Source organism: Chrysemys picta, chromosome 2 (genome assembly GCF_011386835.1).
Source record: "Chrysemys picta bellii isolate R12L10 chromosome 2, ASM1138683v2, whole genome shotgun sequence".
Lineage (NCBI taxonomy): Eukaryota > Metazoa > Chordata > Testudines > Emydidae > Chrysemys > Chrysemys picta.
In genome coordinates, this window is record NC_088792.1 from 245150824 (window position 1) to 245216212 (window position 65389).

At 43.9% G+C, this 65389-nt stretch overlaps 1 protein-coding gene across 2 annotated transcripts; it reads left to right on the plus strand.

The window, feature by feature from the left end:
* Positions 1-29892: 29892 nt before the first annotated feature.
* OSGIN2 (oxidative stress induced growth inhibitor family member 2) lies at positions 29893-60619 on the plus strand. 2 transcript variants are annotated; one of them, XM_005299370.4, is made up of 6 exons: positions 29893-30027; positions 35144-35298; positions 42202-42338; positions 44255-44446; positions 55531-55622; positions 58736-60619. In XM_005299370.4, the coding sequence occupies exons 2-6, from the start codon at positions 35232-35234 to the stop codon at positions 59787-59789; spliced, it is 1542 nt and encodes a 513-aa protein (XP_005299427.2). In that variant the 5' UTR covers positions 29893-30027; positions 35144-35231; the 3' UTR covers positions 59790-60619. The 2 variants fall into 2 exon arrangements, with proteins under 2 accessions (XP_005299427.2, XP_065441952.1); XM_065585880.1 differs by lacking the exon at positions 29893-30027 and adding an exon at positions 32522-33802.
* The last annotated feature ends 4770 nt before the right edge of the window (positions 60620-65389 follow it).

The window sequence follows — 65389 nt, forward strand, 5'->3', positions numbered from 1 at the left end:
TTTTATATCCTTTGCCATCAGCCTGGAAATGTACTGTCCCAAACAAAGCCCACAGACCCAGTGTATGGAAAGTTACTGACCCAAGATGGAGTCCAGGATCATATGAGCATATCACATGCCCTTACATGCTTTGCTAACACATAGGGGCAGCCATTGCCCATATTCTTTCTGAGATGTCCACAGGAAAGGCTTACTGGATGGGATGAATTTCTTCAATTGCCTATTGTGAGATGAGTTTCCTTAACAGGCCATCAACACATAGATTTACATCAGGGCTAGGCAGGGCTATCTACCTGGGGATATCACCCAGGCATACAACACATGTTTGAGATACAGATAGATAGCCAATATTCATAACTTCAGATACAAAGATGGTACATGCATATAAACAAGATAATCATACTTAGCAATTCATAACTTTTCTATTGATATCTGACATGATATACTTTGTACAAGATTTATGGTCATCTTTCTTATACACAGCATCCCACTCGTCATCAAGAGTTCTAGTAAAAATCACATGCACCATCTGTTAGTGAGACAAATCAGGAACTCATTGATGTTGGTGGGTGTTTTTCAGTGAAATAGACCTACTTTGACTATCTCCTGCTTCAACTTGATCCTTTCACTTTTGTTTATCTCGTTTCACTGTCACTATATTACCCAAGCAGATATATTCCAAGAGTCATATAGTGCTAACAGATCTTTTTTATTATTTCTCTTCAAGTTCTTCCAATCTGTTTCTAGTTCCACAAAGTCAGACTCCCAAAATCCAGAAAAGCCACACACGTAATGGACCAAAACCTGTTCACATAACTGAACGCAAAGGTTACATTCACATAAAATGAGCAAGAAGCGGCCCAGTACTTATTTTGCTCTGCAGTCTTCTGAACTATCTAGACAATTTTCTGCAGGTGATCGGGTGAGAAATTACTTGTGATTCCAGAAAGCTCTGTATTCAATTCACAGGTAATTGTGCAAAGATCTTATATGACAGTGACCATGAGCTAATGTGTCTCCAATGATTGAGGTTCTTCGCGTTTCCATCTTCAAAATTATCACTACTCTTCCAGTGTTCTGGTTTCGTGTTATTTCAAAAAACATCTTCTGAGCTTAGTATAGGTTTTCCTCCTGGGGTCTTATATCCTATAGATTATCTAGCTTAACTACATCCAGGTGCAGGAATTCTCCACCAGTGGAAGAAATTACATTCTGAAGTCTGATATTAAATGGTCCTGGTGAGAAAATATACAGTATGACAATAACACTTGGGCATAAAATTTGTCAGGATTTTTTTGTTTTTTAATGCATCTCATAACATTTTCTTACAATAAACTGGCTATAATGCAGAGGTAATAAAAGAGGAAATGTACCTCTGCTAGAATGCATCAAATATCCTCTTAATGCAACAAAAAAGCTAATAGGACTCTTCTTGTGAAGGACTGACAGTGTTGGTGCCTGTTGGAATATTTTATTATATGGACCAAGGGAGGAAAATGAAGCAGTGGAATCCTGGATCCAAATTTTGCTATGAAGTTCATACACATAGTCCCTAGTGAATAAAGTTGCATGAGGTATATCCTGAAAGAGATTGTGGTTCCTGGCTTCTAATACTGAAAAGTCTGCACTTGTTTCCAAATCTAATACTTTGAAGTCACAAAGTACCTCCTCCTGTCTTTTGTCTCAAATATGATGTAAAGATGAGCAACTACATAGGAATCCACTGAACACAGCACATCCCATAGGAACTACATTGCAAACTAATAGACACTGCTATTCTATTTACAGCAGCGAGAAAGGAACAATCAGACATTCAGACTAATAATCCTTTAACACATGTGCCAGGAAATCAAACACACATACAGATTTAAAAAAGGATAAACTGTACTTTGGTGGACTGTGGAATAATCCTTTTATTTTCAGCCATGAAAACATGCCCAGTACTTATTTATTTGTATCTATTTTCTCAGAATTAACTTTTAAAAACATCTGTCCAATGTTCTAAGTGCTTTGTAAAAAACGTAACATTCTTGCTGTCATCACAGGACAAAAATGTTCAATAGGAATGTTGCCAAGCATATCAGCTCCATATCAAGCCCTGCTCCCTCTCCCAAAACACCTGTAAAAATAGGTGTGTAATTTGCAGCATACCTAGACGATCAACAAAGCTTTGTTATGACGAACTAGGGGAAAGGCAAAGCAAAATAGTAAGTTATAAAAGTGTACGAGTAAGGATATATGCAATAACATACAAGGGGCCAGCTACTTCCATCACTGCATAACAGCAGCTCCTATTGTCTTTTATTCAAAGATGCAAGCAATACAGGATTATTTTTAAACGTATATAGTGTCAAACCTATGTAACCTCCTCCTTTGTTTATTGGTCTCACTTATTGTGTTACAGTTAGACATCAAGCTCTTTGCAGCAGAGCACGTCTGTCTTATTTGTTTGTGAAGCACCTAAAATACTTGGGCACTCAAATAATAATGTAGTAGTAACTAATGTAACAAAGGTTTTTATATAATACAGCAGCTGCAAAATCTGGCAAAGGTGGGTGACTCCAACTCAAAAAGTGCAAGTATCTGGTATAATTGAACTCCTAGAGGGTATTAATACATTATTAGAATTTTAAAATTCCTTAAATCAAAGGAATACAATATTTTAAAAAACTCTTTCCTGGCTGGCTGTCAGTCTGGCTCCCGTTGATGTCTATTTGGAGGGAAATAAGGTAAGGGTTTAAATAAATATTTACACTTTTTTTAGGCACTATTAGATATGCTTCCCCTTAACTTAATATCATTGATCCAATCTCCAGTTCTGTGAAATGGCTGCAGGTGGGTTGCAGCTGAGAATGAGGAACTTTCATTTGCCATGTTCCACTGTTATTGTTTGGCACTCTCAGTCCTCACAGCTTGTTTGCAAAAATCATCTTTAGCTTCGCTTTAGGATCAGCTTAGCTTTAGGAACTAAAAAGCACCTAAAGGCTGCATTACTTTAGCAGTGATTTTAAAATATGGGAATATCCTATTTCATTTCCCCATTGGATGGGTATGATGATTACTGAAAAAGCAAACTAATATGTACAGTTATTACCAGTCCACTAGATCATCCATTCAGATTTTCATTATTATTTTTCGCTGTATTTGTACTGTGGTAGTGCCTGCAAGTCCCAGTCAGAATCAGGACTCCAATAGGTTAGGAGCTGCACAGACACATGAGTAGGCATGGTCCTTGCTCTAAAGAACTTGCAATTTAATTTGAAATGAAATGCTAACAATAAGAAGCATAGGAAGAAGGGGGAACGGAGGAGTAGTGTGATGACAAGAAGATCCCACAGGTACATTGGTAAACTACTGTGCAACTTGATTATTTCAAATCTGAAAGGTTATTTTTTTAAGTAAATAAATAAAACTAGCTATTCCTAACTGCCATATCATTTACCCATGTTGCTTGGGTGATTTTTTTTCTTTTAGACTCAGTACAGCAGAGGTGCACATTAAAGAAATGTATTCTGAATGCATTCTGAATGGATTAGAGGGGATGAAGAGTGAACGTGGGGTAGCTAGAAATGAGGGAGGATGCTGTATATCATGATGCAATGTACTATAATAGTAGGTGACAATATCTGTGTCCAGTTCCAGCTTCTTGTCCTCGCCTTCATGAGTCTATCCTCTTTGTCTTTTTCTATGACATTCCCTATGCTCCATCATATATGCCAGCCTTGACATGTTTATTTGCTTCTCACTATGCCCCCTGTGACATCCTGGGGTGCAATCCAGACTAATGAGTAGCTGTGTCACCTTACTCTGTAACCTGGAGTACCCTTTCCAATGTCTTGGTGCTGTAGCCTTCAACCAGGACTGCTCACATACAGCCTCCTGCATGTAGGTCACTTGCAGTTATATCTGTGTGTGATGCAGCCAGCCAGCCACTCCTTGGCTCTTACCAGCCTTGCTTATGCTGCAGGGTGACTCCAACGCACACACAGCCCCAGATCTTCCCCTAAAATTACCTGTGCTGCCTAGCCCTCTCCTGAGCACTATGACTATATTAAGTCCATTATTCCTTTAGTTATCCAGACACTTCAGTTTAAACACACTGGATTAGATAAAACAAATTTATTAACTACAAAGATTTTAAGTGAATAGAAGAAATGAGGCATAAAAGTTGGAAATAGGCCCCAAGTCAGAAAGCACCTCCCCATCCAGCATCCTCCTACGGGTCTTATACATGGACACTTTGGAGGAGGTTGATGAGTTCTCGCAACTATGTGGGGCCACAGATAGGGTGTGCATAAATCAGGAGGTACGGGGCAAAGTTCGGCCAGAACCTAAGGAGAAGGTTCTGGAGGAGCTGGAGAAGGGGCTGCAACTTGGCATACACCAGGTAGATGTGTGCCAGGGTCTCCCTGATGCTGCAAAAGGGGCAGATGTTGAGGAGGGGAGTGAAACACACCAGGTACACACCCATGCAGGGGCGGCTTCAGGCACCAGTGCAGCAAATGCGTGCCTGGGGCAGCAAGCCGCGGGGGGGCAGCGTGCCGGTCGCCATGAGGGCGGCAGTCAGGCAGCCTTTGGTGGCATGCCTGCAAGAGGTCCGCCGGTCCCGCGGCTTCGGCGGCAATTCGGCAGGGGGTACACCACCAGATCACCCGCAGAAACATAGATTCATAGATTCATAGACTTTAAGGTCAGAAGGGACCATTATGATCATCTGGTCTGACCCCCTGCACGCTGCAGGCCATAAAACCGTCCCCGCCCCTTCCCTGGACTCTGCCGCTGAAGTCCCCAATCCTGTTATTAGTGACCTCAATCGGCAGAGACCCTCCTGCTAGAGATCCCTGCCCCATGCTGCGGAGGAAGGCGAAAAACCTCCAGAGGCTCAGCCAATCTGCCCTGGAGGAAAATTCCTTCCCGACCCCAAATATGGCGATCAGTAAGACCCCGAGCATATAGGCAAGAGTCTCCATCCTGACCCCTTTTAGCCATTATGCTATTTACCTACCATTGCTTGGTTTTCCTTGACAACTATGTTTTACCATTAAACCATTCCCTCCATAAACTTATCTAACTTAATCTTAAAGCCAGACAAATCCCTCGCCCCCACCGTTTCCCTCGGAAGGCTGTTCCAATATTTCACCCCTCTAACGGTCAGAAACCTTCGTCTAATTTCAAGCCTGAACTTCCCCACGGCCAGTTTATATCCATTCGTTCTCGTATCCACGTTAGTACTAAGCTGGAATAATTCATCTCCCTCCCTTGTATTAATCCCTCTAATATATTTAAAGATAGCAATCATATCCCCCCTCAGCCTTCGCTTTGTCAGACTAAACAACCCAAGCTCCTCTAGTCTCCTTTCATACGACAGGTTTTCCATTCCTCTGATCATCCTAGTGGCCCTTCTCTGCACCCGTTCCAGTTTAAGTTCATCTTTTTTAAACATGGGAGACCAGAACTGCACACAGTACTCCAAATGAGGTCTCACCAGCGCCTTGTACAACGGAAGCAGGACCTCCTTATCCCTACTAGATATACCTCGCCTAATGCATCCCAAGACAGCATTGGCTTTTTTCACCGCCACGTCACACTGTCGACTCATAGTCATCCTGCGGTCTACAAGGACCCCTAGGTCCTTCTCCTCTTCCGTTACTTCTAACCAATGCGTCCCCATCTTGTAACTAAAATTGTTATTGGTCATCCCCAAATGCATCACCTTACACTTTTCACTATTAAATTTCATCCTATTTCTGACACTCCAATTCACAAGTTCATTCAAGTCTCCCTGCAGGATATCCCTATCCTCTTCCGAATTTACAACGCCTCCCACCTTTGTATCATCCGCAAACTTTACCAGCCTACTCCTGCAATCGGTTCCGAGGTCAGTTATAAATAGATTAAATAAAATGGGTCCCAAAACGGAACCTTGGGGAACTCCACTGGTAACCTCCCTCCAACCCGACAGTTCACCCTTCAATACGACCCGCTGCATTCTCCCCATTAACCAATTCCTTATCCATCTCTGGATTTTCATATCGATCCCCATGTTTTTCAGTTTAACCAATAATTCCTCATGGGGTACAGTATCAAACGCTTTACTGAAATCCAGGTATATTAGGTCCACCGCATTTCCCTTATCTAATAAATCCGTTACTTTCTCAAAGAAGGAGATCAGATTCGTTTGGCACGATCTGCCCTTCGTAAAACCATGTTGTAAATTATCGCAATTGCCACTACCCTCCAGGTCCTCAACTAGTTTCTCCTTCAAAATTTTCTCTAACACCTTGCACACTACAGATGTTAAACTAACAGGCCTGTAGTTACCCGGATCACTTTTTTTCCCTTTTTTGAAAATAGGAACCACATTAGCTATTCTCCAGTCTAACGGGACCACCCCCGAGTTTACAGATTCATTAAATATTATCGCTAACGGGCCTGTTATTTCCCGCGCCAATTCCTTCAATATTCTCGGATGAAGATCGTCCGGTCCTCCCGACTTAGCCCCATTAAGGCGTTCAAGTTTTGTTTCTACCTCGGATACGGTAATCCCCCATCCCGAACGCCCCTCTGTAATGGTGCTAGTATCCCTAATCCCTTCATTGGCCTCATTAAACACCGACGCAAAATATTCATTGAGATATTGCGCCATGCCTAGATTGTCTTTAATCTCCTCTCCGGCAATAGTCTTCAGCGGTCCCACTTCTTCTTTCTTTGCTTTCTTCCTGTTTATGTGGCTGTAAAACCTCTTACTATTGCTTTTAATTCCCCTCGCTAGGTCCAATTCTACACGGCCTTTGGCCTTTCTCACTCTATCTCTACATTCTCTGACTTCACTTTGGTACATTTCCTTACTGATCCCTCCCCTCTTCCACTCTTTGTACGCTTTCTGTTTTTTCCTAATCGCCCCTTTGAGTCGGTCGCTCATCCAGCTCGGTCTAAATCTCTTGCTTGGTAATCTTTTTCCCTTTTTGGGAATACAGGCCTCCGACAGCTCATGCATCTTTAACTTAAAGTAATCCCAGGCTTCTTCCGCCTTTAAATCCATTAATACGTTTGCCCAATCCACTTCCCTTACCAGTCCCCTTAATTTGTTAAAATTGGCCTTTTTAAAATTATAAACCCTAGTCTTTGACTTAATTCTGTTACTCCTTCCCTGTATTTTAAACCGAATTAGCTCATGATCACTGGAGCCCAAATTGTCCCCTACTACCACTTCCTCAACGAGGTCCTCACTACTTACCAGAATTAAATCTAAAATGGCCTCCCCCCTCGTCGGTTCAGCTACCACTTGATGGAGGAATTGATCAGCAAGCACATCTAGGAACATCTGAGCCCTATTATTGCTACTAGCGTTTGTTCCCCAATCTATATCCGGGAAGTTAAAGTCCCCCATAATTACACAGTTTCTATTAGTAATTACTTCCCTAAGCACATTAAATAGTTCCTTATCCATATCCTGGGTCGATCCCGGCGGTCTATAGCACACTCCAAGCACTATCCCCGGAGAGGCTCTAGAAGTCCTATTACCCATTGTGAGTATTGCCCAGACGGACTCTGTGTTGTCTAATCCATCCACTATTATTTCTTTACAGTTTATTTCACTATTGACATACAATGCCACCCCCCCACCTTTACCTCTGTTCCGGTCTTTCCTAAACAGCGCATACCCCTCCATACCTGTGTTCCAGTCGTGACTGTCATTCCACCACGTTTCCGTTATTCCTACGATATCTGGTTTCAGCTCTTGGACCAGGAGCTCCAATTCCTCCATTTTATTACCTAGGCTTCTGGCATTGGTGTATAGACACCCTAATGTATGTCGTTTAGCCCGTCTCCCATTAGTAGCACTATATGTTGCGGGCCTCCTAGTGTCCGTCCCTCCTGTCCTTCCTATGTCCAATCTCATCTCCCCAGCTATGTCTCCTCTCATTTTACTCACCTTCTCCATACTGGAATCTGGCGTGGAGATTAACTGTGCATCTCCCAACCGTCTCCCCAAACTTGCTAGTTTAAAGCTCTTTTGATAAGATGAGCCAGCCTCCCTCCCAGAAGTCTATTTCCTTCCCTACTCAGGTGAAGCCCATCCCGCGAGAACAGGTGCCTGTCCCCGAAAGCCTCCCAGTGTCCATACATCCCAAAGCCCTCCTTATAGCACCACTCCCTTAGCCAACTATTTATTCTCACAATCCTATCAGCCCTTTGCTGCCCTTCCCTCGGAACGGGCAGAATCCCACTAAAGATAATCTGAGCCTCTATCTCCTTGAGCGTCTTCCCCAGCCTGGCATAATCTCCCTTGATCCTCTCTAACGAGAACCTAGCCGTATCATTCGTTCCTACATGAAGGATTATCAGGGGGTTCTTACCTGCTCCTTGTAGGATCCTTTTCAACCGCAGGTCCACATCGCGTATCCTTGCGCCCGGTAGACAGCACACCCTTCTGTTCTCCGGGTCCGCCCTGGTCACAGGCCTATCCAATCTCCTCAGTAAAGAGTCTCCAATTACATACACCTGCCGTCGCCTGGCAACAGTGCGATCTAGTAATCTAGTCTCCGATCCCTCTAGTCCTGACCTGTGCCTATTCCTATCTTCCCTTATGCCTTCCTGAATCCTCACGGGGCCCAGAATTGGTGCTGTCTCCATCAACTCCTCCCCCCTCTCTCTTGGACTAGCAGCTCTTCTCTTCTTCCTCACCCTTCCACCTTCAGTCGCCACCTGCTGCCCCTCCACCTCGCTATCCAAACACTCGAACCTATTCCTGAGTTCTATTCCCCCCTCACTGGCCCTTCTTTTCCTTGGCCTGCTTCTCACAGTCACATGCTTCCACCTCCCTTGTTCTATCCCTTCCATTCCCCTCTCACCGTCCTCTACCTCTGCCTCTACCTCCACCATAGGGCATTCTCCTTCAGTCCCCCCTTGCCTGTCCTCCATCAGCTGCTCAAACCCCCGCCTAAACTCCACCAGGGTCTCTACCTGCATCTCCAGCCCCTTAATCTTTTCCTCCAGTAACACTATCAGGCGACACTTCATACACACATACCTGTGTTCCAGCTCCCCTGCTAGGACCATATACATACCACAGCTTCCACATGCGGCCATCTGCATTCTGTCTGCTGCTGCTGCTTGGCTCATGGCTGCTGCAGTCTCTGCCCACAACACCTGTGGACTCAGAGCACACACTGCGTCCTCCTGCCTCCCCCCTTACCTCCCCCTGCAAACTCCCTCTCAAACTCCCCTGTTAGCCGCCCTGTTTGCTGCCTCCGGTGCCGCTGCCGAATCCACCGCCAAAGGCCACCTGACTGCAGTGCTTGGGGCGGGAAAAAATATAGAGCCGCCCCTGTGCCCATGCTCCAGCTGGGAGCAAGGCAACAGGCAGGCTGTGTGGACGGGAACTCGATGCTGTTTCTTTGCTAAAATGTGGATTTTTGCCCCTGTCCCCTTTCCTGCCAAAGAATGGCCACTCAGTAGGTGATGGTCCATCAGCCTTGTTTACACCTTGCTGGGGCATCATCTTGCCCTTTGTCTCTAAGGAACTGGTTTGGCCAATCCCCAGACTTATCTGGAAAACATATTTTTAGTCATGATCTCAGCTTATGTTTATAACTTCACATATAATACTGCTATGTGCATTGTGCCATGATATAACTGATCAGCAAACTGAGTTTTTAAATGATACCTTAAAAGACATACCTTGTGCAAACATTATTACAATAGGGTGTGAACGTAGAGGTATATTCTGTCACACACCCCTGGAACACCTGAGTCAATTCATCACCTAACCCAGAAAAAGAGAGTGAGACCCTAGGAGCAAGAAACTGAAGGAGGGGGCACCAGACTGGCTGTGAGCTAATCCACAGATGGGTGAAAAGAGGCACCACAGCAGTGAGCAGTGAACCTCATGATACCCCACACCTTTCCTCTCTGTTTTTGTTTGTTTGTTTGTTTTTTGTAAGGTTTCTACCCTGCAAATTTTTATGCATAGGATTAACCTTAAGAACAAGGACCATGTCATCTTTTTTTTTTTTTCATCTGTGCAGAACCTAGCATATTGTGAGGTTTCAGAGTAGCAGCCGTGTTAGTCTGTATCCGCAAAAAGAACAGGAGTACTTGTGGCACCTTAGAGACTAACAAATTTATTAGAGCATAAGCTTTCGTGGACTACAGCCCACTTCTTCGGATGCATCCGAAGAAGTGGGCTGTAGTCCACAAAAGCTTATGCTCTAATAAATTTGTTAGTCTCTAAGGTGCCACAAGTACTCCTGTTCTTTTAGCATATTGTGGGCACTGAGAGAAACAAGTAATAATATATTATATATATTATAATAACCTCATTGGTACCATTCTATAACATTTATAATGAACAGCCCCCCCCCCAAAAAAAACCCTTGAAATTGACTTTAAAATCTCAAGACTTTAAAAAAAGAGTTTTTTATTTGCCTTATGATTTTTTTGAGAATTTGATGTGCACTTCAGTAACTCTTTCTAGCCTTTCTCAGCAACCACAAGGGCTAGAAACTGAATGTTACTTTTAAATGAAAGCTGAGATTCTCATGTAATCACTGACAAAGAGTCCTGTGACACCTTATAGAATAACAAAAGTATTGGAGCATAAGCTTTCGTGGGTGAATACCCACTTCGTCAGACACAGTGGGTATTCACCCACAAAATCTTATGCTCCAATACTTCTGTTAGTCTATAAGGTGCCACAGGACTCTTTGTCGCTTTTTACAGATCCAGACTAACACGGCTACCCCTCTGATACTTGACATCATGTAATCACATTGTCTCAAGCAGCTGCGGCTTTAAGTAAAACTTCAGGATTCATGATAAAGTAACAAGTGTTGGCAATAGTGGAAAAAGAAGGTCCTGCTGCTTAAAAGATATTCAATTTATAGGACACATTTATTTTCAAATAAAAATAACATAAAAATAGAGGGCCAAATACTGAAGTCCTTATTTGGACAAAACTCTGAAATCTGCAGGAGTTTAGCCAGAGTAAAAATTTCAGGAATTGGCCCATAAAATAATGTATATTTGTACATTAATGTATAAACTGACACTTCTATCTATTACTATTTTACTATTAAAGTCTTTTATTTTTTTTACTATTATTATATATTATTTAAGTTAAACGATTGTTCAGAGGACAAGACCTTTTTCTACATAAGCAATCAAAGAGATGTGTCAGGTGTATAAAATAAGGGTTTTATCCTTCTATTAAAGTCAAGGGGAATTTTGCCATTAACTTCAGGTAGCTCAGGATTTGGCCCTTGGTGGGTGGACCTCTGCACTTGGACAGACTTCCATTGACTCCAGGGAGTTTCCCTGAGGACACATGGTGACACCAGTGCAGAGTGAAAATGATTTATGGATTCCTGTTGTTTTAAAACTCATGACATTGGCTTATTTTTAATCAGTTCACCATCAAATAAATTGTAAAATGCCATGTTTACAAAAATAGCAAGATTGTGAAGCTTGTAGGTGTAGGCCTTCACCTCAGATGATCCCTCTCTATGAAACTGGAAAACTCAGGAGATCTTATCTCAAGGTCTCGGTCTCACCAAAATGTCTTCAAGTAGTTTATATATAGTAAATACATCTGCCTCTCATTCAGCAGCTATTCTTGCTCTCTCTCTTGTCTATAGTACGTGTACAGTGTGTTCCACTTTGTTCCTAGGACAGGGATGATACTAAATGACCATCCTTGAGAATCAAGATTTATCAAGATAAAACATGCATTTAATGGGATCGTACCCTACGAGAGTTATAAACTGTCCCAGTTTTAAAAGTAGCGGACATGTAACTTGTTACAGTGTGATTCTGTAACAATTACTTTATTATATCCATTATACTGTGACTGGATATGACACAGTTTCTTGCCACACTTTGACAGAAAACAGGAGCCCGATCCCACTCCTATTAAAGCTTGTATTTTTTGCCAACCAAAGAACTGCATATTAATAAAAGAATACCTTTTCATTTTTGTTTCATTTTAGAGAGTGATTGCTGCTACTGTGAAAGAGCTGACCATTAAAGTGTTACTTTCACCAAGAAATCAACACTTCAACATCTGGTAAAATGAATTACATTAGTAAGTGCTTCCTTCCCTTAGCTCCCTCCCCTTTACTGTCTCTACATCATTCTTCTTTTTGAGGTTGAGTATGCGTATAGCAGGGGTGAAAGTAAAATTGAGATCTTACTGGTACGGGGCCAGCTCTGTGTACCCCCCCCCACCCCACACCCGGAAGGGACGGGGCTGGGGTTAGTGTCCCCCAGCCAGACCATCTGCACTGCCTGGCCCGCGCCACCCGGGGCTCCAGTGGCAATTTAAAGGGCCTTTTAAATCGCAGCTCTGGGGCAGCTACTTCTTTTGCCCCCCATGTTGGCAGCCGGGGGGGGGGCAAAAGGGGCAGCGACATTAAAGCACTGCCATGGCAGCGTTTTAAAATCAGTGGTACGGGCTGGTACTGGCGCTACTTTTTACCGGTACTACCGGCCCGTACCGCCTTACTTTCACCCTGGTGTATAGATAATTAAAAGATGTAGCTATTTTGTTCTCCATGTACTACATTTTTAAATATAGGCTGCCTGTCCAGAGAAGCTATAAGGCAACTGCCATATCTTGTATTTCAGTTGAGATGCAGAATGTTAGAGTGAATCACTGTCTTTCTCATTCATATTGTAAATATATTTTTCCCTTACTTTTATTTTAGATTAATCTAGCCTATTGCTCTGTATATATGAGCAATGAGCTGAATCTATTGTTAGATTTCTCCTACTTATGAGAAACCATTAAACAAGACCATATCCTTTATCAACAGTGATGTTAATTATAGCTATATCCTGTGAGGATCCTAGAGTGGGTGGCTAACTGGACAGGGATCTTGCAGTTGTATTATAGTAATCCAAATACTTAGAGAAATATACTGAACATTGTCTACAAAATATTTATGCTCTATTGCAGGGATTGGCAACCTTTGGCATGCGGCCCATCAGGGAAATCCGCTGGCAGGCCAGGACAGTTTGTTTACCTGTAGTGTCTGCAGGTTCAGCCGCTCGCAGCTCCCACTGGCTGCGGTTCGCCATTCCAGGCCAATGGGGGCTGCAGGAAGCGGCAGCCAGCACATCCCTCAGTGTGCCAAAGGTTGCCGATCCCTGCTCTATTGTATTTCTAAAAAAACCTGAGCATGATGTCAACTGGCATAGTTTGATGGTAGAACAAAGCAGAAAATATAAATTAAAGATACAAAAAGGTTTAGTGACTGACATTGTGAACAACACATCATAATGTTTCATAGGATAAACATAAAGGGAAAATCACACAGCATGGGGAAATAAAATTATTTAAAATGTATAGGGGCAGACATAGATTTTGAGTGCTCTGATAAAAATACACAAACTCTATTAAGAGACTTATTGGATTTAAACTATACTCCTAATACTGATTAAAAAATGATCTGAAGCTAATCAGAGAACTCTTTGGGGGGAGGGATAGCTCAGTGGTTGGAGCATTGGCCTGCTAAACCTAGGGTTGTGAGCTCAATCCTTGAGGGGGGCACTTAGGGATCTGGGGCAAAATCAGTACTTGGTCCTGCTAGTGAAGGCAGGGGGCTGGACTCAATGACCTTTCAAGGTCCCTTCCAGTTCTAGGAGATAGGATATCTCTATTTCTTTAATGTTTATAAACTGACAGTCTCTCTGTAAAGCAATTTAATGTAACTGGAGAACTATCCACATTTCATAACACAGTTAAATGTTTTTATATTGTTGTTTTGATGCAGATAAAGTATTGAAGGTTCTTTTAAAGGTCCTATTGGAAAAGTGCATAATTACAATACGAAATAAATCTCCCAGACAAAATATATATCTGAAGGCATCATTTGCCTATTGTATCTATATTACACATATAACAATCGGTGAGGAGATGACAGCTGAAGAGACAATGTAAAGATATCCAAAACTTATTCATCCCTCGGCCCGTGCTGCTTCCGGCAACCCCCATTGGCCTAGAGCGGCGAACCGCGGCCAGTGGGAGCAGCGATTGGCTGAACCTGGGGACACGGCTTTCCCTGAACAAGCGGTGGACCGACTTTGAGAACCACTGGTTTAGGAAACTGTGTATATTAAAGATATAATAGGACATAATCCCTTCTTCTCAAAATTCTTATTACTCACATCCATAATGAGGATGAGTTTTACATGCTGAAAGGTCCCAAAGCACTTCACAAGTCTAAACTGAAATACAAACTAAGGACAGGGAAAGCTTCCTCCACCACTGAAATGTGGTTACCTTAGGGGCTAAATGAGGCAACTGTTTAACAGCTGATGATAACAGTTTAGTATAATGTGAGAATACCACATCCAACTGCAAATGTCAGGAGAAATGTCAATAGGCAGACTTCAACTGTATGACCTCTATGCCTCCCTTTTGATCCAGGTATTATTGACTGTCTGGAGTCAACTGACTAGCAGACATTTCTAGCTGGGTGGCATACAGGAGATTAAAACTAGAGAGAACCTGAAGTGAGGCTGCCAGGTAGAGAGAAGTGTTCTGAGGAGCTTGTTGGTGTTTGCCACACACATGTGTCACCCTCTGTGCATATATCTTTCTTCATGTGAGGGCATGTGTGTACCTAACATAGGCCCTAAATGGATCAGCGTGGGCCTGAGGCAAATTAATATATCACGCTGCAACTGGAGAAAGAGTCAGGCTTCACTGATCATGAAGCCCATCTCGACAGAAGCAGGCTGGTTAGTATAATGAGGAAGATTATAGCAGAATGAGAGAGTCTGCAGTCAAGTAAGGATGAAGGTCAAGGGGAAGAGCAAGTTCTGTGATCCTAGAGAAGACTGGCAAGCAGCCAAGGGAGGTATAGAGCAGCAAATGGTCATCACCATCCTGCCTGTCACTCAGGTCCTGTAAGTGGGGTGTCATCTTCAACTCAGATTTCTCTCTAGGTCTTGACATCCAAGCTATGTCTAAATTTTGCTGCTTCTTTTTGGGTAGCAGCTCTAAAATACAGCCTTTCTTATCCATCCACACACAGCTAAAATTCTCACCCAACCTCATCTTGCATCTCAATTATCTTTTTCTCTGGTCTTGACAAATGCAGTCTTCCCCAACTCCTATCCATTCAGAATGCTGCTTCAAAATTCATTTTCCTAGCCTCTTGCTTTGACCATATCATCCTTCTCTTTGCACCCCTCTACTGGCTCCCCCTTCTTTATTGCATCAAACATAAGCTGTTTGACTGTGAAGGGCCTTGAAAATGAACACAATATCCACTCTATCATCTCTCATTCACTATCAAGCTGTTGATGCTTGCCTTTGATTGGCCCAGTATGCTCACTTGTAAATATTACAAGACTACCTAATTATCTACCTTCAAATCCCTTCTCAAAAGTCTCCTTTGCCATGATGACTACAAAAAACTTGACAACGGTTAGGTTGTTGGTGTGCAGCGATGACTGCCTATCATGCTGAGCAATATTGTTTTACTGTTTTCCTGTACTTTGTCATTAGTCTACACCCATTTGTTGCCATTGCCTTGTATTTAGATTGTAAACTCTTTGGGGGCAGTGATTGTCTTTGATCTGTGATTGTACACTGTCCAGCCCAATGAGGCCCTGGTCTATGACCAAAGCCCCATGTGTACGGTATGTGATACAGCATGGCCAGAGGGCAGCAGGAGAGGGTTAGAAGGGAGCCTTATTCCCTGTAGAGGGAAGAAAGTTTGCTATAGATTAATTAGAGCAGCTGAAGCCAATTAGAGCACCTGAAGTCAGTCACCTGATAAAAAAAACCCTGCTTCAATCAGACAGGGGAAGGAGTTGGAGCAGAGAGGATTGGAGTTGGAGCAGAGAACAGTTTGGAGGGAAGCAGAGGAAAGTTTGGAGAAGTGCTGCGGCGGGCTAAGAAGACCAAGACCCTAGGTAAAGGGGCATCTGGCTTGTGTAGAGGGAGGGCAGGAAGCCCCCCCACAAGCTGAAGGGCCAGAGAGGGAAGTAGCCAAAGGGAAGAAACCACTAGTTCAAGTGGTTTACCACTATCCCTAGGGCCCCTGGGCTGGGACCCGGAGTAGAGGGCAGGCCCGGGTCCCTCCCTCTCCACTCCCCTCCTCTAGGACACTAGTGGGGCAGTTAATATTCCAGTTCAGGGGCAAGAAATGGCGCCCTGAACCCCACCCCCCAAGAAGAGAAAGCGCGAGACCCATCATAGTAGTTCCGTCAATTTGCCACACATGGTGTCAGGAGTGGGATCTATGCGCTGGGGACTTAAACCAGGGTTAGCCAAAACCCTCCCATCCTTAAGATGGATGACGTGGTCAAGGCCCTAATACAAGCCACTGTGGCCTAGCAGGAGGCTACCCGGGTCCAAGCAACCACCCAACAGGAGGCGACTCGGATGGAGCAGGAGACTAATCATCTGTTGATGAGTCAGGCTGCCCAGGACTGAGCCCTGCTGAAAGAGCTGGTGAACCAGATGAAGGCCCTTATGGAACTGAACCACAACTGTGAAGGGACCCGGACCATACGGGCCAGCCATTGCCTAAAGAAAATGATACGGGAGGATGATGTGGAGGCATACCTCCTGGCTTTTGAGAGAGCAGCCCTGCGGGAGGCCTGGCCCCAAGATCAGTGGCCTGGTATCTTCACCCCATTCCTGTGTGGGGAGTCCCAGAAGGTCTACTACGATATGGCCGCAGAGACTGCAGCAGATTACCCCAGCTGAAGGCAGAGATCCTGGCCAGATCCAGAGTAACGACGGCGTTGCGAGCCCAGAGGTTCCATGAGTGGCAGTATACGGAGGACAAGACACCCCGATCGCAATTGTTTGACCTGATCCACCTGACCGGGAAATGGCTGTGCCCTGAGGCCCTCAGCTCTGAGAAGATGATGGAGCTCCTGGTACTGGACTGGTATATGAGGGGGCTACCACCAGGCCCCTGGGCTTGGGTTTGCCAGAATGACTCTGCCACCTATGATGAGTTGGTCTCCCTTGTGGAAAGACCGCTTGCAGCCCGTGAACTGTTCCAGACCCCAGGCGGGGAGACCCGGCAATCAAGGAAGCCAACCCCAAGCCCAAGGCCCCGGACTGTCAAGAACTACAGGAGAACTGTAACGGGGAGAAAAGACACCAAGGAATGGCCTGAGGCCAAGAAGGGACCTGGGGGGTTGGGAAGAGAGGGCTGGCGGGGATGGCCAAATAGCCCCAGGCAGAGGGTGACAACCGGAATAAGGGGGCGGTGTTACAAGTGTGGGGAATTGGGGCATATAGCAGCCCAATGCCCCAACAGGGAAGAGCCTATGCGGTGTAATCTGGGGGATCATGGGGAGCAATGTGGCCTAATCGGCCTGGTAGGGGTCACAATGACCTCACATGGGTATACAAGATCAGTAAAAATGAATGGTATTAAGACCATATCATTAATAGATTCTGGGAGTGCTGTCATGCTGGTCTCGGGGAAGTTGGTGGGGCAAGACCAACTAACCCGGGCCAAAAACACAGGGGTAACGTGCATTCATGGCACCGTGAATTTCTACCCCAAAATCCCGGTACGGATTGAGATCCAGGGGAATACTACCAGGGTTACTGCAGGGGTGGTCCCCAAGCTCCCCTACCCTGTCTTAATTGGTAGGGACTTCCCCGGGTTTGAGAGCTTACTCCCCCCCAGTAGAGCCAGGGTAGGGTAGCAACCCCCAGGCTGAGACGGAGGCATCACCCCAATGTTTGCCAAATTTGCCCCAGAGTTATTCTCATCCCCCAGGAAACCCCGAAAGTCTAGGCGGGAAAGGAGGGCAGATAAAAGATTAGGGACCAGGATTCTAGCAGAGAACCAAAAAACCTCCCTTGTGGGTAGGCAAACCCGTTCAGGAGGCCAGGAGATCATTCAGGACTCGGAGGCGGTTCCTAGCCCAAGTAGGAGCAACCCAGGGGGCGGAGTAGAAATAGGCCCCCTAGAATTAGGTCAGATCGGTACTGCACATGAAAATTTCAGGCAGGACCAAGCCAATGACCCACTATATGCGAATGTGAGGGAGGAGGTAGTGGAAGTAAATGGCATACCTGTGGAAGGAAAGATCAAAGGCCCAAGGCCATATTATGTGCTCAAACGTGATCTGTTGTACAGGGCAGAAGTCCAGCGCTATTGTGCCTCCTGCCCTGAATGCCAGTTGCATAGCCCCCGACCTTACTTGCGGGCCCCATTAGTACCTTTGCCTATTATTGAAGTCCCTTTCGAGAGGATAGCCATGGACATAGTGGGCCCACTGGAAAGATAGGCACAGGGCCACTGAAACGTACTAGTCATCCTTCACTACACCACGCGGTATCCAGAAGCCATTCCTTTAAGAAACCCCACATCCAAGGCAATAGCAAAAGAACTACTCCAGGTTTTTGCCAGAGTGGGCATCCCTAAGGAGATCCTGACAGACCAAGGAACCCCTTTCATGTCAAAATTAATGAAGGACTTATGTGCCTTACTCCTCATCCAGGCCATACGGACCTCAGTCTACCATCTACAAACAGATGGACTGGTTGAGCGGTTTAACCATATCCTTAAAAGTATGATCCGGAAGGTGGTAGCACAGGATGGAAAAGACTGGGATACCCTTCTACCGTATCTAATGTTTGCTATACGGGAAGTCCCCCAGGCGTCCACTGGTTTCTCTCCCTTTGAACTACTATACAGATGCCACCCACGCGGAATATTAGATATCGCCAAGGAAGATTGGGAAGAACAACCCAACCCAGGAAAGAATGTCATTGAGCACGTGACACAGATGAGAGAGCGAATAACTCGAGTAACCCCTATAGTACGAGAACATTTGGAAAAAGCACAAGAGTCCCAGCGGATATATTACAACCGTCGGGCGAAAGTACGGAGATTTCAGCCGGAGGAACGGGTGATGGTGCTAGTGCCGACAGCAGAAAGCAAACTCCTAGCCAGCTGAAATGGACCATACTAGATAGTGGAAGCCATTGGGAGGTAGACTATAAGGTCAGACAACCAGACCGCTGAAAGCCAGAGCAAATCTACCACATCAACTTACTGAAGCCCTGGCGTGACCGAGAGACATGCCTGGTCATTCGGGGAGCTCCCCAGACAGACGACCCACAGGGGCCGGTAAAGATATCTCCTGAATTAACCAAAGAACAACAAACAGAGGTCATTGATATGATCCAGTGGAACCAGGACATGTTCTGTACACAGCCGGGCCGTACAACACTGGTCCAACATCATATTGTCACCAGCCCCGGAGTAAGGGTGACGATAAGACCGTACCGAATACTGGAAGCTAAAAGGGAAGAAATTAGGATGGAAGTGAAGAAGATGCTGGAACTCGGAGTTACTGAAGAATCCCACAGTCAGTGGTCCAGCCCTATCGTCCTAGTCCCCAAGCTTGATGGCACCCTGAAGTTTTGCAACGACTTCCGGAAATTGAATGAAGTATCCCAATTCGATGCCTATCCAATACCATGCATTGATGAGCTAGTTGATCAGTTAGGCAAGGCCCGATACCTAACCTCTCTGGATCTGACCAAAGGATATTGGCAAATTCCCCTTGCCGAGAATGCCAAGAAAAAGACTGCCTTCTCTACACCCGATGGACTGTTCCAATACACTGTCCTCCCTTTCGGACTCCATGGGGTCCCTGCAACATTCCAACGACTTATGGATAAGTTGCTGCAACCCCATGCCAAATATGCCGTCTATCTAGACGACATAGTCATCCATAGCCCTGACTGGGAAACGCACCTAGGAAAACTAGAAGCAGTGCTAGACGCCCTGTGGAAGGCCGGCCTCACTGTTAACCCTCTCAAGTGCGTGATAGGACTAGCTGAGGCCAGATACCTCGGGTATGTAGTAGGGAGAGGTTTGGTGAAACCCCAATGGAACAAAGTGGAGGCTATACAAGGTTGGCCTCAACCAGTCTGCAAAAAGCAGGTCAGAGCATTTCTAGGGATAGTAGGATACTATCAGAGATTCATCCCTCATTTCGCCACAAGAGCAGGGCCGTTGACAGATCTCATAAAGGCTCGGGGCCCCGAGATAGTAAAGTGGACTGATACGACAGAAGAAGCATTTGCAGATTTAAGGACAGCCTTATGCTGCCATCCAGTACTCATAGCCCCAGACTTCGAGAAGGAATTCATCCTACAAACAGATGCCTCGGAGGTAGGGCTAGGAGCCGTCCTTTCGCAGATGGTAGGGGAGTAGGAACACCCAATCTTGTACCTCAGCTGGAAACTCCTCCCCAGGGAACAAAAGTACACTGTAGTTGAAAAGGAATATCTGGCGGTAAAATGGGCTATGGAGACTCTCCACTACTACATACTGGGGCGGATGTTTACCCTCATGACAGACCATGCCCCACTCCAGTGGATGCACAGAAACAAGGAGAGGAACACAAGAGTGACTAGGTGGTTCCTATCCCTGCAGCCCTTTCATTTCCGGGTACAGCATAGGGTTGGAAGCCAACACGGCAACTCTGATGGCCTATCGCGACAACACTGCCTCTTGTCCCAAGTAACTCAACCCCATGGTGTTGGGGGGGGGGAGGGATATGTGATACAGCATGGCCAGAAGGCAGCAGGAGAGGGTTAGAAGGGAGCCTTATTCCCTGTAGAGGGAAGAAAGTTTGCTATAGATTAATTAGAGCAGCTGAAGCCAATTAGAGCACCTGAAGTCAGTCACCTGATAAAAACCCCCTGCTTCAATCAGACAGGGGAAGGAGTTGGAGCAGAGAGGACTGGTGTTGGAGTAGAAACACAATGGATTGGTGTTGAAGCAGAGAAAAGTTTGGAGAAGTGCTGCAGCAGACTAAGAAGACCAAGACCCTAGGTAAAGGGGCATCTGGCTTGTGTAGTGGGAGGGCAGGAAGCCCCCGCACAAGCTGAAGGGCAGGAGAGGAAAGTAGCCCAGGGGAAGGAACCGCTAGTTCAAGTGATTTACCACTATCCCTAGGACCCCTGGGCTGGGACCCGGAGTAGAGAGCGGGCCCAGGTCCCTCCCTCTCCACTCCCCTCCTCTAGGACACTAGTGGGGCAGTTAATAAATATTCCAGTTCAGGGGCAAGAAATGGTGCCCTGAACCCCTCCCCCCCCCAAGAAGAGAAAGCGTGAGACCCATCATAGTAGTGCCGGCAATTTGCCACAGGTAATACAAATATTTAATAATAATAATATTCTTTAAAGATATCTTTGGAGCATGTAAAAGAATAGTGGTAGGGTACAGAAGAAGGTTAGAGTATTGAAGGTTGGTTAACTTTTCCCCCCCTCCCCCCATCAATCAGTAATTTTCAAGTATGGTTAAAAATAAACTATGCATCAGAGCAACAATCATGATGGGCAAGTAAGTATCTTTATCATAGGCGTGCGCAGCAAATACTCACCAGTAACCACACATCACTGAACAAAAACACTGACCCAGGAACCTATCCTTGTAACAAAGCCCGATGCCAACTCTGTCCACATATCTATTCAAGTGACATCATCATAGGGCCTAATCACATCAGCCATACCATCAGGGGCTCATTCACCTGCACATCTACCAATGTGATATATGCCATCATGTGCCAGCAATGCCCCTCTGCCATGTACATTGGCCAAACTGGACAGTCTCTACGCAAAAGAATTAATGGACACAAATCTGACATCAGGAATCATAATACTCAAAAACCAGTGGGAGAACACTTTAACCTGTCTGGTCATTCTATGACAGACCTGCGGGTGGCTATCTTAAAACAGAAAAACTTCCAAAACAGACTCCAATGAGAGACTGCTGAGCTGGAATTGATATGCAAACTAGACACAATCAACTCAGGATTAAATAAGGACTGGGAATGGCTGAGCCATTACAAACATCGAATCTATCTCCCCTTGTAAGTATTCTCACACTTGCTTCTTATCAAACTGTCTGTACTGAGCTATCTTGATTATCACTTCAAAAGTTTTTTTCTCTTACTTAATTGGCCTCTCAGAGTTGGTAAGACAACTCCCACCTGTTCATGCTCTCTGTATGTGTGTATATATATCTCCTCAATATATGTTTCACTCTATATGCATCCGAAGAAGTGGGTTGTAGCCCACGAAAGCTTATGCTCTAATAAATTTGTTAGTCTCTAAGGTGCCACAAGTACTCCTGTTCTTTTTGAGGATACAGACTAACACGGCTACTACCCTGAAACATTTCATTAGGGTGTGCACCCAGGGAATTTTTTTTTTAAAGGCGAACATCATAAAGGGCGGGGTGTGGGAGGGGGTGTTGTGTGCAGGAAGGGGCTCAAGGCAAGGGATTGGGGCAGAGGAGGGGTGTGGGATGTATGAGGGGGCTCAGGGAAGGGGGTTGGGGTGCAGGGTGTGGCAGGGGGTTCAGGAGGGGTGCAGTCTGCAGGAAGGGGCTCAGCGCAAGGGATTGGGACAGAGGAGGGGTGTGGGGTGTATGAGGGGGCTCAGGGAAGGGGGTTGGGGTACAGGAGGGGTGCAGAGTGCAGGAGGGGGCTCAGGACAGGGAGTTGGGGTGCAGGAGAGGTACAGGGTGCAGGCAGGGGGCTCAAGGCAGGGGGTTGGGGGGCAAGAGGGGGCTCAGGGCAGGGGGTTGCGGGGCAAGGTGCAGGCAGGGGGCTCAGAGCAGGGAGCTGTGGGGCAGGGGGTTGGGGTGCAAGGTGCAGGCAGGGGGCTCAGGGCAGGGAGTTGGGGTGAGAGGTGCAGGCAGGGGACTCAGGACAGGGAGTTGGGGTGCAGGAGGGTAGGCTGTTTGCAGGCAGGCCCGGGGCTGGGGATCTGGGCTCCCTCGTCCCGGCAGGCAGGCTCGGGGGCCGGGCAGGGCGGGCCGGGCTGGGCACTTGGGGCCAGGCTGGGCAGAGGCAGCCGGGGTGGATTGCAGCGGGACTGGGCTGCTCCCAGGGCTGGACTCCAGGCCGAGGGTGCCGGGCTGGAGCTCCGAACAGTGCCGGGGAGCTGAGCTCGCAGCTGGGCTGCGGGGGGGCCTGTGGGCCGGGCTCGCCCCCTGACCCGGACCTGCTGGCTCCTGGGCACAACTTAAGGTGGGCTGGGCTCAGGGGTGGCCTGACCCACCCCGGGTGGTGCCCAGGCCCCCGGCCAGCGCGGGGAGCTGCAGGCGGGTTTGGGGCCCTGGGCGCTGGAGGGGGGCAACTGCCTTGGGGAGGGGGCTGGGGCAGCACCCCCACGGGGCACCTTAAGCGGCTGTGTTGGTGCTGCCGGGTGGGAGGCTGCCAGGGAGCAAATGGGGCTGTTAAAGCAGCCAGCCCAGCCCTGGGGAAGGGGAGCCCGGCTCAACAGGGTGCAGGCCGGGGGCTCAGGGCAGGGAGGGAGGGGTTCGGGCTCCGGCCTGGCGCTGCTTACCCGCAGCGGTGCGCTCCCTGCCTGCCAGTGCCCCATGCCGCGCCGCTCACCACGTCCCCGCGCAGCCCCGGGGGAGGGGAGGGGCGGCACAGGGCTCTGCATGCTGCCCTTGCCACACCTCCAGGTACCTCCCCTGAAGCTCCCATTGGCCGTGGTTCCCCGTTCCCGGCCAATGGGAGCTTCGGGAGGCGGTGCCTGGAGCAACCCCCTGGCCCCAGGGACATGGTGCCCTGATGGCTGCTTCTGAAAGCAGCGCGGGGCCTGCGGCACCACGGGGGGGCGGAAATCCCACGGGCCGGATCCAAAGCCCCGAGGGGCCGGATCTGGATCCGGCCCATGGGCATTAGGGTGTGTCCGGGCACACCCCGTGCGCATGCCTATGATCTTTACCCCCGTATATGCAAAAATAAAAATGTCAGTTTTTGTTGTGCCAGGCTAATGTAACAAAATAGTTCAGAATGATACAATTAAAGGACTTGAGTTTGCAAATGTTCTAGCAGTGAAATGGTGATTTCAAAATGCAATTAACTATTTTTTTTCTTTATAATAAAAGTCTGGTATAAATTTGAGTTCAAATATACTTGTTGTTCTACAAAATCAAGACAAATGGCTTATCAGTGTAGTGAATTTCAGGAAATTTTTAGATCTAGTGGAAAAGAAGGAAGCTACAACCTTACAAAAATATTAACATGAAACTTTTCACTTGCATGAATTCTCGTACTTCATTGTTTGCTGTGTTGTTGACTTGTTGATCCCAGCATATGAGAGACAAGGTGGGTGAAGTAATATCTTTTATTTGACCAACTTCTGTTGGTGAGAGAGAAGTTCCTGAGCTCCACAACTCTCTCACCAACAGAAGTTGGTCCAATAAAAGCTTCTAAACTTGTTGTCCCTTTTTGACCCAAGCATCTAGTCAAAGTCCGGGGCCCTGGGCATGTTCCAGTTGAGAGTGGAAAGTGGTGATAGTCAAGTATTACTTTGAGGGAGGTTTTGTTTATTTACAAAGAAAGCACAAAGTCCTATGCCTCTGAATGCAGAAGGAATTAAATAGCAGGAAACCACTTCTTTTGCTCACAGCACCAAGAGCACTCTTCAGCCTGCACCTCTGACTCATAACCTCTGCCCAGATTTCTTCTAGGGTCAGTCACCATCTTTCAGCTGCTCCTTCAGGCTGTCTCCCTGGGTACATCTACACTGTGTGCCCCCCAAAAAACCCAACTTTGGGGCAGCAAGTCAAAGAGCCTGGGTCAACTGACTCTGGTTTATGGGGCTAAAAACAGCCAGTGTAGAGAGTATCCAAGACCCTCCTCTCAATGGTTTCAGAACCCGGGCTCCAGACTCAAATGTCTATACTGCTATTCTTAGCCCTGTCGCATGCACCTGAGTCAGTTGACCTGGGCTCTGAGACTCCTGTTGTGAGTGTCTTTTGCAGTGTAAACATACCCTCTTTCACTTTCATTTTTCTCTGTGTTCTTTCTCACCTTCACCCCTATCTGGTAACAACACCCAGTCAAATCCTCCACCCACCTGGTGCTAGTTTCTGGGCAGACTCTGTTAGGACATGTCTACACTACAAAATTAGGTCAATGTAATTTAAGTTGATATACAGCCACCACAGTAATTAATTTGATCTTTAATGTCCACAGTGGAGTGCTTGCATTGATTTAACTGACAGTGTTGAGCATTGTGGGGGCACTGACAGCCAGAGCCCCAATGCCAGGACTGACAGCTGGAGCCCCACTGCCCAGGCTCTCCTTCCGCCACACCTCAATCCCTTACCGGGAGGCTGCCCAGGCTCGGACTTGAGCTCCTCTTCCACCAAATCCCTCACTGGGAGGCAGCCCAGGTTTGGGCTCTCCCTCCCCAACTTCAATCCATCACCAGGAGGTGGCAGCAGGGCTCCTGCTGTCAGCCTCCTGTGGAGGGGTTCCAGCTGTCAGACCTGGGTGGCAATAGGCAATGTAAGCAACTCAGGATCTACATGGACAATGCATTGACCTAACTACATCTAAAGAAGATGATGCTGCATCTGACACAACCAGGTTGAGGGAATGGCAGCCACAAGACACAAAGAAAGCTCTTGGATTCAATGCAAGGCTCCTTGCTTGGACGCCACTGTTTCTTCCCTTCATGTTTGCACCATTGTCATAGCCTTGGCTGAGCAGTCCAGAAGCTTTATTTTTTTCTCATTCAAAACGTCCATAAACAGTTCTGTCAGCGTTTTCTAGTAGAGTCCTCCACAGACCAGAAACAGATAAAGTGCTCCTTTTCTTGGATACAGCCATCCTAGTCATCAACAAGTTTTACTGTAAATGACATATTTTCGCTGTGACTGTCGGGAGTGCAGTCCATTATTATGGCATAGTACTTTGCCGAGCCACATCAATATGTTATGGAGCACCTTCCTTGCTATAAGGTCAATCAATTCATTTTGATTGTTTTGCCTCAGTAATGGTCCATAGCTTCTTTATTAACTACTCAACGTAGGTTCACAGGCATGACATCGTCGTATTTCCCAAGGAGCTCTACCAAACTGGGGAATATTCCATTATTTTCAGTGAACAACTTATGCAACAAGCTCCAGAAAGCCAAATTATTCTTTGCAAGGAAGAGGGTAATTGAGATCAGATGCTCAAGCATGTTCCTCCAATACTGGGTTTCCACATTAATGCACTGGTTTTGGTGTGTCTATGCATTTATTGAGCTTGAGCCTGAACTCAACTTCCATCCATTTGGAGTAGGCTGTAAAATGGCCTGGCGACTTTTCATGTTGCTTCAGAGCATCAGCTAAGTTATGCCAATTATTGTACCCGATCACTACTGCCTAAAGCCTGGTCTATGTTGTTCTATTTCAGCTATTTTTCCATCAAATTTGCAACTTGCTGCAACCTAGATTGCAATTGAGCTTTTTGCTTCCTATACTGAGCTCCTGAAGGCTTCTGTTGGGGCATCTTTTATTTTCTTTGGGGGAAAACAGACAGTATGAGGGAGAGCAGAAGTTTGTTCCTCAGTCTTAGAAAGTCATAGAATCATAGGACTGGAAGGGACCTCAAGAGGTCATCTAGTCCAGTCCCCTGCACTCATAGCAGGACTAAGTATTATCTAGACCATCCCTGACTAACCTGCTCTTAAAAATATCCAGGGGTGGAGATTCCACAACCTCCCTAGGCAAATCCCTCTTGGTAGCTGTTCTCTACTTACTTTACCTGTAAAGGATTAAAAAGTCCCCCAGGTAAAGAAAAAAAAAAGTAGGCACCTGACCAAAAGAGCCAACAGGAAGGCTAGAACATTTTAAAATTGGGAAAGAAACTTTCCCTTTGTCTGTTGTTCTCTCTGGGCTGAAGAGACTGGCAGCAGGAATGCTGTGTACAGTTTAAACCAGATATGAAAACCATCAGATCATATCTAGAACTACTTTTAACAACCCAAATATGTAAGTAACTTAGGAATGTTTAGGAAGATGAGATTAGGTTTATTTCTGTTTATTTTTTAAGGCTTGTAGACCGTCTGTGCTAACCCTGGATGCTTTTGTTTGCTTGTTACCTTTAAGCTAACCCCCAAGAAAGCTATTTTGGGTGCTTAATTTTTGGAATTGCTCGTTTAAAATCTAGCAAAAGCCTAAGTTCCAGATATATTTTGTTCCTTTTTTTTTTTAATCAAATTTACCTTTTTTAAGAACAGGACTGGATTTTTGGTGTCCTAAGAGGTTTGTGCATGTTGTTTGATAAGCTGGTAGCAACAGCTAATTTCCTTTGTTTTCTGTCTCTGCTCTTTCCCCGGGGGGCGGAGGGTGTGAAAGGGCCTAAGGGTACCCCACAGGGAGGAATTCCCAAGTGCTCCTTCCTGGGTCCAAGGGTTTTTTTTGCATTTAGATGGTGGCAGTGTTTACCAAGCCACAGTTAGAGAAAAGCTGTAATCTTGGGAGTCTAATACAAGCCTGGAGTGGCAAGTATTAATTTTTAAAATCCTTGCGAGCCCCCACCTTCTGTACTCTAAGTGACAGAGTGGGGATTCAGCCTTGACAGCCTCCCAGCTCAGGTAGACAGGGTTGCACTAGCTTTGCTCAAGTTAGCATGCTAAAAAATAGCAGCATGGACCTTGTGGCTCAGGCTAGCCACCTGAGCAATGACCCAGTGCGGTGGGTGGGCTCAGAGTTGGTGGCTAGCTCAGGCTGCAGTCTCCACACTGCTATTGTTAGCAGGGTAGCTCAAGCAGAATAAGTTTGAGCATGCCCACCCAGGCTGTGAGGCGCATTCCCAGCTGCAGTGTATACATACCCTGCTAAGGATCCTAAACTCTACCATGCTACTAATAATAGAGAGAGAGAGAACCAGAGGACCAATAAGATCACATGATTACAAAGGTTAACCCTATGCAAAACATTTTGGTGCAGAAATGGTTCTACATTATCTGGGACAAAATCCAGCAGTTAAATGTGTGGGTTCTACTCAAGACACTTCAACAGGGCTAGGGTTGCCAACCCTCCAGGATTGTCCTGGAGTCTCCGGGAATTAAAGATTATGTCATGTGATGAAACCTCCTGGAATATATCCAACCGTAATTGGCAACCTAAGCAGGGCCCAAAGAATTGGTCCGTCATGCACAGGCCAGGAATACAGACTTTCTGCAGCCCCACTACAGCTCACAGAAATCTGGTGGGTCACATGTTAGGCCACTGTAATTTCAATGTTTTTATATCAACACTGGTGTTTCAGGACATAAGCATTTGGCTGTAGGAAGAAACTTCTCCAATAGCGGGTTATTCCATAATTGTCCATTATGGAGTGTCTTGCATCTTCCTCTCAAGTATCTGATGCAGGCTGCTGGTGGAAGCAGAATGCTGGACTACATGGGTTCCTGGCCTGATGAGGTACAGTGATTGTCTATGCTCCTATCTTTGGCTGCCATGGTCCTAACAGAGTTACTATCTGTGGGCTGTGTGAAGAAGGGTATTCCTGCAAGTAACAGGTTATGGGGGTGTTACAGCCTGTGTGGCGCAGGGAGCAATGGGGGAATTGTCTATTTTGTGTGGGGGAGAAAGTGCTGTTAATGCTGCCTCTGAGAGGTCAGAGAGGGTTTGTTTTCCAGGGGTAGAAGTTGCTCTGTGGGGGGTGAGAGAGGTGTTGCTGTTTTGGGGCAGGGTAGAAGAAGGGGCTATGGGGGAGTTGCTGTTTAGGGGCAGGGTGGAAGAAGGGGCTATGGGGATGTTGCTGTATGGGGGAAGGGTGGAGGAAGGGGCTATGGGAGTTGCTGTATGGGGCAGGGTAGAAGAAGGGGCTATGGGGGAGTTGCTGTTTGGGGGCAGGGTAGAAGAAGGGGCTATGGGGGTGTTGCTGTTTGGGGGAAGGGTGGAGGAAGGGGCTATGGGGTGTTGCTGTTTGGGGGCAGGGTAGAAGAAGGGACTATGGGGGAGTTGCTGTTTAGGGGCAGGGTGGAAGAAGGGACTATGAGGTGTTGCTGTTTAGGGCAGGGTGGAAGAAGGGGCTCTGGGGGAGTTGCTGTATGGGGCAGGGTAGAAGAAGGGACTATGGGGTGTTGCTGTTTGGGGGCAGGATAGAAGAAGGGGACTATGGGGTGTTGCTGTTTGGGGGCAGGGTGGAAGAAGGGGCTATGGGGGAGTTGCTGTTTAGGGGCAGGGTGGAAGAAGGGGCTCTGGGGGAGTTGCTGTATGGGGGCAGGGTAGAAGAAGGGACTATGGGTGTTGCTGTTTGGGGGCAGGGTAGAAGAAGGGACTATGAGGTGTTGCTGTTTGGGGGCAGGGTAGAAGAGGGACTATGGGGTGTTGCTGTTTGGGGGCAGGGTAGAAGAAGGGACTATGGGGTGTTGCTGTTTGGGGGCAGGGTAGAAGAAGGGACTATGAGGTGTTGCTGTTTGGGGGCAGGGTGGAAGAAGGGGCTCTGGGGGAGTTGCTGTATGGGGGCAGGGTAGAAGAAGGGCTCTGGGGGAGTTGCTGTTTGGGGGCAGGGTGAAGAAGGGGCTCTGGGGGAGTTGCTGTTTGGGGGCAGGGTGGAAGAAGGGCTCTGGGGAGTTGCTGTATGGGGGCAGGGTAGAAGAAGGGACTATGGGGTGTTGCTGTTTGGGGGCAGGGTAGAAGAAGGGACTATGAGGGTGTTGCTGTTTGGGGCAGGGTGGAAGAAGGAAGGGGTTGGGGTGTGTTGCTGTCTGGGGCCAGGGTGGGAGAAGGCCTGGGGCTGTGACGGGTCGTAGGGACGAGCTCGCCCAGGGCTGTGGTTGCTGGGGCTGTTCACCCGCACAGGCCGGGATGCTCAATACCCCTTTTCCGAGGCTCCATCACCTCTCCCATCCTAACCCGGCTGTGGCCTCTTGCGCGTCGCCTGCTGTCTCGCCTGCCGTGGCCCGGCCCCCTCCCGCTTTCTCTCTCTCTCTCCGCCGCGTATCCACAGCGGAGACGGCGGCAGTCCCCGCCCAGGCGCGTCCCCATCCCCGCCGGTTCCGGCTCCTCCCCCGTGTGACCTGAGGCCGCCGGGCGGGGAGGAGGCACCGAGCCAGCCGGGCCCCAGTGCGGCGGCGGCAGCGGGAGGAGGCGGAGCAGCGCAGCGCAGCCCGGACCCGCCGCCGCTCAGCTCAGCCGCCAGCCGGCTCCCCGCGCCCGCCCGCCCATGCCGGGTGTGGTGCTGCCGCTGCTCCCTGGCCCGCCACTTCAGGTGAATTCCGGGGGGGCGGCCGCCGGGCCGCCGGTCTGTGGGGCCAGGCGCCTGCCCGCCCCCGTGCGGAAGCCGCACGCCGAGTCCCCGCTGCCGGTTGAGAGAGGCCGGGGAAGCGCGGGGGTGGGGGGGGACACGCGGGGAGAGATGCTGCGGTCGCGAGGGCAATGGCCCTGATGGGGGTGGGGCAGTGGGATCCCCAGGGGAATGGCCGTGGATGTGGGTAGGGGTGTATCCGGGGGAGAAGATGGGGGTTTGCGAAGGTTTGGCCGTGATGGGGGTAGATGTGGGGGTCCCCAGTGGAATGGCTGTGGTGGGGGGGCGCGATGGGTGGAGTCACGAAGGGCTGTGATAAGGGTAGTGGGGGGGGGGCGGGGTTAAGGTGGGGTTGTGAAGGAATGGCCATGATGGATGGGGGGGGGGCAGGTTGGTGGGGTTGCCAGGGGAATTGCAGTAATGGAGGGTGGAGGGGCAGGGAGGTGGGAGAATGATTATGATGGGTAAAGGTGGGGGGCAGGAGGTGGGTTACAAAGGCAATGGTTTGTGATGGGGATGGTGTGTGGGGGGGATGGGGTCGAAAGGGGAATGACAGTGATGCGGGTAGAGGTGGGGAGGATGGGGGTGTTGCAAAGAGAATGGCCACGATCGGGGTAGAGATGTGGGTGGCGGGGAGTAGGGTCACCAGGGGAATGGCTGTGATGGTGGTGAAGGGGTGGGATGTCAGGGTCAAGAAGGGCTGTGATGAGAGTAGTGGTGGGGAGGCAGGATGGGGGGGTCATGAAGAGAATGGCTGTGATGGGGGTAGTTTGGGGCGGAGAAGGTGGGGGTTGTGAAGGGAGTGGCTGTGATATGTGTTGGGGCAGGTAGGTGGGGTTGCAAGGGGAAAGACCATCTTGCGGGTAGGGAGCAGGGAGATGGTGTTGTGACAGGAATGGCTGTGATGTGGGTGTGGGTATGGGTATGGAGGTGAAGGAAACAGGGATGGAGTATGAGCCGAATAGGGGTGGGAGGAGACAGCTGTCGGGGACAGGAATAGGGGGCAATGGAAGGATGTGGGGGCTCTTCTGGTTGTGGGAATCACACATGGTCAAATATGTACACAAAAATGGGCTTGCCTAAGATTGTGTGCAGAAAATAACTTGCATTGCTATTTTTAAGGATGCAAATTCAGAGTATTTTGCTGAATATTTGGCGCTCATTGTAGTTTAACCAAGAAAGTATTGTTGTTTTTTTAGGGAGCTATTATTTGTTGTCCACCCCTACTCCTATTTTGTCTTGTATATATGGAAAAATATATCTAGTGGTTAAAGCATAGGACTGGGAGTCGGGAGATCTAGTTTCTGTTCCTGAATGTGCCACAGAAATTGTGTGATTGGACAAAACTCTAGCTCTGTCTGCACTGAGCTTTATTCTCAAGCTTCTCTCTCCATTGTAACTTCACTGGTGTAGCAGTGGTGAGCGCATTAGTGTAGACTGGCTGCTGATGTTTCTACAGCCCTGTCATTTAACCTTGTTCAAGAGCATGTCTAGACGGTGAGAGATTGTAAGAAAAAGCTCAATTTAGACAAGGCTGTAGTGCCTTTGGCTCAGTATGCACAAGGTTTTGGTGCATTTACTCAACTGTAAAGTAGGGATTATAATAATTACTATGGGTGTTGGAAAAATTAATGTGTAGTCTTAAACTTTGAATGGACTGAGACACTGTCAATTTAGAAATCCTGTTATAAACAAACATTTGTTTACTTATTACTTTAGCACTTTAGATTAAAAGTGAAAGAATTGAAAGGTGGGGAAAAAATTATACTAGTCACTACTTATGCTGTTTGTATACTTCTCTTCTGTTTCAACTTGGACAGTGAAAATCAGTGAAGTAGTTTTCACATTTGTTGATTCTCCCTTTTATTTCTGGGTTCTTAGTACTGCAGTGTCTGGGTTTCAAACACTGAATGGGATTTTCTTTAATGAACAACTATTTTCAGTGGACATTTGTTTTAAAAACATTTTTATTGGTGTTAACATTTTTAAAAGCTTGTTTTTACAAAATTTAAATTTGAGCCTATATTTTAGTGGAGAGTAAAACCTGTATTTTATCTCCCACCCAAGGGTGGGCTTAGCAGAAGTATTTTTCTAAAAATTGTACTGGAATAGGAATCACTTAAAATTGGAAATTGTCTATTGAAGAAAGGGTGGCTTAAATTAAGTTTTCACCATTTTAAAATGTATAGCATTTTGTAAGGCATGCTTCCTACAAAATCATGCCACGGCCAGTTAAATGATAGATGCTACAGAAGAATTTGATATTATTTGGTCTGGAAAAAAAATCTTGACTTAGATTATATATAAATAATAGAAAATCTAACTTTTTCCCTGACAATTTTTCTGCACTGATAACTAAAAAATCAAAACAAAAAACCTAAAAGTATTAGCTTGCAATAAATAAGGAAGCTAATTTTAAATTTGGTTATCTGAAGAAAACATACTATTAGATGCCTTTGTTATGACCATGATAACATTATTTGGCCCTGACTCTGTAACTGACAAACCGTTGTGCCCACTTGTAGTTATTCAGGATAAGAGTCATAGTCATGTTAGCAAATCTCCCCCACTCCCAAAGTTGTCTACCAAGGCTACAATGATGTGTTATCCTTGTTACAGAAAAATTGTTTTGGGTTTTGCATTCATATTTGGTTTAAGATTAGAAAGAAGATGGCATTAGTAACTCCATAGTTAAGACCTCATTGAGATTTTCACTTAAAGTAGGAATAAAATTGCTGTTTCACATTGTAATGATTAAACTTAGTCTCCGGACCTGACACGATAACTCTTCAGAGAACAAAGTAATTTTCTATGTAATATTTTAATCACATATACTAACTTAAGTAGAGGATACATTTTTAATTGGCCCACTTTTGAATTTATCATGTTTTCTTCACATTTCTTTTGGTACCTCTAGCTAAACATTCATAGTCCCTACAAACTCCAAATGTGTCTTTTATGTTCAAATAATGCTGCAGACTAGATGCAGATCACTTTTGAAATTTCACAGTTAATCTCAATTATTTTCTTTTAATCAGACTTTTGAGCCTTTGTAATTGACTGATCATATCCATCAACTACTTCTGATATCCCAGGTAGGGCTGGAAGGGGGAGAGAGGAATCTGGGTGTGAGTGGGGATGTGAGGAGAAAGGCTTTGGGGATTCTAAGGGGTTGAATGAAATTTTGCAGAGAGAAGGTTAGCAGGAATGCTTTGAATTTGGTTTTATTTGTTAGGTAGGAATTAGAGTAGAAATCTACATATTATGTGTAGGTTTATTATGTGTATGGTTGCCATTAGGCTACATGTTGGTTCCTCGAGATGTGGATGGAGATATATGGAGTGTGGTTGGACGGAGTTAATTGGAAAAGGGAACTGATGAGTGGAGTGTCGGTAATGTGTTGAGTTGTTTAGCTGCTTTTTTTTTCTTTTCGTGGTTTGTGCTGGTGCAGTCCTACAGTCTTAACTCAAAGTTAACGAAGATTTTTTCTTTAGGATATAAATTAAAAGTTGGATTCAGTTAAATACTTAAAGAACAGTCCTTTTAGTTTAATTTTAATGTACTGTTCTGTGTTACCTGGCTGATAAAGAACCAAGAAGAAACACATCTCAGATAGTTTCTATCATGGGATAAACACAGTGAATATATGGTGTTGCATCCTACTACAGAAGAATCCACATTGTCCAGGACACCGCAGTCCTTCAATTTTGGTTGGGAACTTAGAACTTCAAACCAAATGGTACAGTGCAGTATATTTGAATCTTAGAGAAGAGTATCTGTATACAAGATACTGCTGCCTAACTAAAGAATATGTTATGCACTTAATATGCACACAAACACATCTCAGTGACACCTTATTACTTTTAACATTATGGATGCCAAGAACATAATAGGGGAGACAAAGAATAGTTAGATTTAAAGAGACACTGCTGGTTGATTTAGGTGCACAATTTAGATGTGTAAAAACAGGTTTTTGCAACATTTAAAATTAGTAAAAATATTCTCATGATTTTCTTTTTAAATATTCCAATGTAAAGTTATTTGTTTAAACTGAGTCTGCTACAGTGCTTGGAAATCAAACTTTGCAGAACTATGCAAGTTCATTTGAGAACAAATATGCTCTTGGAGGAGGAGTGAGATGAAACTAATCTATTTTTACTATTCAAGCTGAGTGAAATGGAAAAAAGCATTTTTTTAAGGAAGCAAATAACTGGCATCACAGTAGGCTAGTGATACAATAACAGTAATTGTCAGTTTTAGTAGACTCAGTAAGACTATGAACCTCTTTACTCTAGTTTCTGGGGAAAATAGGTGGAGAGGCACTTACTAGCATTGTCCAGCCATGCCGGAAGAAAGACAGGAGACAATGGATATGGTTTAATTAGTCAGCAACTTTATTCACTTAAAATATCTGGGAGTACCTGCCTGATTGGGAAGGGGTCTGTTAATTATTTTTAATAAGGTATTTTTGCATTGAACTAAAGTTGTAATTTGAATATAAATTACCCCAGATGTAAGTAATTTATCAATTACATGTCTAGTAAAACTTTGGAAAGTATTGCATTTAATTTTTTGACCAATTTAGGGAAAAAAACCTTTGTAATTAAATATCATATTTATAGGTTGATAAATGTCTGACCTAAGCTTTGGCATTGCTGAAAGCCTGGTAGGCAGTTATTGCCAAGAACCAAATACTTATTACATTTGAGGTATAAAAAGGGTGTGGGGAAAGCAATAGTTTAAATCACTAGATTTATAATCAGACACTGAATTTGAATGAGACACACATTAGATTATATTCTGCAGGTCCTTTTCTTTTGCCGCCTGTATCCTTTTGTGGTCTTTTTTGGAGGAAATATTTTTTTCCCCATTATTGTAGCAAAGAAGCAATATTCGGTGTGGGAAAAGTTTTATACTGAAGAATAAAATTCTGTATGTGAACTGATTAGTGTTTGTTTTACTTTTGCGTAATGCAATCAAAGTTTTTTATCAGTTCGACAGTTTTAAGGCAATGATCCAATAGCGACTTAATTTTTGAAGAATGTGCTGTAATGCTCAACTGATGTTTTTTCTCAAATAGAAATTATAGTGGCCCTGAAAGCGAAGGACAACTTTTGAGCTCCCTAGTGCAGCATTTTGGTGACAACCTTGGGAGGAAAGATAAAAGAATGCCCTTACTAGAAGAAACCACTCTGACTGGGGACCCGCTCCTGACTGTGCCAATAGTAATAATAGGTGAGTTATTTCCAGAGATTATTTTGTGTTCTCTGGCACTACCATTACTTTTTAAGCACCAGGAATGCAAATCCATTTATAATTAAATAAGTTGATGTTTGCCAAAAGATAACCCATCTCCAAGGTGAAGGTGTTTATTAGATTGATGCAATTAGTATAGTTAACAGTATTACCATCATGTTGTCATTAAGTCAAATGACTGGTTATCATTGAAATGTATTTGAACTGAAAATGCTTATTTTACTGGAAGATGTTGAGGCAGCAATGTTTGGGCATGGATGATGAGTGAGTTGGCAGATACCAGATTTGAGATCAGTAGAGATTTAGGCCTCAATTCTGCAATCTGATATACTTGAACATACCCTTATGCCTGCATGAAGTCCTACTTATGTCATTAAGACTGGAAACGGGGAAGGCTTTGTTTGAATGGATTAGACTGGAAGATGCAAACATTACAGTTAGACAATTTGTGTACAGTACAGTTAGACTTATAATGTCTCAATAACTGTATCAGGGTGGATTGATTTAAATCAAAATTGATTATTTAACTCTCTGTAATCATCATTTAAATCAGCAAGCAGGAATCAATTAAAATTGATTTTTAATCATGTTTTGCATTTTACTTTTTACTTATTCTCCTAACATGGTTTTGCAACTAACACGTTTTGCATTTAAAAGTAACTGATTTATTAAACTAAGGAAGCAATATCTACAGTTAATGAATTCAACGGATTGTTTCTTGTCATCATGTCCTTTGATACTTCAGAACTAGCAGAGCTCATCCTCTCACACCTAGTTTAAAATAAAAAAAAAATATGGAGATATACACCTATCTCATAGAACTGGAAGGTCATCGAGTCCAGCCCCCTGCCTTCACTAGCAGGACCAAGTACTGATTTTTGCCCTAGATCCCTAAGTGGCCCCCTCAAGGATTGAACTCTCAACCCTGGGTTTAGCAGGCCAATGCTCAAACCACTGAGCTATCCCTCCCCCCAGTTTATAATAAATAAATAAATAAATAAAATTTATTTATTATTTATAAATAGTTTGTTTATTAGATTGGAAGAGAAAACAAGCTTTTCTGCTTTGTCAACATCTGTTGGTTTTTAGCTTTGAACTAATCATGGAACTCAACTAACTGAAATTAATGAAGAAAATATTCTCTCTGTACCTGCAGAAGAGCCTACAGCTGTCATAAGCTGTTTTAGCACTTCAGTAGACTGTGGTTCCAGGTGCCTAGCCAGCGACTTCAACCTGTTTGATTTTCTTCAAAACTTTGGCAGAAAACATATACTGCTTAATTTTTTGTATCTAGTTTCAATTTTAAAAATTCAATTTGTGTTTATTTTAAATCACTGATTTTTTTTAATCCATCCTGAACTGTATTTATTCATACTTTTTTTCTGAAACAGCAATCACTATAGTGTCTAGGTGCTGTTAGCAATTAAAATCATCACACCATAAAACTGATTCTTCACAAGATAATCAGTTTAAGTTGTTAAACTGTAGACTTGATAAAACAGTTTATTAAAGGCTTGTACTATAAAGGTTGCCAAATGACAAACTGCTAGAAGAAATAAATTCTTCAGGAGTGGATCCTGTGGATATGTCCATACTGCAATAAAACACCTGTGGCTGGCCCATGTCAGCTGACTCAGGCTATGGGGCCATACAGTTGCAGTGTAGATATCCAGGCTTGGGCTGGAGCTTGAGTTCTGGGATCCTCCTCAACTGCTGAATTGTCAGAGCAAGGTGCTGAATTCTATCTCATCTGATGCATCATTATTAGCCAAACACAGTGCCCATAATAATATGTTAACCTGGAGATGACAGAGGCTTCTATTGCTATGGTGAGTTTCATACCTTGCAGGAAGAGATAGTGTCCTGGCATTTCTGCTAGTCATGGTCCAGAACTGCCATATGGTTCCTGATTCAAAACTTGCACTGGTTTTCAATAATTGTGCATTATGCAAATACCTGTGCTAAGTACTGCTGCTGCCTTCAGAACTCCTCTACTTGCCCACATCAAATGCAGCAGCCATGACTTCTTCCAGTGGAAAATAAACGTTTTTATCCCAAATATGTCCGAACACTTTTTTTAATCCTGTATTTTAGAACTGGAAATCTTATAACTTGATCCCCTCAGTGGACAGCCTATTAGCCCTAATATGCACCTGTTCCAATAAGAAGTCTTAAAAAAAAAAATCGAAATAATACTTTAGTAAGACAGAATAAAAGAATGGCAAATTTGTTCACTGTATTTCATCTTGATCTTTTTCCAAGTGCCTCTATGCTTTCTCCTGTGCTACCTCTTGTGACTGAAATGATCTCCCTCATCATGTATGCCATGTAATCTCCCAGTCTTCCTTCCCATCCCTCATTCATTGCCCATTGTTCTTTTAGCTTCCCAATGTTAGAGCATGTCTACACTTGCCATTTAAAGTGCAAAAAGTCCCTTTTTTGCACAAAAAACATGGGAGCATCTACACTTGCCAATGATTTTTTGCGGTGAAACTCAGAAGTTTTACCGCAAACAGAAAACCACCTCCATGAGAGGCATACAGTTCTTACTGGTGATACTTTTGCGCATAGGCGCTGATTCTGTGGGTGCTCTGGGACTGGAGCACCCACGGGGAAAAATTGGTGGGTGCAGAGCACCCACTGGCAGCTCCCCGCCCCCCCCCCCAGCTCACCTCTGCCTCCGCTCTGCCTCCTCCCCTGAGCGGCCACCGTGTCCTGCTTCTCTCCCCTCCCTCCCAGCACTTGCGCCGCGAAACAGCTGTTTCGCGCGGCAAACCTGGGAGGGAGGGGCGAGGAGGAGGAATGCAGCACGCTTGGGGAAGAGGCGGGACCAGGGCGTGGATTTGGGGAGGGATTCAATAGGGGCAGGGAGGGGGCGGAGTCGGGCCAGGGGGCTGGGGGGCACAAGCTTTTGCGGTGATGTGCAAGTGAAGAAATGTTCTTCCTGTTTACACAGGTTTTAGCCTCCAGAGGATTTCACACAGTGCCTAGGTGACCACTCTGGCCAGCAGCTCTGCTGCTCTGATGCCAGGTAAACAGATGTCCGCCTCTCCCCCTGTAAAGCCCTGGGAACTTTGAAACTCCCCTTCCTGTTTTCTTGGCAAGTGCTCACTTATCTGGCCTGGTGACAATGGCTGCTCCCCCGGGCAAATGGTCCCCTGCTTGGAGCAATGCTGAGCTACTGCAGCTGATCAGTGTTTGGGGAGAGGAGGCTGTGCAGGGACCCAGGATGCCCCACGATCACCCTCCCCCCCCTTCCCTCAAGACCTTTCCTCAAAATGGAGAGAGCTGCACTGTGGGATAGCTGCCCTCAGTGTGCTGCTCTCATCCACGATGGAAGTGCTGCACATGTGAACATGATCTGATGCCTGTGGAAGTAAGTGAGAACACAAACCAGCGCCTTTCTTTTACTGGTTCCCTATCACCAGTGAAACTGATAGCGCAAAAACTCTGCAAGTGTAGACATAGCCTTAGTGTCTTCCCACTGCACAAATTTAGTAATTAAACGACTAACATGATGTATTCATTACACAATTATCTTGACCTTATATTGTCCTTCCCTTAATCTCCCCTGACCTTTGTCTGTCATCTTTCCCTATCTTGTGTGTAATTTAGGACTTGATCCTGCAAATCCTTATTCATGCAGATAGTACTTACTAAGATAAATAGTGCTGTTGGGACTTGGAGAGATTTTTTTAGGGTAACTTACTTTTAAGTTACTCATTTTTTATTCTTTGCTGCCACAGTATTAGTAGTGCTTTGTGTTCACAGTTTTGTAGCCAGGACTTGGTTTTGCTAGTGTGTTGCGAAATACAAATATTTATTTGGCATTTATTAAGTAGAAGAAAGGTAAAGAGAGAGGGGAAAACTCAGAAGATTAAACAAATCTTGTTGTAAAAAGTGTTTTACTGGGGAAAAGTCTTTCAATAAATGTTTCTAAAATATCGCTAAAGGGACACCATCAATTTGAAAATCATACTTCTGTCTGAAAACTTTGCACCTACTTTCATTAAAAGTAACATCAAAGATTACTACTGCTGGGTGATGGACAAAGTCCAAGACACATACTAAATAGAATTAATCAGAACAGGTAGGGGTACGTTTACCTTATTTTATCATTGAATTTAACATACACACCTCTAAAAGCAAATATAAATATAAGTGAGGCAATATTTCTCCTCCTTCAGATTGGGACAATAGAGATGGCTCTCCACTCATGGAGAAACCAATGTCTATACCTCATCCTGTTCCTGATCCCCAAGAGATTGGGAGGGAACAGAACACTTTTGAATTTGATTTATTTTAACAAGTTTCTGCAAATGCCAAAGTTCAAGATAGTCCTCCCCTCCCCCCAGATCTTGGATACTTCCTGTGCTAAACAAACACCTTAGCTTTTGAACTCAGTCTATTTTGCCCAGAATGCAGTTCATTCTCCTGTAAACACAAGTTCCCTTAAGTTCTCATCCAAAAAACAATGTTTGCAATAACCGCTTTTACATTCATTGGTTCACAAAGATGGCTATATGCACTACAGTGTCTTAATTTATGATAGTGAGGGTTCTTTTATCATAGATTACTGTTGACCAAGACCCACTTCTACCATTATGCAATCAGCCAATATTTATATAACTAGATGAAGGGGTGGTTGGAGTTTAAAATTAAAATGTATATTATTTATTTATACTGCAGTAATACCTAGATGCCCCAATGAGGATCAGGGCCCCATTATGATAGGCACTGTAGAAAAATGTGATTCCTGCCCTGAAGAGCTTACCATCTAAAAATATATATTTTATTTAAAACCATTTGATCAGAAAATCATCCGAGGCCCATCTACATTACAATGTTAATAAAGTCAGGGGGCCCAGTTGTGTTATGTTGTGCGCAGGACTTTGTTTTCCCTGTAATTGGTTAAATCTTTGACCCAGTCATGGGGGACATTCTTGTAGTGTAGATGAAACCTCAGAGTGTCTCCGTAACCAGGTTTGTTGTTTAATTATAGGCCGATACTACTCATCTTCTATTGCTGTCAGTTACTCTATTAGCGTAAGTGGCAGAGGTCTGTGCAGTGGATCTAAATGTGAAGCACTTGGGCATTTATATGGCACTCATTATAATATCCATGAGGAAACTAACAATTCTGTCTTCAGAGTAAAGTTGGAATAGTGTACAGTAAATAAGGGCAATATTGAACAACGAGGATAAAACAAAATATTGAATAGTTGCTCATTAAATGAGCACCATCCATTCTATATACTAGATGAGGCAGGGATGCTGTGGAAAAAGTAATATGTAATTAAAGATTATATCATGCATAGGGGACCAAATTAAGGTTGCATAGGCAACCGTAATTCTGGTTTCTCATAACTTTTGAGGGTTGACTTTGCAAACTTAGTAATGTTCTTTTAACATAGTATTTCTGTGTGTATAGTGTATTATGCTAATGTTTAGATGACAACCAAATCAAGGTCCTATAGTGCTGGGTACTGGCGATGCATGTAGTAGTTGACTGGCTCTGGTGTTTAACTTGATTACAGAGACACTTAAATCCCATCCACTTCGCAATTTTCTCTCCTATTGTAACCAGTTCTCCAACAACTCCGCTGTAATCAGTTCTACTGATTCTACTAGTTATAGTATTGACAAAGCAGAAATGTCTTATAAATCAGCTTGAAAGTTGATGCAATTGAACTTGCAATTGACACCTTTGTTTTGATATTGTCACATTTTGTGGTGCGCTCCTTTTCTATTCTTTTTCAAACCAGTTCATATTTGTCATCACTAAATGGCTTCGCTAACCATAGAAAGAAGGGCAAGTAGACAAAACTCACTGTCTATTAAATTCTGTTGCCAGATTGGATGTATATTGTGTTATATTTTGAGTGACCGAGTTTTTTATTTTAATCAGTCCTACATTGACCTACACTGGCATACTTCTGGTTTTAGATTTTCATAACTTGTGCTTTATCAGGAGTTCCCCCCACCCCAAAAAGTTTGAGACTGGCTTAAATATCATGTTTGTATTCATAGATTCTAGGACTGGAAGGGACCTCGAGAGATCGAGTCTAGTCCCCTGCCCTCATGGCAGGACCAAATACTGTCTAGACCATCCCTGATAGATATTTATCTAACCTATTCTTAAATAAATATCTCCAGAGATGGAGATTCCACAACCTCCCTAGGCAATTTATTCCAGTGTTTAACTGCCCTGACAGTTAGGAACTTTTTCCTAATGTCCAACCTAAACCTCCCTTGCTGCAGTTTAAGCCCATTGCTTCTTGTTCTATCCTTAGAGGCTAAGGATGAACAAGTTTTCTCCCTCCTCCTTATGACACCCTTTTAGATACCTGAAAACTGCTATCATGTCCCCTCTCAGTTTTCTCTTTTCCAAACTAAACAAACCCAATTCTTTCAGCCTTCCTTCATAGGTCATGTTCTCTAGACCTCTAATCATTCTTGTTGCTCTTCTCTGGACCCTCTCCAATTTCTCCACATCTTTCTTGAAATGCGGTGCCCAGAACTGGACACAATACTCCAGTTGAGGCCTAACCAGCGCAGAGTAGAGCGGAAGAATGACTTCTCATGTCTTGCTCACAATACTCCTACTCTTCTCTTTTTAATCAACTATTCTTCCCCACTACCCAAAAAGCATTCTGCAGGGTTGTTTTTGAAAAGGTCCCTCGTGCTAGGATTTATTGTAATGTGAAGATTTTAGCCTGTAAGCTTTCTGAGTAGGGATAGTATGCTATATGCATAGCACATTTGGGGACATTGCTACAATATAATAATTTTACTACTTCTGTGGTAATATACAAACCTTAGCTGTTGTAATAAGACTTCTTAAAATGTTTGTTAAAATGTTTTAACTTTTGTTTTTAATAGGGAATGGACCTTCAGGAATTTGTCTTTCTTACATGCTGTCTGGGTATAGGCCATATTTGTCTCCTGAAGCTGTACATCCAAATCCCATTTTGCATAGTAAATTAGAAGAAGCTAGACATCTCTCTATTGTTGACCAAGTAAGTTTTTAGTAACACTTCATCCAGTTGTTTTCCTTTAACAGACCAAACTAGTAAACACTTTGTTTCCTTTTATGAGCTTCTTAAGATCCTTTATAGTCATTTAAGATATGTAATGCCATTGGCATGCTCTTAACCTGCAAAGAATTCTTCAAGGCCTACACTATTACTCCTCAAGGAAGGCACGGTATAAGCATAGTAGTGGGAGCCAGCAACTTCCACTGTGGCCTTGAGCAAGTCAGCTGATCTCTCTCCCTCCATTTTTCTCACCTGTAAAATGAAGATCATATCTGTAAAGGGGTTTGAATGTGTAAACTGCTAAATAAGTGATAATTATTAATTCAGAAATTTAAGAAAGCTACTTTATGGAGATCCAGCATACATTATCCAGTCACAGTTAAAATATTTAACAAGTTGTTAATCAACATTCAGCATCTTCACTTGCACAAAAATAACACTGAATTTACTGGGCTAATTTCAGTTATGCTGTAAAATTATTCATCTCAAAGTAAGTGCTCTTTACATCTGCTTATTTATAGTCTGAATTTAATTTAATGATACGCACTATGTCCATCAATAAGTAAGTTACTGGGCTCTTAGTCATGTACTGGTATGTATATTTCACTGTAACAGTGTATTAATTCATCTAATATAGGGAGGGAGAAATAATCTGGGTAGAGGAAATAAAATTGGAAAATTTTAACTATGAAGTAGTTTGTTTGTTTTTAACATCACTCAGGTGCCAACTTTGTAGGCCTCAATGAATCCAGATTTGATTTTGGCAGGAAAGCAATTTGTCTTTGCTGCTGGCTATAAATGCTGTGTATTTGTGACTTTGCACCCACGGGGCTTCAATCTGATTTTGGAGAATAAAATGTCTCCTTGCCTTGTCAACAAAATGGTGTCTAAAGTCTTAGTTTTTCTTTTGGTTAGTTGCAAAGCCCTTTGCTAAGCTGATGTTTCTGGCGTTGAAGACATAGCAGTTAGGTGGATGCTGAAAAAAGAATATAAATATTTGTAGGATGCAGGGGTGAAAGTAACATTAAGTACTTACTGGTACGGGGCCTCAGCTCTGGGCCCCCAGAAGGGGCGGGGCCTCGGGCAGAAGGGGCAGGGCTGGGTGTCGGCCTGGGGCTCCAGCAGTGATTTAAAGGGCCCAGGGCTCTGGCCGCTGCCGCGGTAACAACGGGGTGGCTTCGATCCCTGGGCCCTTTTAAATCACCAGCCCCAGGGTGCCTGCACCCTCCCTCCCTCCCCCAGCTGGCGGCCCGGGGCGGGCAAAAGGGGCAATGACGTTAAAGCGCTGCTGCGGCAGTGCTTTAAGGAGGGTCCTTTGCTGCGGCAGCACTTCAACATCTTTGCCCCCTTCTCTCCCCCCCAACCCCCCACCCCCCAGGTCGGCACCCACTTCTTACCCCAGGTAGGAAGTTTTATAAAGCATCTGTTAAAGGAAAACTACATTGTAAAATAGTTTCTAATTAATCTAAAAAGACTAGTAAAAAAGAATAAATAGTATTGAAATAAATTTGGGAATAGCCATTCATACAGGAGGCTGACCTCTTGACATGATAGAAGTCATTTAGTCCAACCCCTCCACAGCGGGGGAGTAAGTATAACCACACAATGATGGAGAGTGTGATTTAGGGAACCTGTTCATTTAATGGTAACCTCTATTATTTAAAAATATGACTGACTTGTCCTTTTATTAATAGGATTTAACTGGTAACTCTAAAAGTTATTAATTTTTTCTTTATGTTCAAACAATGAGTACAATCCTAATTTATGTTGTTAGAGTTGGCTCTTCTTGGGAATGCAACCATCCCTAATTAAGAGGAACTGTCCTTTATCTTTTTTTAAAACTATACTGTATGGTAACAGTTGCATCAACAAGGAAATCTTTCTTCTTCTTAATATAGGATTTAGAATACTTGTCTGAAGGTCTTGAAGGACGTTCTTCCAATCCAGTTGCAGTACTTTTTGATACACTGCTTCATCCAGATGCTGACTTTGGCTATGATTACCCACCTGTTCTGCACTGGAAGCTAGAACAGCATCATTATATCCCACATATAGTGCTTGGCAAAGGACCACCTGGTGGAGCTTGGCATGTGAGTAAACTTTTCATTTATACAGGCATAAGCTTTCATAGTAAAAAACCCACTTCTTCAGATGCATCTGCCATGCATCTGAAGAAATAGGTTTTTTACCCATGAAAGCTTATGCCCAAAGAAATCTGTTAGTCTTTAAGGTGCCACCGGACTCCTTGTTGTTTTTGTGGATACAGATTAACATGGCTACCCCCTGATACTTTTCATTTATATTCCTCTAACTTGTTGGGTTTGTATTTGAGGGTTTTCTTAGTATGGGACTGATTTGTAGATGTTAATGAGAATTGCAGCTTCAGCCTTCTGATCTACCAACACCCAAATGTTTGACAAGACCCAAAATGAGGGCCTAAAATATATTCAGGAAATTTAAAATGCTGCAGGATTCATTTACTAGCATAAATAACTCTGTTACTTCAATGTCATGATTCTTTATTTTTGATGTAAATAATGTTCAGCAATAAAAGTTAGGGGACACTACATTTGTGTAGAACATAGATAACTTTAGGACTGAAATGAGAGAACATTTGAGAGGTTTTGTTGCAGGTACACAGCAACTCCACAGGCCCTGTTACTCCTGCATGTGAATTTATTAAAATGGAAGTGTTCCTAGTATGTTTGCATATTTTTATGCTCCACTGCCAGACTACACACAGAATTTTGATTAATAAAAACCAACTACATTGCTGACCTAACTGCTGCAAGTCTGATTCAGAATTTTAATATTGATATCCTGGGATTCTGTATTTTGTCTGTGTCTTGTAATAGACGAGTAATTTACAAAAATTTTCTGTAATTTTAAAAGGATATATATTTTAGGTTAAATCCCATGTTTGGTGGTTGCAGGTTATTTTTAACTGTTAGAAAAGGTAAGGGTTTTTTTCCTATTTTTTTTTCATATTGTAAACATATCAAATGGATTTAAAATTATCTATATCCTTGTAGCTTTGTGAACCCAGACAGCATGGTACTAATACACTGGAATCAGAAAGTGAAACTGTCCTTTCAGTTTTCAGTCTTGACAGAATCTTTTTTAGGCATTATGGAATCCAGTTTTGATTCACTATACTTCATATCCATGGCAGTAGATTAGTCTTGGACTTTTAATTTTTTTTATGTTTAAAAGTTAAAAAAATAAAAAAACTGTTCTGAGGATCTTTGAAAACCCCTACCGTAAAGGGAAGCCCTAGCTTTTATGGAAGATGCTTTCTGTGTCATCAGTAAGGCTATGTTTTAGTCAATGGGTATTTTTAGTAAAAGTCATGGACAGGTCATGGGCAGTAAACAAAAATTCACAGCCCGTGACTTGCCCATGACTTGTACTATACCCCTGACTAAATCTTGGGAGTGCTGCGGGTGCACGTGCGAGGCCGTGGATGCTTCGGGGGGGGGGGGTGCACTGGAGGGGGGGCCGCAGGTCTTTGGCAGGGGGTGGCCCAGGGGGTTGCCTGGATGCGCGTGGGGGCAGCCTGGAGAGCGCTTGGAGGGGACAGCAGCATGGGGCACCACGAGTGCACGGGGGGGCGCAGATGCTCAGGGGGCAATCAGGGGGGTGCCGCGGGTTCTAAGGTGGGAGCAGCCCAGGACCCCTGTTGATGCTGGGGAGGGAGGGATTGGCGGGGCTGGCAGGCTCCCTACCCGGCTTCTCGAAAGTGGCGACATGTCCCTCTCTAAGCTCCTAGCTCCACACGCTGCCAGCTCCACAGCTCCCATTGGCCAGGAACCGCTGCCAATGGAAGCTGTGGGGGCGGTGCCTATGGGCTGAGGCAGCGCGCAGAGCTACGAGTTGAGGGAGGGACATGTTGCCGCTTCTGGGGAGCCCCCCCCCAAGGTAAGCTCTGCCCAGAGCCCTCTCCCCCTCTTGTACCCCAATCCCCAGCCCTGAACCCCCTCCCACACCCACACTTCTGCTGCTGCTGTGGGGGTGGTGTGGCCTGAGACTGCCCCAGCAGCGGCTGGTGTGACTGACCCAGGAGCTGCTTGAGCTGCTCGGGCAGCCCCGGCCGCTTCAGAAGTCACAGAGGTCATGGAAAATCAAGGAATCCGTGACCTCCATGACAAAGTCGCAGCCTTAGTCATTAGGTGGCAAGGACTGCAGCAGATGGAAGAAGCAGTATAGGTTACCAGAAGACAAGGCGGCGGCTGTTGCTTGTTCCACTACCACATTGTGTCATAATTTCACGTAACTGCACCTCTGACTCTCTCCGTGATCTGCTCAAGGAATGCCCCCTTAGATGTTGGGCCTCTAACAGTCACCTCTCTCTGGTCAGGAACCTAAATCCCTCTCCCTCCAGACCAGGGCTTTAGGTTGAACCCCTGGCAATTCATTGATTATCACAGCAGGTCTGACCTAGCTCAGCATCTGCAGTTTCACACTTGCTCTATCAAGGGCGAATACACTGGTTCACCAGTGACCAAACAGCCTTACGCAGAGCACAGTATGTTTATTTTTAGGACAGAAGCATTACAGAGAAAACATATCTTAAGCAACAAAAAGTCTAAATGCGTGCGTAAGCTTACTAGCTATCAATCATCTTTACTGTAGAGACCTTATCAGGTTCCAGTTCTTCAAACCCTTCAGCAGAGTTTTTTCCCCTCTTGGTTAAAAAGGCACGTCAGTTTGCTGGATCAAAATGAGCCCCTCCCCCAGTCAGTTCATGCTGGTTCTTAATACCACAAGCTCTTTCTTTGTTTCCTGGGTCTCTTGAACCTGGTCTGTATCAGTATATGCAATTCACCCCAAAGGGTGGTACTTCTCTCAATTTATTTACCTGTCCCAGCATCTGCAGAAATTCCCCCACCTTGATTCTAGTTCCTAGGAGGCAAACTTTTTGGCCCGAGGGCCACATCTGGGTATGGAAATTGTATGGCGGGCCATGAATGCTCACGAAATTGGGGGAGGGGGTGAGGGCTCTGGATGGGAGTGTGGGCTCCGGGGCCAGGAATGAAGAGTTCAGGGTGTGGGAGGGGGCTCCAGGCAGTGAGTTGGAATGTGAGAGTGGGTGAAGGTTCCAGCTGGGGGTGCGGGCTTTGGGGTTGGGCCAGGGATGAGGGGTTTGGGGTACAGGAGGGTGCTCCGGACTGGGGGTGGAGCCAAGGGGTTGGGAGCATGGGAGGGGGCTCCAGGTGTGGGAGGAGGTAGGGGCTCTGGTTGGGGGTGCGGGCTCTGGGATGGGGCCAGAAATGAGGACTGCAGGGTGCGGGAGGGGGTTCTGGGCTGAGGCAGAGGATGGGGCATGAGGAGGGTGAGGGCTCCAGGTGCAGGCTCTGGGGTGGGGCTGGGGATGAGGGTTTTGGGGTCCAGGAGGGTGCTTTGGGCTGGGACTGAGGGGTTCGGAGGGGGGGAGGGGGATCAGGACTGGGGCAGGGGGTTGGGGTGCAGGGGGGGGCTCAGGGGTGCAGGCTCCAGGTGGGGCTTATCTGAGGCGGCTCTTGGAAGCAGTGGCATGTCTCCCCACTGACTCCTATACAGAGCAGAGCTCTGCTGCGTGCTGTCCTGTCCACAGGCGCTGCTGCTGCAGCTCCCATGAGTCCCGGTGGTGCTTGGGGCAGCGTGCTGAGCGGAGGCACCCTGGCTGTCCCTAGGAGCATAGGAGCTGAAGAGGGGACATGCTGCTGCTTCCAGGAGCTGCGTGGAGCGGCCCCCAACCCTGCTCCCTGGCTGGAGCGCCGGAGCGAGGCAAGCCCCAGACCCTGGTCCCCAATGGGAGTTCGGCGACGGTTTAAAACAGCTGGTGGGCCGGACGCAGCTCAAGGGCCATAGTTTGCCCACCCCTCTCCTAGATAGAGCTTGGTAACCCTCCCCAGCCATCCAGCATGCATTCCCTGGCTCACAGAGGTATAGATAACATTTATAAATTTGATGCAGTAGTCTCAAACATATGCCTATGTTTGTCATATCTGTTAAAGGGATCGCCAAACCTTTTTATAACCTAGATCACTAATAGAATAAATGTCTTGCTGACCACTTCCCTGCTCATATGCTGTCATACGTCCCACATCCTCTTCTACTAGCAATTGCAAACATTCCTATGTGAGCTATAGCAATTGCTTATTTTATTATGACTTTTACATGTATTTCATATATATTTTTGCTATCTCTGTAATGCAGTTTAGCAGCTAGTAACAAGCAAGAGAGTCAACCAGCTCTTCATAAGCCACAAGCATAAACCACTTGTTTGGGAACTACTGTTAGCAGGAGCCTAATTGCTCAGGGCAGATAAAATTGATGGGCCGATATTTTGTTATCATTGATTGTGGTAACCTGTTCATTATCAGACTTGCAACATTCTGTTTATTCTGAATTCGGTGCCAGGAAGCAAATTTAACAGAAGAGGAACAAGAAATGCTCAACTTAGTTCAACCGGGAACTTGCCTGCTGGCTATATTATTCTGCTAGTAAATATGGCTGGATAACTTTTCTTTTATTAAGACTCTTTTCCATATCTCACTTCATGTTCTTTTAGGATACTGTAGAACCCATTAACTAATTAATCTATTGTTTAAATTCAGGGATGCAATGGTGTTTTGGTGTCAAAGCAAAATTTCAAAGTTTATGCATGTGTATACACCACCAACCATCAACTCAGTACTCTTCCCACACCAGGTGATCTTGTGATCACAGCTAAAATGGTTAACAGAGAATTTGAAGTTAAAAATATAATTCATGCCGGTCAGCATGGTTTCATGGAAGGTAGATCTTGCCAAACAAACCTGTTGTCTTTCTCTTTCTCGTTTAAAAAAAAAAAAAAATTACAGTTCTAGTTGATAAAGGCAAATGTGTTGATACACCTCTACTCCGATATAACGTGACCCGATATAACATGAATTCAGATATAACGTGGTAAAGCAGCGCTCCGGGAGGGCGGGGGGGGGCTGCACCCTCCGGTGGATCGAAGCAAGTTCAATATAACGCAGTTTCACTATAACACGGTAACATTTTTTTGGCTCCTGAGGACAGCGTTATATGTGGGTAGAGGTGTATATTATACGATTTGTCCAAGGCATTTGATTTAATACCATGTGACATTTTGATTTAAAAATATGCATGATATGAAACTACCAGGACACACATTAGATGGATTACAAACTGGTTCACTGATAAATCTCAATGTGTAGTTGTTATTGGAGTCATCAGTGATGGACTGTTTCTAACAGGGTTCTCCAGGGAACTGTTCTTGGTTCAGAGCTATATAATATTTTATCAGTGATCTAAACAATGATATAAAACCTTTGGCAGTTAGGTTTGCAGAAGACACACAGATTAGTGGAGTACTAAATAATGAGAAGGACAGGTTACTGTTACAGAGTGAGCTGAATTGCCTGGTTAAATGGTCACAATCCAATAAAATATATTTTAATATGGTCAAATGCAAGGTACTAAGTCTGGGAATAAAGAATGCAGGCTATGCCTACAGGGTGAGAGATGGTGTCTTGGAAAACAGTGACTTGGAAAAGCATTTAGGAGGGTCATTGTAGATAACCGCCTCAATATGAGATCTCAGTTAAATGCTCTGGTGAAAAGGGCTAATGTGATTTTTTTGGATGTATAAAAAGGGGGTTATCAAGTAGAAAAAGGGAAGTGTTCTTGCCTCTGTGCACAGCATTGGTTAATTCTGATGTCCACCCTTCAAGAAGGATTTGGAAATACTGGAAAGAGTTGAAAGAAGGGCCACAAAAATAATCCAGAGAGTAGAAAGCACGATTTAGGATATAAAGTTAAACGTGTTCAAACTATTCATCTGATCTCACTCTGTCTAGGTACTTAATGTGTGGAAAATGTATCTAATAATGTGGGAGGCTTTTCAAACCCGCTGACTAAGGCATAACAGAGATCTAATGGCTGGAATTTGTAATTAGACAAATTCAGTGTTGAAATAAGATGCACTTTCCTGGCAGTAAGAGTGTTTGACTATCAGGACAGCTTACCGGGAAGCTGGTGGACTCAGGATTGCTTGAAGTCTTTAAAATGAGATTAGATAACTTTCTAAAATATATGCGTTAATCCATCTTCTGGGAGAAATTTTATGTCCTAAGTATGCAGGAGGTTGGGCTGGATGGTTGTGGTGGTTCCTTCTGGTATTGGAGTTTGAATCCCCCTTTTCATTCTTCCTTCATGGGCCATAGGGAGAACGGGAGCTCTGCATTGCCCTTAATGTGCTCATAATATTTACAGCTCTGTATTAAGACTGAGTATAATCAAGTCCCCGGCTTCAGTCATTCATCTGCAGGAATCAGGAGGGAATTCCCCCCCTCCCCCCAGTGAACAATTAGCCAAATTAAATATTCTGGGTTGGGGTTGTTTTTTTTGGGGTGGGGCTAGTTTTTTTGTTTGCCCCCTCTTAAGCATCAGGGATTGGCTCAAGATGGGACAGGACATCAATTGGTGTGAACCAGTGCTTTGAGGTGGTACAGAGAATCCTCTTTCTTGGATGGTTGGCTGGTGTGTCTTGCTCACATGCTCAAACTAATCTCCAGATTTGAGGTTGAAAAAAGAATTTTTATCCAGGTCAGATTGGCAGGGATCTTGGATGGGTTTCCATCTTTTTCTGCAGCATGGAGTGTGGATTGCCTGAAGAGATCATCTGTACATATCTCACCTAATTAATTGCCTGCTGTTACAGGGGCCTAGGGCATTGATGGTGTCTCAGTCTATCCTGTTCTGTGCCTGTAGCACACAATAGTTTAGTCTCCTGAGGACTGAAATGCTTCTCATAATCCAAGTTATTGAGCTCAATATTTAATGACCTGTGGTATACGGGTCAGACTAAGGACAGAAGGGACCATTAGATCATCTAAACTCTATAAAATAATGATGGTAGTGCCTTACGTTGTTTCTTCTTTGATTACACTGCTCTACAGCCAAAATGCTTCTGAAATAAATATAGTCAAACCTTACTAATTCTGGATCACTTAGAACGAAAATGATGCTTAAAATTGTTGATTGGCTCTAGTTTTTAAGATATGCTATTGGGTCAGTATATACGACCCTTGACTTGGGAATGGCGGAGGATAAGTGAGTTATAAAGGGAAGGGATCTCAATTTAAACCAGAAATGACTAAAATACATCTTTGACTGGATCTATGAATAAATCTATGACTGGGTTTGGACAGTACTTGCTTTTTAGGCAAAACACTGAATGATGCAATCTGAAGCTGGTATTGCGTCATACATGATATGAATTGCATCATGTTATTCCTAGAAGTCATGGATGATGCAATCATAATGAAGCTTACATCACTCTGCTGAACAAATTGCCCTATATCAGCTCTAGAAATCATACAGTGTCGTGCTCTCTTATTTGTCAGTGTTTGATTTTGCAAAGGGACACATTTTTGTTTAGCCAAAGTGAGCAGAGATGCCTCATATTTGTGTGAACAGTGCAGATAACTTCCGCTATGTTTGTGGTGAAGTCACTTTTGCATCACAAAAGCGCAGTATAACCACTATGGTTAAGAAAGCCTATCACCTTTATTTTGGCTGCAAAATTGGAGATCAGGACAAGAGGTGGGCCCCACGCATATGCTGCAACACTTGTGCAACAAATCTTCGCCAGTGGTTGAACAGGAAAAGGAAATCGATGCCTTGTGCAGTGCCAATGATTTGGAGAGAGCCAACAGATCGTACCAGCAATTGTTACTTCTGCATGGTGCCTCCAGTTGGGAAAGGTGTGTCAAAGAAGAAAAAGTGGACTGTGCATTATCCAAACATTCCATCAGCTATACGCCCAGTACCCCACGGAGAAGGACTGCCGGTTCCTGATGCACCAGAATCATTCTCACTTGAATCAGACGAGGAAGAGGATGAAACTTCTGGTCCTGAACCATCAATGTCACAGGACCCACATTTTCTCCCATCCTCCTCCTCCTCTGAACCACACCTCATAACACAAGGTGAACTGAATGACCTTGTCAGGGATTTGGAACTACCCAAGAGAAAGGCAGAGCTGTTGGGCTCCAGACTACAGCAGTGGAATCTCCTGGCAGGTGATGTTAGGGTTTCCATGTTCCGTGGCCGTCAAAGGATCTTGTTCCATTCTTTTTCATGGAAGGTGATCTTGTAGCCTGCAACAACATCGATGGTGTGATGGCAGCCCTCAACATCGTTCACGATCCAGATGAGTGGAGACTGTTCATTGATTCATCGAAGACGAGTCTTAAAGCTGTTTTACTGCATAATGGCAATGTTTTGCCATCAATTCCAGTTGGTCATGCAGTCCATATGAAGGAAACCTATGACAACATGAAACAACTTTTGAGGTGCATAAACTATGACCAACATCAGTGGCAGCTTTGTGGCGATTTCAAGGTTGTTGCTCTCTTGCTTGGTCTGCAGACTGGATACACAACGTACTGCTGTTTTCTCTGCGAATAGGATAGTCATGCAAGAGATTCCCACTACATCAAGAAAGATTGGCCACCCCGACAGTCATTGGAGCCTGGGAGGAAAAGTGTTCAGCATCCACCACTTGTTGAATCAAGAAAGATTTTGTTACCACCCTTACACATCAAGCTGGGTCTGATGAAGAACTTTGTCAAGGCCATTGACAAAACACAAGCAGCTTTCAAGTACCTCCGTGGAAAATTTCCAAGGTTAAGTGAAGCTAAGATAAAGGAAGGTGTCTTTGTTGGTCCTCAGATTCGTGAACGTCTTCGAGATGATGCATTTGACCATGCACTGTGTGGCAAGGAAAAGACGGCATGGAAAGCCTTCCAGTTAGTGGCAATAAACTTTCTCAGAAACAACAAGGCAGACAACTACAGGTTGTTGGTGGAAAACCTCCTCAAGGCATACAAAAGCCTTGATTGCAACATGTCCCTAAAGATACATTTTTTGCACTCTCATCTAGATTTTTTTCCACCGAACTGCAGAGCAGTGAGCGACGAGCATGGCGAGCGATTTCACCAGGACATTGCAACAATGGAGAAACGCTATCAGGGCAAATGGAGACTATTGCTGGACAGTGACAAGAGATGCTCCATTTAATGAATACAAGAGACAAGCCAAGAAGCGCCGAGTAGACACCGAATAGGACTAAACTATGTACATAATAGTTTTTTGCCTTTTGTTTCATAATAAATTTTATTTATATAACCCTTTTGCTGATTTTTAAAGTGTTACATAAACAGGACAGGTGAAATATTATCATGTAAAGCAACCATAAACACATGAAAAGACCTACGTTTACAATTTATGATTAAAACTCTACTATCTACACAATATACATAGACATAAAATGTAAAAACTTAAATATCTTAGAAACAGTAGTCAATCAGTTGTTTTAATTATCATATTTGAATTCAGCACATCAAAATACATAATAAATAGCACATTTTATCTCTGAAGCAGACAACTTCTCAAAAATTGTAGACCAGTGTTATATGGGATTTGGGATCTGTTTTTCAAAGCACTCATCCTTATATGGAGGGCACTGTAGAAGGGCAAAAGATTATTATGCCTAAATGTGGACTCCCTTGTCATTTTCATTAACCACCACTTGAATTAATTTCAACTTTCATGATCTTATTTTTGTAAATAAAGTGGAAATAACTGTTTAAAACTACCTTACAAAATGGGATATCTCAAAAGGTAACCCTTGGCAATAGTGTGTGTGTAGGAAGAGCAGTGCTGTTGAAAGGGAAGACAAGGTGCTTGTTTTTTCAGGGACATCCTTAAACAGTTTTGCAACACCTTTCTCATTTCCTAACATTATAAAGCTGGCTGTTTCTACCCCATTGTTTCGATGTATCCATATATTTATCAATAATAATGGCCAAGCCACATCTGTCTCATAAACTTAGTGCATATATTTCTCCACTGTTCCTCTGTTCTAAAACACGTTGAGTCCTTTCACACTTCCTGATTTAAGATTGTGCAGGTTAGACACTAAAAAGATGATTTTGCTTCCCAGAGCCATGCAATGCACTTTCTTCAATGGGACAAATAAAAATATATGGGTAAAACACTTTTCCAGCTGAGTAGTGCCCTGAATCTGACCTCTCTCGAGTACTCAAAAGAGAGTCTATCTTTCAATGTCATTCTATAAGATTGCCATCTAGAACTGATATTTATCTCATCCTGTTTATCTGAGAGGTTTCTTATTTTTTTAATATTTGTTCTACAATAACATCTAGAAGCCCCAACTGATATTGAGGGCCCCAGTGTGCTACGCATTGTACAAACACATAGTAAAAGACAAGCTCTACCCCAAGGCACTTACAACCTCAATACTCAAGATAGACAAATGGTGGGAGAGGAAACAGAGGCTTCTCTACTAGTCCTCTGTATTTCAGTTTCTTCTGAATCTTATCATGTTCAACACATCTAATGTTCCATCCTTTTAGGTAATAGGATCCCTTTTTATACTTGGCCATATATTTTCTGTTGATTTTTTGCTGTAATATTTTTCCCTATATGTACATCTTGTACAGAGTCTGATCATCACCCATTGAAATCATTGAGAGGTTTTTTCCGTTGATTTTGATGGGAGCAGGATGAGGTTTACAGTTTGTAATCCTGTTTCCCTCATTCTTAGGGACCCAAACTTCCCCTTACCTGTGGGACTTCTGACCTTATCCACTGTATTGAGCCTGTTAATTGTCTTATTCATTAAAGTTTTGAACATGAGATATGATGTAATGGTGCTCTCTACCGCCCTCCTTTTGTTTTCCATCTGTCCTTTCCTTGATTGCTTCCAGGCACTATTTAGCTAAAGATTTAGGACTTTGTATTTCATATTTTATTGGCCTCCCAGCACTTTTTGTTTTTCTTATTTTTAGTTCCATGCTTGCAATATCTTTTATTTTCCTTTCCAGTTGTACTTTCCTCATCTGTAATTCTTCTGCTTTTCTCCATTAAATTTATCAAAATGCATCACCCCATGATCAAACTGCATACTTTATTTCCTAATTATAACATGAAATCTTGTTTTATTTGCAGTCCACATGCTGATACATCATCATCCTTTTTATTTCTGGATAAGTGCAGTGGAACCACTTTAGCAATATTTAGAAGAAATGTACTAATATAAAATAATTTTAAAATTTACCTGATCCATTTAGTTTGATTTTTTTCCCCCCTCCCATAGACTATGGAAGATTCTATGTTGACAATCAGTTTTGGAGACTGGATGGAGTTACCAGGACTGAAGTTTAAGGATTGGGCAGCTAGTAAACGCAGGTAAAGACAGTAAGTTTCTTAAAGTGATAGATGCAGAAAATGTGACTGCTGTAAATAGAACATTTTTTTTTTAAATTTGAGAACTGCTAGATAATAATTGTAATTATTACAGTGGCACTTCTCGTTCCTTGAGTGCCTTAGACAATGGTACACTTATTTAACAAGGTGGAAACTGGTCATTATAGTTTCACCTGAAAAATTTTTTTATTATAAGCTTGTGTACAAAAAAGCAAATTGGTGAACTTGCTTTGTATTTAATCTTGTTATTCAGGGTCTCTGACTGAAAGTTTTTAACACGTGCATGTGGTCATTCACTTGTTTTCTCCTGCTATTATGCCAAAAATGAAATGAGTCACTTTTGTCTTTTTCTTTTAAACCTCTCTTTGTCTCAGAAGTTTATGTAATGGAATTTCAGGGCCATTTTAAAGTGGATCTGACAGTGGTTGTTCAAAACAAATATATTAGTTACTAGTGCCCATTATAAAATATGAGCTAAATGATATATTTAAAAAATTGATTGTATTTTGTTGACCTTTCTGGAGCATCAATCGTGCTTAAGTGATACATATAGTATTTGGAGTAGTTACATTGTGCTGATTAAAATCCCAATCTTAAAAAATTAACCTTTAATATCATCTTATTTTCTACAGCCTTGTTTTTTAATTAAAGAGCACTTTCTAGCACACTTAATTCATGCTGTGCTTATAAACAAGTCCTACAAGTGCTACTGTGTTAAAGTGTTTACTACCATGAAATCAATGGAATTACTCATGGGAATAAACACTGCACAGTTGTGTTTGAAGGCTTGGGCTCCTAGATAGAAGGTGTAAGAATTATTAATTATGATGATAAATCTGTTTGAAGAGGTTTTAAGGAAAGATTTGAAGGAAGAGAGTGATGAGGAAAAGGAGACTTATGTTTATAAAAGGCAGCATGAAAGAGCACAAAAGAGTGGGAATAAGAACTGAACATAGGAGTATGAGTTGAAAAGCGCATAAGAAGCAGAAGAGGGAATGGTAGGGGATACCAAGAGAAATTAGATCAGATACGTAGGTGGGGGGAAGACTGTGGTGGGGGCTAATAGGTGAGGCTAAGGAGCTTGAATGTAATACACTGTAAGATAGATAAGGTAAGATAAGGGCCTACCAAATTCATGGCCATGAAAAATGCATCACGGATCATGAAATCTGATCTTCCCCCGTGAAATCTGATCTTTCGTATGCTTTTACCTTATACTATACCAATTTCACGGTGGAGACCAGAGTTTCTCAAATTGGGAGTCCTGACCCAAAAGAGACTTTCAGGAGGGTTGCAAGATTATTTTAGGGGGGATTGTGGCATTGCCACCCTTACTGCTGGGTGGCTGGAGAGTGGCGGCTGTTGGCAGGGTGCATAGGCGCTGACTTGCCCTCTTCCCGGTGCGTGCTCAACCCCCCCCCCCACCACCACCACCCCTCGCCCCGCCCCTGCACTGCCCTTCCCCACCCCCATTCCACCCCTTCTCCAAAGTCCCCGCCACTTCCCACCCACATTCCACCAAGTCCCCGCCCCTGTCCCGCTTCTTCTCTGCCTCCTCCACTGAGCATGCCGCGTCCCCGCTCCTCCCCCTCCCTCCCGGAAAGTTGTAAGCGTTGCCAAACAGCTATTAGGTGGTGGGAAGTGCTGGGAGGGAGGGTGAGGAGCAGGGACACGGTGCGAAGCAGGGACGTGACGCGGGGGGAGGGGGAGAAAGGAGGCGAGGAGGGGGGAACTTGGCTGCCGGTGGGTGCAGAGCTTTCCCCGTGTTGTCCTCTTGTTTTATGACTAATTTTGAATTACTCAAAAAAAGCCATGAAAATTTCAAGTTGTGGTCCATCTTTAAAATTAAAGAACTAATTTTCTTCAAACTTGACTTATTTTGTATACCAGAAATCAAAAGTTGTATGCAGTGTTGTTGTAGCCATGTCGGTCCCAGGATATTAGAAAGAGAAGGTGGGTGAGGAAGAACTATTTCCACAGCTACAATGATCAACCCCCTCCACCCCCACAACACACCTTTCAAGATCCATGGGTCCTACACATGCATATCACGGGTGGTGTACATCATCCAGTGCAGTAAATACCTCAATAACCACCATATGGGTGAAACCAGACAATCACTACACTCTCAAATGAACTCTCAAAGGAAAATGATAAAACTACCCTGTTACCTGTGGGTGAACACATTTCACAAGTTGATGACTCTGTCTGACCTATCAGCCCGCATCCTCAAAGGAAACCTGTACAACACTTTCAAAAGATGATCCTGGGAGGTTAAATTCATAACTTTGCTACACGCTAAAAAATCAGGTCTCAATAAAGACATTGGATTTATGGCTTTTTACAACAATGTGTAACCCACTAATTCCCCTTTTTGTCCTATGACTACAGGGGTGTTAACACTTCACATTGAATAGTCCCTTAGAATATGTGCTAACAACTTATGCTAAACTATCTGTTCAAACTTGGGACTGGTCTGCATTGCCACTTAGGTCGATGTAAGTTACGTCTCTCGGGGGTGAGAAAAAAATCACCCCTCTGCATGACGTAGCTTACGCTGAGCTAACGCGGTGTCTACACTGTGCTATGTCAGCGGGAGAGCATCTCCCGCTGACTTCCTTCTGCCTCTTGGGGAGGTGGAGTACTGAAGTCAATGAGAGAGCGCTCTACCATTGACTTATTGTGTCTTCACCAGTCCCACTAAATTGATGCCGCTGCATCGATCACAGCAGTACTGATTTAGCGTGCCAGTGTAGAGAAGCCCTTGTATTTAGCTGTGACACTCAGTACCTTTCCTAAACATGAAGAAGAGCTCTGTATAGCTCAAGAGCTTGTCTCTCTCACCAACAGAAGTGAGTCTAATAAAAGATATTACCTCACCCACTTGTCTCTCAGACATCAAAAGAGCAGTTTACAGTCTTGTCTTCAAACTCCATACAATAAAACTTATTGAACTCAGTGTAGTTATGTTGAGAGTGAAGGGCTAAATCAACCCTGCTTAAATTTGAATCTGTACATTCAATATTTCAAATGTGATGTTCGACCCATCTATTGGAGCATAAATGTTAACTGGAAGCCTTTTGTTTTTGTTTCAGAAGTATAAAGAGTGACAGAGTTATGCCAGAGGAAATAGCTTGTTATTATAAACAGTATGTTAAAGTCATGGGCCTCCAGAAGAACTTCAGAGACAATGCTTACGTAACATCTGTTTCAAGACTTTACCGAGAACAGGATGATGAAGATGAAAGCCAAGTGAGTGAAGATATTTCAACACAGAATTTGCAAATGGAAAAGGAAGATGTACAGACATCATTGATCAAGAGAAACTGGGAAGTCAGAGGTTATCAGAGAACAACAGATGGCTCTCAAGTGCCCTTCTGCCTCTTTGCTGAGAATGTGGCTCTTGCGACTGGAACTTTTGATTCTCCTGGCCGACTACAGGTTGAAGGAGAAGAATTTCCCTTTGTGTTTCATTCCATGTCTGACTTTGGAGCTGCCATCAGCAAAGGAAAACTACGTGGGAAAATAGACCCTGTCTTAATCGTGGGTGCTGGACTCTCAGCAGCTGATGCAGTACTGTGTGCTTACAACAATAACATCCCTGTAATTCATGTGTTTCGTAGAAGGGTTACTGATCCAAGTTTAATTTTCAAACAGCTGCCTAAAAAGCTTTATCCTGAATACCATAAGGTCTATCATATGATGTGTACTCAGTCACACGCTGTGGACTCTAATCTGCATTCTGCTTACACCAGTTTTCCTGAACACCGTGTACTTTCCTTTAAGCCAGACATGAAATGTGTCCTACAGAGTGCCTCTGGATTGAAGAAAATCTTCAAGTTCTCCGTAGCCTTAGTACTGATAGGTTCTCACCCTAATTTGTTCTTTCTAAAGGACCACGGTCAGGGGATAGGTCATAACCCAAACCAGCCAATCACATGCAAGGGTAATCCTATTGAGATTGATCCATATACTTACGAGTGCACTAAGGAAGCCAATCTTTTTGCATTAGGCCCGCTGGTTGGAGACAATTTTGTACGGTTTTTAAAAGGAGGTGCACTGAGTATTGCACGATGTTTGGCTACAAGACAAAAGAAGAAACATCAACTAATTGTTGAAAGAGGCGGGGGTGGAGATGGTGTCCCCTAAAACATGCAGTCATATAAACATTCATATATGGAATTACAGGCATACTCTAACAAGCAACTCAGTGACAGCTAAATTCATTAGTAGCCTCTTCTTTGTTACGTATACAAGTCATGCTTGTATTGCCTGGTAGAGGATGCTGACACTACATTACTTCACCCTTTTCAAAAGACAGAAATGTGGTCTGCTGTTTTAAGTGCTCTGTTCCACAACTGGAATTTCTTCCAGATAGACAGCAAATGAGACTAACTTACATTGACTTGCCTATGGTCTCTTGCTCAAATGAAAGAGCACACTTACTCTCTGGAAAGAGAATGTCTTGCCTGAGCGCTGGTTTTTATTCTTAGTATTTCACCACACAAAATATACTTATTGTGAAAGTATAAATCTAAGTTACGTTGTAAGAGCAGAAAGCTTTCCTTGTGATGATCTTTGGTCTCAAAGCAAGTGTGCGTATTTTGAACAAGGATTATATTTATTTTGCCATAGTAATACTGGCATTTTTATAAATGTTTATTTATCCCTTAGTAAAACAGTCTTTACAATAAAGAAAGAGGATTTCTATAAGCAGAAAAAGATTGGCTTAACAGTTAAACCAGATCCATCATGATTTGGTACTGGGATAAAAGAGAGAACAGCATTCCTTTAAGCGTAGCTGCTAATTTGACAATCACTAATGTTTTTGTCAAGCGTATGCCTACACTTCCATAAGTGCATAAGGACCATAATATAGGGATTTTATAGAGATCTGTTCTCTATTACACTGCTATGTAACTTTCCAAGAATATTCTGGTTTACAGTAAAATAATAAAGTGCTGATGTAAGTGCTCTTATGATAGTGTCAATATAGTGAATACCTAATGTACTTTTGAAAAAAAAATCTATTTGAAAAGGAAATATTGTTGAGAAGTAACTGTAAAACTTGTAAACAATTTTTCTCACAATCCCACTAAAGAAGACTGGATGGGATCTCTTATCTGGTGAAGATGGGGACAGACACGCCCATCTTCCCTTACTAAATCCAAGCACTGGCTCCTGCTCTTTTCTAAGGTAATGCTTAACATTACAACTAGGACGTCTCTAACCACTCATATTTCTTTTTTAAAAGCCATGGTCTAAAACTGTCACCATACAAAATGACTGAGCCTGTATAGACATGTTATTGCTAAAACATCATTCTCTGCTTATGGGAGTGACAAAGATGCAAACTCAAGACTGTAAATCAGCACATTCTAAATTTCACACCTCTGGTCTCTAAGGTGACACCTAGAGTCTCAAGCCCAAGTATTTAGATAAATAAACTACTATAGACACTACCAAATGTTATTCATTATAGCTGGGACAAACAATAAATTGAAAGTTTCTAAATAATAATTTTCAGAGCTAGTTAGGTACTCATGTGTACCCCCTTTGGATAGATGTTCAGTTTTAGTTTAATCCATTACCAGGCACTTTAACTCATATCTAATGTGGTAGAAGACATGTTGTCTAATTCAGTTCATTAATGTCTGCTCTTAAGTGTACTGTGGAGTATATAATGGTAGTTTTGGATTAAAAAGGCCTTTATGTACATTAATAACATGAAGCTCAAACCCCCAAAAGATCACAATGATGGACAAGATATAAGAACCTGAACAGAATACAGAAAAGAGCCTTCATAACTTATACTTAGAGACCATGCATAATTGGTGATATACATATTCTTTTATCTCAACCACGTGACTCTTGAGTTGCATTAATTCAGTAATAGGCACAAATAGATGGGATAGTGCTCAGTCTGTCTGTGCCTACTAATAATCTTGGGGCTTGAACCTGCAAACATTTAGGCTTGTTAGTATAGTTATGTAGGATCTGGAATTTTGCATAAGGGAAGTGGGGGAAGCATTAAGGCACAGGCATTCAACCATAGTATTTTCAATTGAAGGCTAAGGAATCTACAATTTAGAAACCTAGTTGTGTACAGTAACTCCTCACTTAGTCGTCCCTGTTAACGTTGTTATGTTGCTGATCAATTAGGGAACATGCTCGTTTAAAGTTGTGCAATGCTCCCTTATAATAACGTCGTTTGGCAGCCACCTGCTTTGTTCACTGCTTGCAGGAAGAGCAGCCCGTTGCAGCTAGCTGGTGGGGGCTTGGAACCAGGGTGGACCAGCAGACCCCTATCCGCTCCCAGCTCCCTAAGTTCCCTGTGTGGCAGCTGCCCAGCAGGCTAGCAATTGCAAGCAGTTCAGCTATCCCTCCCCCAACTGCCATGTGCTGCACCTGCTCTCTGCCTTGGAGCTGCTCCCGGGAGCCTCCTGCTTGCTGTGCAGGGGGCGGGTAAGAAGGGGGCTAATGTCAGGGTGCCCCCCTCCCCACTGCTTCTGCCCCCCGCTTACCCCATCTCTATAGAGCGGGGGGGGGGGGCATGACAGGGCTCAGGACGGAGGGAGCTTGCTGGCAGCAGCTGCTGTCTCAACTTGCTGGCCTACTTAAAAAGGCAATGTACTTAGAGTCCGCGTACTTGAAGGGGCAATGCGCATCTCTCACACACCGGGTGTGTGTCTCTGTCTCTGTCTGCCATGCTATCTCCCCTCCCTCCATTTGTGCTGCCTTGTAGAGTATGAGGCTACATTAACAACAATGTGTTAACCCTTGAGGGCTCAGCTGAATGCTAGTTCAGCATTTAGCAGTAAGGCTAATTCCCTGGGAAATATTCCATCCTCTGACTTTACCACCTCAACCAAGTGTCACAATCATCATTGCGGTGTACAGAAATTTCCCTGGAACCTAACATCTCCTATTTACATTAATTCTTATGGGGGAAATTGGATTCACTTAACATCGTTTTGCTTAAAGTCACATTTTTCAGGAACATAACTACAACATTAAGCGAGGAGTTACTGTAGATTACAAACAAGCAATTTATAAAATCAGTTTAATAGCATAAATAATAATGTGAATAAAACAAGGCAAAATTTTTAAATAATTGCTTTTGTTCCCAGTCATGCCCCCATGATTTGAATTTAGCCATTTCTTGTTTCATTAGTATTTACATAAACTAGTAACTACTTTTTGTATCTGGAAAACAAAGAGCTATGTGAATAATTGGTTTCATTTTTTTTTTTTTTTTGCATAACCAAACATGGAGTAGACAAGTATAATCTTCCCCCGTCATTTTAGCAGGACTTAGGTATAAATTTTAAACTATAGTATACACAATTCACAGTTATCTAATTACGAGATTTTGATTTTATTACATAAGTTGCATATATTAGATATGTGCTAAAGATTTTATTAAAGGACCTAATTGCGCTTGTAACAAACTTGCAATATTTTTGCATGGTGGCGAGGCATATCCAAAACTGGAGGTGTTTCAGACATTTATGGTAGATAACTCACAAAATAATATTACCGATTATAAAAAGCATTTCCATCTTTCATGCACAAATTTGAGTGTTCACGTACTTCTAGTTTAATAATGAAATGGGACAAAGGGACTGACTTAGTCACAAAAGCAAAAAAATGTAGAAGATAAAGACTAGTCCCATCTTTAACTGCAGCAGCGACTTAGGTATTATAAACACACAATATGATGAGAAGAGTTAATTGCACAGCTTTTTACTGAGGGTCTTATATTGCTGTCCATTGCTCTAGTTTTGCAGCACCTTCCAAAGAGTTAACAGTGATCTCTTCCATTCCTGCCAGTGTTCCTAGGCATTCAACTAAGTTTTGAGTGTAGGTCAGTGGGCTGGACAGAGCAATAGTTTTCAGTATGCATGTCTAGAATTTGAAGAACAAATGTTAGCTAACCAGTATGTAAATCAGCCTTTTTACTGATTGAAGCAGTACTGAGAAATCTTCCTTTTATGCTAGGAGCTGCTAGGTTTATATTTGCAACTGATTTTTATTCACCTGATGAAAAAACTGTTAACTGTCAATTATACAGACTAATCTTTGGTGTTTTCAGAAGACCTGGACTTATTTTACAAATTGATAATTAAATTACAGTTAACTAGGGTAGCACTAACCTGAATTGGGTAACAATGCAATTTATATTTTTATGGTTGCCTTTGGTTCAGAAATAGGTTATAATCCAAAGCAATACTGGCTATATCTTCAGGCTAAATTATAGCAAGAGGTTTTTAAAATAATTTGATCTCTGCAAGTGTCTTGGAGTTAAACCTCAGAATTGGCATATCAGACCTTACTAATGGTGCACTTAGTATGTGACTGTTTAGCAGTGGTAATTGTTTAAAGAAAGGCACTTGTGTAATAATAAACCATGGGAAGAGTTTCTTTTGGGGTCTAGCAGATTGGCTTATAACTTGAAACCTGAGGTCTGACAGGTGGCTAAAGCTTTTATACTAGTGAGTAACTGCAGAATTCTTTATTCAGATACACCATCTAAACTTCTCTTGAATTTTACCAAGGTGTTCACCTAAGGCACTGAGTTCCACAGGTTGGTGTGTTACATTATAAATGTCGTGCCCACTAATCCTGACTGAATTGCACCCTCTTTCGCTACAGACCAGAAGCAGTTCATGTGCTTTGAAGGGAATGCTGGACCTACTCACCTGGCAACCCACCAGAAGAGTTCATCTGAAGTTGTAGAAAATTTAAATCCTAAATGTAATCATTCAACCCAGTTTTGAGATTAGGTTTTTTTAGACCTATCACCTCAAGGGGCGGGAAATTGAATTGATTTACTGGGAACCTGCTCTAAGATAAGTAAACTGAATACAGCTGGATAGGATGATTTAGTGTAATCATAACTGGAAGAAATAAAATTGGCATTCTTCTGGATAATCTTCACTGATGGCAAGCAATGAGCAGTGAGGAACAATAGGGAGAGAAAGTAGGAAAGATGACCTAGGAAAGATTCCCCTATGACCCTGGAGGGTTTAAATGGGGACCAGAGACTGGAGTATCGCCCTCCTGAAGGAAGTCTCTGCAGATGTTTGCAAACTGAGTTTGTAGATCTGGCAAAAGTGGAGAGAAGACCGTACTGGAGCCTTATATCTCTCTCCCTACTAAGGCTGAAGTTCTGACCAGCATGTTGCCATGCTCCATGACAAATAAGCCTAGATGTCTTTGGATATTGCATTTCTGGAAGCCTTGCATTGTCGTCTATGTAACAGTGAATCCATCAGGTTCCTGAAGCTGCAGAAGACTTGTTAAACTTTGTGGAAGAGTTTCTCGGTACTACTTCGAATCTTGCTGACAAGTATGGTGTGCTGTTTCCACCCTTGTGGCTGTTTTTGAACTGAGCTGACAAATGGGAGCACGTAACCTCAACTGGGGAGAGAAGGAGCATTTACTTTTGTAATAAAACTGGGAGACGGTTTAAGAACTGTTTTGCCTTCCTGAAAGCAGTGTCTTGCTTGAGAGAGCTATACTATTAAGGACTCTTAAGTGATGGCAACTGAAACATGTTTTGACAGAGAAAGCAAGGCTTTGTTGACATTAGCGTTCAAATGGAGTCCAAGTAAGGGTGTTGAAGATGCCATTCTGGTCCTTGCAGGAGAAAGTGTGAGAAGGGCTTTAAGAGGTTTGGCAAGTTTGAGGGTGATAGAGGCCAAGGAAGATCTGGATTTAAAACAGAGGGCAGAAAGTTTCACCTT

Bases quoted from the DNA above. Each gene is read 5' to 3' on its own strand.
- OSGIN2 (XM_005299370.4), top strand. From the start codon at position 35,232: ATGCCCTTACTAGAAGAAACCACTCTGACTGGGGACCCGCTCCTGACT. The intron at 42,339-44,254 runs GTAAGTTTTTAG...TTCTTAATATAG, and splicing joins ATCTCTCTATTGTTGACCAA to GATTTAGAATACTTGTCTGA. The intron at 44,447-55,530 runs GTGAGTAAACTT...CCCCTCCCATAG, and splicing joins CACCTGGTGGAGCTTGGCAT to ACTATGGAAGATTCTATGTT.